Source organism: Triticum aestivum, chromosome 3A (genome assembly GCF_018294505.1).
Source record: "Triticum aestivum cultivar Chinese Spring chromosome 3A, IWGSC CS RefSeq v2.1, whole genome shotgun sequence".
Taxonomy (NCBI): domain Eukaryota; kingdom Viridiplantae; phylum Streptophyta; class Magnoliopsida; order Poales; family Poaceae; genus Triticum; species Triticum aestivum.
Genome location: NC_057800.1, coordinates 101,233,993 through 101,305,286, shown reverse-complemented (window position 1 = coordinate 101,305,286; position 71,294 = coordinate 101,233,993). Strand labels below are relative to the sequence as shown.

Below are 71,294 nucleotides of genomic sequence, written 5' to 3'. Positions count from 1 at the left end.
CTCTGCTAACCCGGTACATCATCGCCGGACCAAGCATATTGAGTTGGATATTCACTTTGTTCGGGAGCAGGTGGCTCTTGGCCATATTCGTGTTCTACACGTCCCTACTTCCCAACAATTTGCCGATATCATGACCAAAGGCTTGCCTACGACGTCTTTTGAGGAGTTCCAGTCTAGTCTTTGCGTCAGCCGCGGTGCCGCTTCGACGTGGGGGGGGGGGGGGGGGGTTGAGTATGTTATGTGTGCATGTATATTGACTAGGTCCACCTCTCTAGTTTGTTGTATAGATTGAGGTAGAGGCCCCATCTTGTACTTATATATACCGTGCACATTGCATCGAATCAATACGACGTGCAATTCATACATCTACAGAGGGTCCTCAACGTATGGGGGAGGGGAGGTGGGCAGTCGATTATAATTGTTAAAACACACCCCAGAACAAATAGGGCACCACCGGCTGAAGTGGCTACCATACACGTCGATTAGATAGAGGTTGCCTCCAAGAGTAATCATCATTTATCTCCGAGCACGCAACATATGCTCCTTAAATTCAACTTAAAAGCAAAAGTGGCATAATACTTACCCCTGCTCCGTGATCACATAGAATATTTTTTAATATCCATCTTGCCGATAGAACAAGAAATTGTTAGTATACCTCGATCTTCAAGTTTATCAAGATTTTCTCGTTCAAGGGGTAGCTACTTATTGTAGCCACTCGCTCTTTGGGAACTATACTCCTCTTTTGGTTAAGGATATCCTTTAAGAATTTAGAACAAGTGGGGATTTTTTATAATACCGGCAAAGGTTCTTGCACAAGGATATTTTATAAGTCTTCTATGTAAGACGCATAAAGCTCGTACGGGAGAGTCTTTTTTATCTTGCCATTTTCTTTACCTTTTGTTACAGCTGGAGTTTTCCCTATTCTCGATTCATTTCCTTACTATATCTCATGTATCTGTTGCTTCCGCATCAAAATCAGTTTGTAATGTCTTCAAGCCTTCAGACCACTCCTCGTTGGTTGTCCTTCAGCCCAAAAAAGCTTCCCCGGTTGTCGGCTCATACACAACAACTCCGAGAAAAAGAAGCCACTCAAGCTTGACTGGTGTTTTCTGAAATTCCTGAACCAATTTTTTTGGACGAAATGACCTATATGTTTGTTTCATATCATTTAATTGGAAGTTTCATACTATGCAGATCAACTCTCTTGTCGACGTGTAGTTTGATGACTCGTAACCGGACGATGGCGACGACATTGATATGGTGTTGGCTTTAAATGCAGACATGTTGGAAAATAAGAGGCCGAAGCATGAAGGTTCAGTGCTCGGGCATGTACTTCGTCAGGACAAGCAAGTCGGTCATGCTAAGCTTATGCTGGAATACTTTGGAGAATCAGGTGTTCAAGCATAAAAACTTTCATAGGAAGGTTCTGAATGTCGAGAGATTTGTTCTTGCACATTGCACATGTTGTGGAAGCTTGTGCCCATATTGTATAGAGAAGAAATGAAGTTGGTCAACTAGGTCAAAATGCTCTGAAGAATGTTGCGGTGGCGGTGTGCATGCTTGCATATGGTTGTCCAACTGATTCTATTGATGATTGAATTGGAATGGATGGGAGCATTTGCATAAAAAGTTTGATAATATTTGTGAACGTCGTCACTCAAATCTTGCGTGAGGAATATCTTGGAGCTCCCTATGCACAGGACACTACTAGACTAATTGAGATGGGTGCATCATAGGGTCTCCCTTTTATTCTTGGAAGCATCAATTTCATGCATTGGAATTCGAAGAATTGCCCTACAACATTGCATGGATAATTCAAAGGACGTAAAAAAGATGCAACCATAATTTTTGAAGTTGTGGCATCAAATGACCTTTGGATGTGGCATTCATTGTTTGTCAATATCTCACAACGACCTGAATGTTCTACAAAGTCTCATTTGTTCTTAAGGCTTGTTGTTGGGGAGGAATCTACGGTGAACTTCGAAATCAATGTGTGTCAATACAACATGGGATACTATCTTGCTGATGGCATATATCCTTTCTGGTCTGATTTTGTCAAGACAATACCCAACCCTACAGGTAACAAGAGAACTCACTTTGTGAGGCATCGAGAAGCATGTATAAAGGATGTTGAGCGGGCATTTGGGGTGTTGCAAGCTAGTTTTGCAATTGTTCGTTGCCTTGCAAGATTCTGGCATCAAACGGATTTGTGGCACATCATGACCACATGTGTTATCCTGCATAACGTGATCATAGAGGATGAGCGGGACAAGCCGCAAGACTTCTGCTATCAGAATGAAGGGAACAAAATTTATATACCGCCTATTCAACCACAGAGGAATGAAGAATTACTGCAGAGATTTCTTGAAGTGCATTGACAAATCGAAAATTGCATAGGGCGTGAACAACTGAACATTTGTGGACACTCCATGGGCAATAAATTGGACCATTATTTGAGATTTCAAGCATATGCTATGTTTACCTTTAATCAATTGGACCATGTACAATTTCAAATTTGAATTTGAATTTTAATTTGAATTTTGACACTAATTTCATGCATTGTGTTTTTTTTTGAAACTGTCACCGGGGGTGGGGGAGGCTCCCACTTGAATATATTTCAACTAAAAGATATCAACACATGTTTAGAGGAGACGAGAGGAGAAAAAAATCCTGCCACATTCCAGCATGGATTTTTAGATCCGCCTTTCATAGGCGGTGAGACCAAAGGGTGAGGTCAGAGATTACAACCTGAACTACATCAACTGTGATTGTACAATTCCTTTAGAAGTCCTAGAATTTCTATCATCCCAAATTTTCGATAGTACTAGCAGTAGGATAAAAGGGCCAAATAGCCTGCGGAAGGGTGGGGTGGCATGGTGTGACGACCGGATAATTAGGCTACAGTAATCCCACGTTAATGATGCCACGTCACCTCGATTATTCTTGCTAATCTCGCGTTAGTTCGAAACTAGTTCGAATTCAAATTCAAAATCAAGCAAACAATAAAATATTTTCAAATATTAAGACTAAAATGTTGGGGTGTTGCCAAATAAGGCATAGGTAATTATTTGGAGAAACCCCAATTTTATAAAAGGTTTAAGTGCACTAAAATATTTAAAATAGCAGCAAAACATTTAACTAACTACCCTTTTCAATTTGCTAAAATATTAAACTATTTGTTTTATTGCCAAAAACTTATGGGGCAGTGGCGTATTTATTAAAACTAAATTAGGAACCAGTGGTGTAGTTTATAAAACCAAATTCAAAAGGAAACTAAAATAAAACAATAAAACAAAAATATAAAATAAAACAAAAATAAAATAAAAGGAAAACAGCTTTACCCTCCCTCTGACTGGGCCTTGGCCCAGTTGGTCGTGTGGCCGAGTGGCCTGCCGGCCCACCCCCTGGCCTACTTAGGCCACCCCCCACTCCCGAAACCCTAGTCCACCCACTACCCCACTCCCCCCTCTCCCCTGTTCCCGCCTGGATCGGGATCGGGCAACCCCCGTCACCCTCCCGCCCGATCTCGCGCCGCCCTGCGCCCCCGACGATGGTGCCTCCTCCCCGGAGCCCCCGCTAGCCGACGCCTCGCTGTCCCAGCGGCGTTCGCCGCTGCTCCCCGCGGCCTCGGCGAGCACAACCGCGCGCATGACCTCGACGCCGCCACGGACCACCATCGCCACGGTTCTTTCCGTCGCCGGCGCTCCCCATCCCCGTCGCCGATGCCTCCTCACCGGACCTCGTCGACTCCTCCTCGACCCCCCACTGCCTCGTGCCCTGCAAAACCCCGTGAGCCTCGACTTCCTCCCCCACTTCTCTCTGCCGATCGCCGTGGCCGAGTGACAGAGCTCGCGCTCCGGCCATGCTCGCCGGTGCCTCACCCACGCCATCGCCGCGCGCACGCACGCCTCACGGCCACCACTCCTCGTCGTCGCCTCCGCCTCTGCGCCGCGCGCCCACCGCCATGCTCGCCACCCGCATCGCGCCCCCGCTGGCCGTCCTTACCCGCCGCTGCTATCTGCTTGCTCTGCTGCCGCTGGCTGTTGTGCTGCTGCTTGCTCTACCTGCTGCCTCCCCGCAGCTGCGCCTGCCCCGCCTCGCCGACATTGCTACGGCCACGATGGCCTGCGCACACGTAGCCCCTCCCTGCTCGCGCACCCGCAACCCTCCCTGCTCGCGCGCGACGCCGCTTGGGCGCCGGTTCTCATCCCGCGCGCGTGCTCCGATCCGCCGCGCAGCCCCGCCTAGCCCCGCCGTGCCAGCTGCGGCCTTGGACGCTCGCCGTCGCCCGATCCGGACCCCGCCTCTGCTCGCCACCGGCCGCCCGCGCCGTCCGTAGCTCGCGCGTGGCCGCCTCCTGCTTCCCCCTCGACGCGCTCGCCTCCCGCCTCACTCGTCGTCGTCCCTGGCCTCACCCCGTCCACCGCGGCTCGTCCCCCCACTGGCCGGCGTTCTGGCTGCCGGCACCTACGCCACGGGCTGCGCCCGGGGCCAGCCCCGTTCGGCCTTGGGCACGGGCACCAAGCCCGCAACCAGCGCCCGTAAACCCACTAGGCTCCCCTATGGGCCAATGACAGGAGGGGCCCGCCTCCAGAACGTTTCCAAAAAAGGATTAAAAAAATAATGATAAAAAGAATAAATAATAATTATAACAATTAATTAATTAACTAACTATAATAATTAACTTAATTAATTCTGTTTAAATTAATTAATTATGATTAATTACCCTAAAGACTAATTAACCTAATTAACTACTGTTAATTAACTAAACAGTCAATGACATGTGGGACCCACACGTCAGGTTGACCAGTCAACCTCTGTTGACTGCTGACATCATGATGACGTCAGCAAACACTATTCTGGATAATGTTGAATTAAATAAATTCTAAAAATGATTTAAATCTTTTAAAATCAGTATAAAATAAATTGTAGCTCAGATGGAAAAACTTTGTACATGAAAGTTGCTCAGAACGACGAGATGAATCCGGATACACTCTTCGTTCGTCCGCCACACATCCCTAGCATAGCAAACACACAACTTTCCTCCTCCGGTTCACCTATCCGAAAACGCGAAACACCGGGGATACTTTCCCGGATGTTTCCCCCCTTTTGCCTGTATCACTTAGTACCGTGTCAGGTCATCCCTAGCACAATGTAATGCCGCATCTTGCTTTTCGTTACATTGATTGCTCTGTTATTTATTGTGTTTCCCCTCCATTACTTCTTTCCGGTAGACCCCGAGACTGCCGGAGACCCCCAGTTCAACTACGGTGTTGACGACCCCTCTCTCTTGCCAGAGCAACCAGGCAAGCCCCCCCCCCCCTTTGATCACCAGATATCGCCTACTCTTCTCTCTACTTCTTGCATTAGAGTAGTGTAGCATGTTACTGCTTTCCGCTAAACCTATTCTGATGTATAGCCTGTCATTGTTGCTACAACTCTTGATACCTTACCTGCAATCCTAAATACTTAATATAGGATGCTAGATTATCATCAGTGGCCCTACATTCTTGTCAGTCTGCCATGCTATACTATCGGGTCGTGATCACGTCGGGTGTTGATCACGGGTAAATACATACATATATACATGCTATACAGGTGGTGACTAAAGTCGGGTCGGCTTGTTGAGTACCCGCAAGTGATTCTGATGTGGGGGCTGAAGGGGCAGGTGGCTCCATCCAGGTAGTGGTGGGCCTGAGTTCCTGACGGTCCCCGACTGTTACTTTGTGGCGGAGCGACAGGGCAGGTTGAGACCACCTAGGAGAGAGGTGGGCCTGGCCCTGGTCGGCGTTCGCGGTTACTTAAAAATAACACGCTTAACGAGATCTGGGTATTTGATCTGAGTCTGGCTACTGGCCTATACGCACTAACCAACTACGCGGGAAAAGTTATGGGCACTCGATGTCGTGGTATCAGCCGAAGCCTTCGTGATGTCAGCGACTGAGCGGCGTGCGCCAGGTTGGACTGGAACGCCTGCTCTTGTATAAGGGAGGCTAGGTCTGCTCACCGGCCGCCCTCACAACATGCAGGTGTGCAATGGGTGATGGGCCCAGACCCCTGCGCCATAGGATTTAGATCGGCATGCTGACCTCTCTGTTGTGCCTAGGTAGGGCTGCGACGTGTTGACCTTCCGAGGCCGGGCATGACCCAGGAAAGTGTGTCCGGAGAAAGGGGATCGAGCATGTTGGGAAATGTGGTGCACCCCTATAGGGAAGTTAATCTATTCGAATAGCCGTGATCTTCGGTAACAGGACGACTTGGAGTTGTACCTTGACCTTATGACAACTAGAACCGGATACTTAATAGAACACACCTTTCCAACTGCCAGATACAACCGGTGATCGCTCTCTCACAGGGCGACGAGGGGATGATCATCGGTAGGGTTATGCTGTGCGATGTTACTTGGTGAACTTACCATCTACTCTCTTCTTCTGCTGCAAGATAGAGGTTACCGGAAGCATAGACTTCGATAGGACTAGCTATCCCCCTCTTATTCCGGCATTCTGCAGTTCAGTCCACATATGATACCCTCATTCCATTTGATACCAATGCATACATATGTAGTGTAGCTCCTTGTTTGCAAGTACTTTGGATGAGTACTCACGGTTGCTTTGCTCCCTCTTTTCCCCCTTTCTATACCCGATTGCCGCGACCAGACGTTGGAGTCCAGGAGCCAGACGCCACCGTCGACGACGACTTCTACTACACTTGAGGTGCCTACTACTACGTGCAGCCCGCTGACGACGACCAGGAGTAGTTTAGGAGGATCCCAGGCAGGAGGCCTGCGCCTCTTTCGATCTGTATCCCAGTTTGTGCTAGCCTTCTTAAGGCAAAATTGTTTAACTTATGTCTGTACTCAGATATTGTTGCTTCCGCTGACTCGTCTATGATCGAGCTCTTGTATTCGAGCCTTTGAGGCCCCTGGCTTGTAATATGATGCTTGTATGGCTTATTTTATTTTTAGAGTTGTGTTGTGATATCTTCCCATGAGTCCCTGATCTTGATCGTACACGTTTGCGTGTATGATTAGTGTATGGTTGAATCGGGGGCGTCACACATGGCTTGTTCCACAGCTCAGAGAGCGGCGAGGAGCAGGGCTGAAGACCGAGCGGTACCCATATGGCAGTCGAAGCGGGGCAAGAGAAGAACAGGTGGGCGCGGTCCTCCTAAGCTGCATTGCAATGTGGGCAAGATGTAGAGTCGATAATCATCTTGCGGTGCAAGTTAGCAAGAGTGTTTAGCCTGTCCATGTATAAAGGCCATCCAAAGATTCGGTCCCTACTAGGCACATTGGAGTCCCAAATGTGAGCAAGGTTCGGATCTAAAAGATGGGAGGCAAGAGCATCATATGCACCCTTGGTGAAGAAGGGGGGCCCGTTGAGCAAAGATCGCTCATCCGGCACTTCCGAGAGGTTCACATCCTGCAACAAAAGTCTCAAGGCAGCCAATTCATTGGCGGTTAAGGTTAGACGGCTACATAGGCCCATATCAATCCCATCCATAACTAAATTTTTAACAAGAGCATTTGGCTTAGTGTGATGCGAGAACAAGGCTGGGAAAGCAGTGCAAAGGGGTTCTGGAAACAGCCAACAATCTAACCAAAAAAAGGTGGATGAGCCATTACCTATATGAACCTGTGAGATCTCTCTAAGGGTGTTAAGGTGTCTAAAAATAGCCTTGCCAAGGAATGAGGCATTTTTACCTAGACCTATATGTAGTGGAGAGTGGTTAATAATCTAGTCCTTCCAAGGAAGAAGAGGTGAGTGAAGAATTTGAAAGCAAATTTCAACACAAGGCAAAAAAATTGTGCTCATAAGTTTTTAACTCCTAGACCACTTGCCTGCTTAGGCATACATTGTTGGGGAACATAGTAATTTCAAAAAAAAATCCTATGCACACGCAAGATCTATCTAGGTGATGCATAGCAACGAGAGGGGAGAGTGTTGTCTACGTACCCTTGTAGACCGTAAGCGGAAGCGTTATGACAGCGCGGTTGATGTAGTCGTACGTCTTCACGATCCGACCAATCCTAGTACCGAAAGTACGACACCTCCGCCATATGCACACGTTCAGCTCGGTGACGTCCCACGAACTCTTGATCCAGCTGAGTGTCTAGGGAGAGCTTCGTCAGCACGACGGTGTGATGACGGTGATGATGAAGCTACCGGCGCAGGGCTTCACCTAACACTACGACAATATAACTGAGGTGGATTAAGGTGGAGGGAGGCACTGCACACGGCTAAGACAATGATCAACTTGTGTGTCTATGGGGTGCCCCCTCCCCCGTATATAAAGGAGTGGAGGAGGTGGGAGGGCCGACCCTCTATGGCGCGCCCTAGGGGAGTCCTACTCCCACCTGGAGTACTAGGATTCCCCCCTTCCAAGTAGTAGGAGTAGGAGAGATGGAAGGGGAGGAGAGAGGGAAGGAGAGGGGGCAGCCCCCACCCAATTCGGGTTGGGCTAGGGGGTGCACCTCCCACCTTTTCCCTTCCTCTCCTCTATTCCACTAAGGCCCAATAAGGCCCATATACTCCCCCGGGGGTTCCAGTAACCTCCCGGTACTCCGGAAAATGCCCGAACTCATTCGGAATCATTCCGATGTCCAAACACAGGCTTGCAATACATCGATATTTATGTCTCGACCATTTCGAGACTCCTCATCATGTCTGTGATCATATCCGGGACTCCAAACTATCTTCGGTACATCAAAACACATAAACTCATAATATGGATCGTCACCGAATGTTAAGTGTGCGGACCCTACGTGTTCGAGAACTATGTAGACATGACCGAGACTCATCTCCGGTCAATAACCAATAGCGGAACCTGAATGCTCATATTGGTTCCTACATATTCTATGAAGATCTTCATCGGTCAAACCGCACAACAACATACGTTGTTCCCTTTGTCATCGGTATGTTACTTGCCCGAGATTCGATCGTCGGTATCTCAACACCTAGTTCAATCTCGTTACTGGCAAGTCTCTTTACTCGTTCTGTAATGCATCATCCTGCAACTAACTCATTAGTCACATTGCTTGCAAGGCTTATAGTGATGTGCATTATCGAGAGGGCCCAGAGATACCTCTCCGATACTCGGAGTGACTAATCCTAATCTCGATCTATGCCAACTCAACAAACACCATCGGAGACACCTGTAGAGCATCTTTATAGTCACCCAATTACGTTGTGACGTTTTAGCACACTAAGTGTTCCTCCGATATTCATGAGTTGCAGGATCTCATAGTCACATGAACATGTATAAGTTATGGAGAAAGCAATAGCAACAAACTAAACAATCATCGTGCTAAGATAACGGATGGGTTAAGTCAATCACATCATTCTCTAATGATGTGATCCCATTAATCAAATGAAAACTCATGTGTATGGTCATAAAACATAACCATCATTGATTCAACGAGCTAGTCAAGTAGAGGCATACTAGTGAAACTCTATTTGTCTATGTATTCACACATGTACTAAGTTTGCGGTTAATACAATTCTAGCATGAATAATAAACATTTATCCTGATATAAGGAAATATAAATAACAACTTCATTATTGCCTCTAGGGCATATTTCCTTTAGTCTCCCACTTGCACTAGAGTCAATAATCTAGATTACATTGTAATGATTCTAACACCCATGGAGTCTTGGTGTTGATCATGTTTTGCTCGTGAGAGAGGCTTAGTCAATGGGTCTGCAACATTCAGATCTGTATGTATCTTGAAAATCTCTATGTCTCCCTCCTTGACTTGATCGCAGATGGAATTGAAGCATCTCTTAATGTGCTTGGTTCTCTTGTGAAATCTGGATTCCTTTGCCAAGGCAATTGCACCAGTATTGTCACAAAAGATTTTCATTGGACCCGATGCACTAGGTATTACACCTAGATCGGATATGAACTCCTTCATCCAGACTCCTTCATTTGCTGCTTCCGAAGCAGCTATGTACTCCGCTTCACATGTAGATCCCGCCACGACGCTCTGCTTGGAACTGCACCAACTGACAGCTCCACCATTTAATAAAAATACGTGTCCGGTTTGTGACTTAGAGTCATCCGGATCAGTGTCAAAGCTTTCATCAACGTAACCGTTTACGACGAGCTCTTTGTCATTTCCATAATCGAGAAACATATCCTTAGTCCTTTTCAGGTATTTCAAGATGTTCTTGACCGCTATCCAATGATCCACTCCTGGATTACGTTGGTACCTCCCTGGTAAACTAATAGCAAGGCACACATCGGGTCTGGTACACATGATAGAACCTATGGCTGAAGCATAGGGAATGACTTTCATTTTCTCTCTATCTTCTGCAGTGGTCGGGCATTGAGTCTGACTCAACTTCACACCTTGTAACACAGGCAAAGAACCCTTTCTTTGCTTGATCCATTTTGAACTTTTTCAAAACTTTATCAAGGTATGTGCTTTGTGAAAGTCCAATTAAGCGTCTTGATGTATCTCTATAGATCTTGATGCCCAATATATAAGCAGCTTCACCGAGGTCTTTCATTGAAAAATTCTTATTCAAGTATCCTTTTATGCTATTCAGAAATTCAGTGTCATTTTCGATCAACAATATGTCATCTACATATAATATCAAAAATGCTATAGAGCTCCCACTCACTTTCTTGTAAATACAGGCTTCTCCAAAAGTCTGTATAAAACCATATGCTTTGATCACACTATCAAAGCGTATATTCCAACTCCGAGAGGCTTGCACCAGTCCATAAGTGGATCGCTGGATCTTGCACACTTTGTTAGCACCTTTCGGATCGACAAAACCTTCTGTTTGCATCATATACAACTCTTCTTTAATATATCCATTAAGGAATGCAGTTTTGACATCCATTTGCCAAATTTCATAATCATACAATGCGGCAATTGCTAACATGATTCACACGGACTTAAGCTTCGCTGCGGGTGAGAAGGTCTCATCGTAGTCAACTCCTTAAACTTGTCGAAAACCTTTTGCAACAAGTCGAGCTTTGTAGACAGTAACATTACCGTCAGCGTCAGTCTTTTTCTTAAAGATCCATTTATTCTCTATGGCCTACCGATCATCGGGCAAGTCAACAAAGTCCACACTTTGTTCTCATACATGGATCCCATCTCAGATTTCATGGCCTCAAGCCATTTTGCAGAATCTGGGCTCATCATCGCTTCCTCATAGTTCGTAGGTTCGTCATGGTCAAGTAACATGACCTCCAGAACAGGATTACCGTACCACTCTAGTGCAGATCTTACTCTGGTTGACCTACGAGGTTCGATAGTAACTTGATCGGAAGCTTCATGGTCATCATCATCAGCTTTGTCTCTTCCTGGCGTAGGAATCACTGGAACTGATTTCAGTGATGAACTACATTCCAATAAGGGAGAAGGTACAATTACCTCATCAAGTTCTAGTTTCCTCCCACTCACTTCTTTCGAGAGAAACTCCTTCTCTAGAAAGGATCCATTCTTAGCAACGAATATATTTCCTTCGGATCTGTGATAGAATGTGTACCCAATAGTCTCCTTTGGGTATCCTATCAAGACACTTTTCTACGATTTGGGTTCGAGCTTATCAGGTTGAAGCTTTTTCACATAAGCATCACAGCCCCAAACTTTAAGAAACGACAACTTGGGTTTCTTGCCAAACCACAGTTCATAAGGTGTCGTCTCAACGAATTTTGATGGTGCCCTATTTAACGTGAATGCAGTCGTCTCTAAAGCATAACCCCAAAACAATAGCGATAAATCAGTGAGAGACATCATAGATCGGACCATATCTAATAAAGTGCGGTTACGACGTTCAGACAGACCATTACGTTGTGGTGTTCCAGGTGGCGTGAGTTGCGAAACTATTCCGCATTGTTTCAAATGAAGACCAAACTCATAACTCAAATATTCACCTCCACGATCAGATCGTAGAAACTTGATTTTCTTGTTACGATGATTTTCCACTTCACTCTGAAATTCTTTGAACTTCTCACACCAATATGACCCAAACGGCAGTGCCACAAATAAGTTGCACTATCATTACCAACTCTGCATCTTTTGGCTTCAATACTATGAACATGTGTATCACTACTATCAAGATTTAGTAAAAATAGACCACTCATCAAGGGTGCATGACCATAAAAGATATTATTCATATAAATAGAACAACCATTATTCTCTGATTTAAATGAATAACCGTCTCGCATCAAACAAGATCCAGATATAATGTTCATGCTCAACGCTGGCACCAAATAACAATTATTTAGGTCTAAAACTAATCCCGAAGGTAGATGTAGAGGTAGCGTGCCGACGGCGATCACATTGACTTTGGAACCATTTCCCACGCGCATCGTCACCTCGTCCTTAGCCAATCTTCGCTTAATCCGTAGCCCCTATTTCGAGTTGCAAATATTGGCAACCAAACCAATATCAAATACCCAGGCGCTACTGCGAGCATTAGTAAGGTACACATCAATAACATGTATATCAAATATACCTTTCACTTTGCCATCCTTCTTCTCCGCCAAATACTTCGGGCAATTCCGCTTCCAGTGACCAGTCCCTTTGCAGTAGAAGCACTCAGTTTTAGGCTTAGGTCTAGACTTGGGTTTCTTCACTTGAGCAGCAACTGGCTTGTTGTTCTTTTTGAAGTTCCCCTTCTTCCCTTTGCCCTTTTTCTTGAAACTAGTGGTCTTGTTGACCATCAACACTTGATGCTCCTTTTTGATTTCTACCTCCGCAGTCTTTAGCATTGCGAAGAGCTCGGGAATAGTCTTATCCATCCCTTGCATATTATAGTTCATCACGAAGCTCTTATAGCTTGGTGGCAGTGATTGAAGAACTCTGTCAATGACACTATCATCAGGAAGATTAACTCCTAGCTGAGTCAAGTGGTTGTGGTACCCAAACATTCTGAGTATATGTTTACTGACAGAACTATTCTCCTCCAATTTGCAGCTGTAGAACTTATTGGAGACTTCATATCTCTCAATCCGGGCATTTACTTGAAATATTAACTTCAACTCCTGGAACATTTCATATGCTCCATGATGTTCAAAACATCGTTGCAGTCCCGGTTCTAAGCCATAAAGCATGGCACACTAAACTATCGAGTAGTCATCAGCTTTGCTCTGCCAGGTGTTCACAACATCTGGTGTTGCTCCTGCAGCGGGTTTGTCACCTAGCGGTGCTTTTAGGACATAATTCTTCTATGCAGCAATGAGGATAATCCTCAAGTTACGGACCCAGTCCGTGTAGTTGCTACCATCATCTTTCAACTTAGCTTTCTCTAGGAATGCATTAAAATTCAACAGAACAACAACACGGGTCATCTATCTACAACAACATAGACAGGCAAAATACTATCAGGTACTAAGTTCATGATAAATTAAAGTTCAATTAATCAAATTACTTAAGAACTCCCACTTAGACAGACATCTCTCTAATCATCTAAGTGATCACGTGATCCATATCAACTAAACCATGTTCGATCATCACGTGAGATGGAGTGGTTTTCAATGGTGAACATCACTATGTTGATCATATCTACTATATGATTCACGCTCGACCTTTCAGTCTTAGTGTTCCGAGGCCATATCTGCATATGCTAGGCTCGTCAAGTTTAACCTGAGTATTCTGCGTGTGCAAAAACTGGCTTGCACCCGTTGTAGATGGACGTAGAGCTTATCACACCCGATCATCACATAGTGTCTCGGCACGCCGAACTGTAGCAACGGTGCATACTCAGGGAGAACACTTGTACCTTGAAATTTAGTGAGAGGTCATCTTATAATACTATCGCCGAACTAAGCAAAATAAGATGCATAAAGGATAAACATCACATGCAATCAATATAAGTGATATGATATGGCCATCATCATCTTGTGCCTTTGATCTCCATCTCCAAAGCACCGTCATGATCACCATCGTCACCGGCTTGACACCTTGATCTCCATTGAAGCATCATTGTCATCTCGCCAACTATTGCTTCTACGACTATCGCTACCGCTTAGTGATAAAGTAAAGCAATTACATGGCGATTGCATTTCATACAATAAAGCGACAACCATATGGCTCTTGCCAGTTGCCGATAATTCTGTTACAAAACATGATAATCTCATACGATAAAATTTAGCATCATGTCTTTACCATATCACATCACAACATGCCCTGCAAAAAACAAGTTAGACATCCTCTACCTTGTTGTTACAAGTTTTACGTGGCTGCTATGGGCTGAGCAAGAACCGTCCTTACCTACACATCAGAAATCACAATGCGGTATAGTGATTGCTTTTTGATCTTCAGAAAGAACCCTGTTCATTGAATCCGATTCAACTAAAGTTGGTGAAACTGACACCCATTAGCCACCTGTGTGCGAAGCACGTCGGTAGAACCAGTCTCGCGTAAGCGTACGCGTAATGTCGGTCTGGACCGCTTCATCCAACAATACCGCTGAATCAAGAATCAACTAGTGACGGCAAGCAATATGTATATACCCACGCCCACAACTCCTTTGTGTTCTACTCGTGCATATAACATCTACGCATAGACCTGGCTCGGATGCCACTATTTAGGAACGCAATAATTTAAAAAAAAATCTACGCACACGCAAGATCTATCTAGGTGATGCATAGCAACGAGAGGGGAGAGTGTTGTCTATGTACCCTTGTAGACTGTAAGCAGAAGCATTATGACAATGCGGTTGATGTAGTCATACGTCTTCATGATCTGATCGATCCTAGTACCGAATGTACGGCACCTCCGCGGTATGCACACGTTCAACTCGGTGACGTCCCACGAACTCTTGATCCAGCTGAGTGTCGAGGGAGAGCTTCGTCAGCACGACGGCATGATGACAGTGATCATGAAGCTACCGGCGCAGGGCTTCCCCTAAGCACTACGACAATATAATCAAGGTGGATTATGATGGAGGGGGCACCGCACACGGCTAAGACAATGATCAACTTGTGTGTCTATGGGGTGCCCCCTCCCCCGTATATAAAGGAGTGGAGGAGGGGGGAGGGCCGGCCCTCTATGCGTGCCCTAGGGGAGTCCTACTCCCACCGGGAGTAGGATTCCCCCTTCCAAGTAGTACGAGTAGGAGAGAAGGAAGGGGAGGAGAGAGGGAAGGAAAGGGGGGCGGCCCCCACCCAATTCGGATTGGCTAGGGGGGCGCCACCCACCTTTTCCCTTCCTCTCCTCTATTCCACTAAGACCCAATAAGGCCCATATACTCCCCGGGGGGCTCCGGTAACCTCCCGGTACTCCGAAAAATGCCAAAACTCATCCAGAACCATTTCGATGTCCAAAAATAGGCTTCCAATATATCGATCTTTATGTCTCGACCATTTAGAGACTCCTCGTCATGTCCGTGATCATATCCGGGACTCCGAACTACCTTCGGTACATCAAAACACATAAAATCATAATATCGATCGTCACCGAACGTTAAGCGTGCGGACCCTACGGGTTCGAGAACTATGTAGACATGACCGAGAATCATCTCCAGTCAATAACCAATAGCGGAACTTGGATGCTCATATTGGTTCCTACATATTCTACGAAGATCTTCATCGGTCAAACCGCACAACAACATACGTTGTTCCCTTTGTCATTGGTATGTTACTTGCCCGAGATCCGATCGTCGGTATCTCAATACCTAGTTCAATCTCATTACTGGCAAGTCTCTTTACTCATTTCGTAATGCATCATCCCGCAACTAACTCATTAGTCACATTGCTTGCAAGGCTTATAGTGATGTGCATTACCGAGAGGGCCCAGAGATACCTCTCCAATACTCGGAGTGACTAATCCTAATCTCGATCTATGCCAACTCAACAAACACCATCGGAGACACCTGTAGAGCATCTTTATAGTCACCCAGTTACATTGTGACGTTTGATAGCACACTAAGTGTTCCTCCGGTATTCGGGATTTGCATGATCTCATAGTCATAGGAACATGTATAAGTTATGGAGAAAGCAATAGCAACAAACTAAACGATCATCGTGCTAAGCTAACGGATGGGTCAAGTCAATCACATCATTCTCTAATGATGTGATCCCGTTAATCAAATGACAACTCATGTCTATGGTCAGGAAACATAACCATCATTGATTCAACGAGCTAGTCAAGTAGAGGCATACTAGTGACACTCTGTTTGTCTATATATTCACACATGTACTAAGTTTCCAGTTAATACAATTCTAGCATGAATAAGAAACATTTATCATGATATAAGGAAATATAAATAACAACTTTATTATTGTCTCTAGGGCATATTTCCTTCATACATGCCCTATCCCATGCAACCAGGCACTTGGCCCCATAAAAGGTATCATCGTTCGACCAGAAGAAGATTCGTCGACGCTTGTCAATTTCTTCCAGAATGCTTATTGGAAGAGAAAAACACATCAGAAAGTACGTGCGTAGGTTGTCCAGGCCGACAGATAGAAGAATGAGACGACCCCCACGAGAGAGCAGAAGAGTGTGCCATCCTACTAAGGAGATATCACATCGATCAATAACTAGTTGGAACACAGAAGGAGGGAATTTATGCGGGGACAGAGGAAGGCCGAAGTATTTTTGCGGGAAGGAGACGACTGAGGTGGCGAGTGTCGCAGCCATGGAGGCGGCGAGCATGGGCTCAATGTTTAAAGGAACGAACGTGGTTTTGAAGAAATTAATGAAGAGGCATGTGGCACTAGAAAAATCATCTAGAATGTGTTTAAGGTTGGTTGCCGCTGATTCATCTGCCTTAAGGATTGTTAGCGTATCGTCCGCATAGTGGAGAACTGGGCAAGGGAGTGTTGAGGATATGGTGTGGGCGAGAAGATTTTGATCACAAGCGTTCTTTATCATCCTTTGAAGGACATCGGCAACGATTATGAATAGAAAAGGGGAAAGGGGGTCACCCTGGCGTAAGCCGTTCTTAGATTGAATCCATGGGCGAGGAATGCCATTGAGGAGGATGGCTGTTTTAGGAAAGGGGGAAGGGGGTCACCCTGGCGTAAGCCGTTCTTACATTGTGGATTTTAAATGATGGTCAACTATTTGAATATGAAAATATAATTATTTGAATTATTATGTCAATAGAATGGCCAATGTGTATGTAGTTTACATGCAAGTTTAAAGAAAAATCAATTTGAGGGGGGGTGAGGGATTTGTTGGGGACTGTTAGAACATGCATCCCAATAACCAGAAAAGTGTTATTGGGGCCCTATAGGTGGTTACTGTCTTTTTTATAAGCTGTTGGAGATGCTCTTAGGCATTGTTTGGATAGACGATATATACAAAATCCATACTCTACAAACTAGGAAAATGGTTGAACTGAACAAAAACTCGTTTGGCTACTGTAACAAAATCCAGGTATATAGGAAACTAGGAACTGTACAACCCAGGATTTCAGGTTTATAGAAAAAACGTATCGTTTTTCCACAAACGCGATTGCCATATGCGTGATCGTAACCGTTTTTATCTGCCCGCTCGTTTCTCAACAAATCAACGAGAGAGATCCGCCCACCGAGAGAACAGGAACATGCTTATCCAAACAAGAAAAGATATATACCAGTTTTGACACTTTCCCAACTCAAACATGACTTTCTATATACTGATTAATTGGAAAAACGCAAGTAAAACCGATTCGATTAAAATCTAGCTAAAAACTTGTTTTCTATATACCCATCTCTAATCTTCCCTATCCAAACAACGCCTTAATCAATGTCCTTCTTCTTGTTTTTTTTTTTGAAAACCCCCCATACATTAATTAATTAATAATGTTATTACAATCGTTCATTACATTTGATCCTACAAGAGCCCCTACAGCCTGAAAAGTCCATTTGAACCACGGTCAATATGAGCCATTTTTTCAAGTTAAATAAAAAGAGTTTTATGACTCAAAAACTTTGGAAACTTTTTGTACATGCACATCTAGAAGTGTAGTGTAGTTGTGCAAAAATTCATCAATATACGCGCTTGTATGTGAGATATACAAAAAAAATACAAATACATGAAAAAAAAAGTGGGCTGTTGAAGAAATGGGCTTGCTTTTTTGAAACATCCTTTCTTCGTACTACATAAGAAGCCATATGTTTTGTTAGTTTTCTGGTAGATACGCAAACACAGCTGGAGTTTCAGTTTGTTTTAACAGTGTCAACAACAGCGGGTGGCGATAAAAGCAAGGGTGCATTTTTGGTTTAGGTAATGCATGATTCACCAATATATGAATTATTATTTCAAAACATTTTAGGACACTTTAGGCCAACTCCACCGCGCGACCCCAAACGGACGTCCGTTTTGTCCTGTTTTTGTCCCTTTGGGTAGGAATTTAGGGTCGTGTCCGGGCCTGTCCTGGGATGCGGTGGCCGTGCGCCCAGCGCGCTGCCGCATCCTTTTGCACCATCCTGTCCGTCAGGGCCAAGAAATGCTCAAATTTGCATTAAAACTAGTTTCGAACCCAAGCTTTTGTCTGAAAATTAAAATAGTTTTACAACTCAATTGAAATTGTCTTTAATAAAATAGTTTTACAACCAAATCGAAATTGTCTTGACTGAACATAAAATGGACAAATACATCTATTGGTTGCCAATGTGATCCCACACGTGCTCAACCAAGTCATTTAGAAGATTCACATGAGTGTGCCAATCACGCATCTCACGGTGGAATTGGGCAAACTATTCAAATGTGGCCGGGTCTTGGTGCAGGGGCTTAATATTTTCACCTTGATAATCAAATCCTTGGTTGAAGATACTCTCATCACGCTCGTCCTCGACAATCATGTTGTGCATGATCACACAAGCAGTCATCACCTCCCAAAGCTTCCCTTCATCCCATGACAGTGCAGGGTTTCGAACGATACCCCACCAGGATTGAAGCACACCAAAAGCACGTTCCACATCCTTTCTAACACTCTCTTGCATTTGGGCAAATCTCTTTCTCTTCTCACCTTGGGGTTTCGAGATTGTCTTCACAAAAGTTGACCACTGAGGATATATATCATCTGCTAGATAGTATCCCTTGTTGTAATGGTGGCCGTTGATCTCAAAGTTGACAGGTGGGGAGTGGCCTTCTGCAAGCCTCGCGAAGACTGGAGAACGCTGCAGCACGTTGATATTATTGTGAGAACCTGCCATGCCAAAGAAAGAATGCCATATCCAAAGATCTTGTGATGCCACCGCTTATAATATGACAGTGCACCCGTTAACATGCCCCTTGTACTGGGCCTGCCAAGCAAATGGACAGTTCTTCCACTCCCAGTGCATACAATCTATGCTGCCAAGCATACCTGGAAAGCCTCTAGCTGCGTTGGTTGCCAACAATCTCTCTGTATCAGCAGCAGTTGGCTGCCTCAAGTACTCTGGGCCAAAGACCTCGATCACAGCCTGGCAAAACTTGTACATTGATATCAGACATGTTGTCTCACTCATACGCACATATCATCCACCAAATCGCCTGGAATTCCATATGCAAGCATGCGGATGGCCGCGGTGCATTTCTGGTAGGAGGAGAATCCAAGCTTGCCAAGGGCATCCGTCTTGCACTCGAAGTATGGGTCATGAGCAACCACTCCCTCTCGGATACGATTGAACACATGCCTTGCCATACGAAAACGGCGACGAAATTTATCCGTCCTGAAGAGCGGGGTGTTGGCAAAGTAATCGGCATAGAGCAGGGCGTGGCCTCTCTCCCTGTTGCGGTTCAGGTTGGGAGCACGGCCAGGGACTGACCCCCTGTACCGAGAAAGCTGCCGTTGAATATGGTCGTGAACGACCAGTGTAGCCACCACATGATCGTCATCATCTGACGACGAATCGTCCAATGAACAAAGGAAGTGATGGAAGAAAAACTCGTCTCCACTGTCCATACCTTTGTTGGCAAAAGGTCGAACACCTTGCGGTCGTGGTGGCGAAGAGGCCGCGATGATCACCTCGACGCAGCAGGGTGGTTGCCGATCGGCTACAGGCCGCTCTAGAACTCTCGTCGGAATCTGCCTCGGCCGTCGTGGTACGTCGCCGGTAGTCGTGTCCCCTCTGCCACCGGCAAGGACGGCGACGGCCAAACCTCCTCCAATCGACGACCAAAACTACGGCGGAAGCGCGGGCGTGGTGGCGGCCATGTCAAGACGTGGTTTGGTATGGACGGCGGGGGGACTGCGCGGTGAGGAGGCGGCCGGAGAATAGCGGCGGCGCCGGCGGCGGGGCGGGGCAGAGAGAGAGGGTGAAGCGTTGGGAGCGGAGGGACTGCTAGTGTCCCCGACAGGCGGGCCACGGGGGGGACAAGGGCGTGCGTCGAGGCCGTCCGCGCGCGTCCGTTTCACCCCAAACCGAGCGCAAGTTTGGGCCGGGATGGGTCGAAAGCGGACGGAATCCGGACATTTGTCCGTTTGCGTCCGTGCGCTGGGCCGTCTCATTTGTTCCTTTTACCCCAAATGAATGGGGACGGATAGGATAGGGTCGCGCGATGGAGTTGGCCTTAGTGTACAGATTATTCAGCATGCACTTCACGGTCACGGTCACGGTCAGCCTCATGCGTCATTTTGTGGAAACGAGGCGTCTATCGAACAAAAAGGATAAGGATTACAAGAGGATAAATGAGATAGCAGCTGGTGCGTGCGTGTGTGAGCAGCAAAATGAATTTTCTCATCGAATCATGGCCGCGTGGCCGCGTGGGCTTGTGTGACGAGGATCACGTGCCAAGGAGGCAACAAACTCCATCGATCCGTAGGCACCCACGATTCAATGAGCGGACCGGCCGGGGAGCCCGGCCCGGCGCACGTGCCAGCGAACAAAACCTCTCCTCTCCCTTGCGCGATGCAGAACGTAGGGTAGGTGCCGTACTGAGGTGGAGAGGGACGTCCATTTGGACCGGCCAGCTCGGTCGACAGGCCATGCATGGCCATCGTGGCGTTAACGAGCTAGCCAGGGAGCATCGTAGCAGGGGACAGTGGTGGGGTGTTGAATCCTCCACGCTTCGTACCGACTCCATTAATCCAGACAGGGAGAGGTCCGCTGGACACGGACTGCAAATTAAATTTTGATGTACGACGGCCTCTGGTCTGGATCACGCGAATAGAAAAGAGCCAGGTGGCCTTTCGGGTCAATTTATTAAGCATGGAATCGCTCGCGGTGATGCACCGGGTCGCCTTCCTCCAAGAAAGCACGCAACCTACGGCTCATGAGTGTACGCCTTACACACATATTCCTATAGGAGTACATACATACATACATGGATCAGGATCAGTGTATGAACATATCCCTGCTGCTGCGGCGGCATATAGAATACTCATGGGCAATGGAGTGAAGCCACAAAACAGGAGTGGAGAAGCCACGGCTTTTCCCGCATCCGAATGGTCCCTTCCTTCCACACAACCTGTAACATCACACCCATGTTGCTCACCCGCAACTTGTGCATCACGCCCATGTCGCTCCGGCTCCGACTCCGCTCAGCTGTGTATATAAGCACAGATAGTCAGATACAGAGGGGAAGGGGGGCATTGGGTCCGGTCGGGCGATGAGCTGCTGTGCTACGTCTACGCGCTCTGGATGATCACCGCAATTGGCCGCGTCACCAGCTCAAGCTCGAGTTCTCTTCATAGCTAAGGTATGCGATCCATCCATCCGTCCATCCTTGCGGTTAAGTTCGAGTCCCGTCGGACTATGTCACTATGATTGCTTTTCTTTCTTTAGAAAATCCCCTTGTTAGGCCCTGCTGCAGATTCATAGCTGTTAGCTGAACTAGCAGTAGTATAAAGCACTAGTATTCCTCTGTTCCCTGTATATGTGGGTTTTGATTTGTGTTCCGCGAACCATATCTTTCTGTATCATTTCGCCGCTCCACCATACATCTTGATCTGAATCTCGGTAATAGCTTGGCTAGGGAGAGAGAGAGGGAGAGGGGGAGGAAGCCAAGCTCGATCTGCTGTGTCTGCACGTTATTGGGTAATGGCCATCTAGCGGTCGGCCCACCGTCTGTCTTTGACCCAGAAGAACGATAACGTGGGACAACTCTGCATTGGCTTGCTAATCACAAAGGAAAAAAAAATTGCAAGTTCAGAATAAATTTTGCTCAACGGCCCTTGCATACAATCCAGTGTAGTTATGCCCACTTCTTCTAAGTAGCAAACTTGATTTATTATTCAAAAAAGTGGAGTACGGAGCCGCCAGTAGTAAGCGTTGTGTGGCTGTAACAGGTTATCGTTATGTGTCTCTAAGGTAATATCCTCCAAGGTCTGATGAACGATGTCAATGTATGTTGGCCTCTTTTCATACAAAAGCACAGAGAAGGCTTCAAATCATCACGTGTGAAGCCTTGCAGACGTTTCTAAACATGGCTAATCTTGAATAACAAGTGTCATGTCATGCATTGCTTTCTGGTCTGCTTTCTACTCCCTTCGTGTCAAAATAAGTGTTATCGATTTAGTACAACTTTGTATGTTTATTTTGAAACTAAGGGAGTAATTTTTTTAGCAACAGCCACTCAAATTTTCAGCAAACTGCTATTGTATTTATCAAATTTTGCTGGCACGTCGGAATACGCGAGAGGAAATACGCCGGAATAGCCGGGAGGAAATATCTTGTGTACGTAGTAGTTTGGGAAGCCACTAGTTGCAAATATCCATTTGGAGTTCAGAAGCATGGTACCACATGTCCATGTGGCTGTTAAAATCCACGAGCACGGTCCTGGTGGTAGGGAAAATATTAGATGATACAAGAGCTTAGGTGCTTTCGTGATACGGGCTCTCGGGAGTTGTTGGATTTGAGATCTAAGGGTCACAGCCTAGCTACTGGAATTGTGCATAAATAGGATATTTGTGGAGGTTTTTATTGCAAATTTGCAGGATCTTTGTCCGCTGCCATTGGATCTCAGATCCAATGGCTTACGGGAGCTCATATCACGGGAGCACCAAAGCTCCCATATCACCTGATACTCTCTCTGTATGCCCATCTCCCATTCATGAGCCCTTCCTCCTAACTCCTGAGCCGCATCTTTCATTTTTTCACTTGTCCCCGGATATCTATATTTTTTTGTTGATATTGGTTTATAAGATAGCTAACTGCTCATACCGAACAGTGTTTCTGAATATCTAATAAGACTTCATCGAAGCATTTTCAACAAAACCATATACTTAGAACCAAATTATTCTCTTTCACAAAAAAGAAACAATTTTTTTCACGGGAAACAAATTATTATTGTTAAACTATTTAAATTTTCTTTTGTTAGTAAAACCCTTGACCCTCTGAAAATTTAGTTGAAAAATTCTAATGAGCGATTGTTGCAACCATAATCTTTTTTTTTTGCAAAATGAAACCATAATATCTATTGATACTTGTATGTTGCAGTTGCCAAGAGGACGACAAGAGGCGGGGGCAAATGGACGGAGGCCAATCGCCGCGGCCTCAGCAGCACCACCGCACGCCGGAGCGGGAGGGGAACAACAACCACAACATTGAGGGCATGGACGGTGCAGCAGAAGGGGATTGGTGGCAGAACAGTTCTTCTAACGCGCTGCTCCGGTATGACGACCGCGGGAGCATATGCGAGCCGCTCATGCGGAAGCGTACCATCAACACCACCTCCCAGATCGCCATTGTCGGCGCCAACATTTGCCCCATCGAGAGCCTCGACTACGAGTACGCATTATGTGCCATGCAATCCTTCTGTCTTCTTATTTGGTCCTGTTGGCATGTCAACCAGACTTATTTTTAGTTCTTAGATGGACACATCTTCATATCTTAGAATTCAAAGTGAAGTGTTCTTTTTTTCAATCTAGCAAACCTCTTTCCATTAATTGCTCCACATAATCAGCTCAGTTCACAAAGCAAATTTAGAGGGAATGGGAAAGGGCAAATGCATGCTGGCTCTGAGAGCTCGCTATCGAAAATCTTACTACAGGGCGAAAACCTGCTACCACTAAGATTAGAATTCGAAGTGAAGTGTTAATTTTGAGTATGGCTAGTTTTGCACAGAAAGCAGTCAGCCACTACTAGAGAAATGCTTATAGGTAGAACATGAGTAGTAGCGCTGGAAAATAACAAGCACCGCTGTTAATTAGCAGTAGCGCTGGTCTGGGGCAGCGCTACAAGTAATGCTTTAGCAGTAGCGCTCAAAATGGAAAAAACGCTACTACTAATTAGCAGTAGCGCTGATTTAGCAGCAGCGTTTGCTTCGGTGCAGCGCTACAGAGCGCTACTGCTACAACTTAGTTGTAGTGCGTTAGCAGTAGCGATGGCCCCAGCGCTGCTGCTATAGGTATTTCCAGCACTGCTAGTAGGCTTTCTCCTAGTAGTGAGCCTGGTCTATTTCCGAGTTCAAAATTGATTGAATATGTACATGTGAAGATTTTCGAATTTTATAAATCCACACTGGACATTACAGTCAGTTTTGTTACAATGTTGAACATTTGCTTGTACCAGAGTTGTGGAGAACAACCTTTTCAAGCAAGACTGGCGGTCAAGAAAGAAGAAGCAAATATTTCAGTATATTGTTATGAAGTGGACTTTGGTGCTTCTAATCGGCTTGTTGACTGGACTTGTTGGCTTCTTCAATAACCTTGCGGTCGAAAACATTGCTGGATTAAAATTGCTAATCACAAGTGATCTTATGCTCAAGCAAAGGTGAAGTTTTACTTTGTGCTATTTGTTAATTTTTCATCTTTTGCCTGCTAATGGCCATTGGCACATACCTTCCATCCAGCGAGATCATGTTAGCGATTAGATCTCTACACATTTTCATGTCATAATTCCTGGAATGGTGCTAAGTTCATGAAAGCGATAGTTAGGTTTCTATTTTTACAAACTTTAACAAGAGCGTTGATTCTGTATCGGCTTACACTTGCTGGATTATTTGAAATGACCAATAGTGTTGTGCTTCCAGTGCAGGTATTTCACTGCATTTTTGGCATATGGAGGTTCCAATCTAGTCTTGGCAGCAGCTGCTGCAGCAATATGTGCTTACATTGCACCTGCAGCTGCTGGATCTGGTATTCCTGAAGTTAAAGCATATCTTAATGGAGTTGATGCTTATTCTATACTGGCCCCTAGTACACTCTTTGTGAAGGTGAGTCCTAACTTACAAACGCATTCGTACACAAATATGTTCTCTCTTACTTTTTGTGCATTCTTCATATAGTATCACTAAGCTCAACTGTGCGCTATCTTCTCCATCATCATTACTGAACTACAAGCTAAAGAATCTTCCAGTAATAGTTTGGGCTTCTTTTGGAAAAAAGAAATACTCCCCCGTTCCACAATATAAAGTGCATGTTCCATCAAATTTCGTAGAAGTCAAACATATGTATGTTTGACCAACATTATAGAATAAAATATGAACATGCGAATACAAAATAAATAAATTGTGAAACTATTTTTCATAATGGATCTAATGATACAAAATTGGTATTGTATATATTCACATTTTTTTCTAAAAACTTGGTCAAACATGCACAGGTTTGACTTTTGAAAAGACTAATACACCATGTATTTTGGAACAGAGGGAGTAATAATTATGAACAAATTTAGAGCTTCATCTACAACAGGGCAATCTTATTAATTTAATTTCATTGAAAACAATAAAATACTCTACAAAGTTCGTGACTTAACAAATCCACGAGGTGTGATGCCCAAAAGACAAACAAGTGAGACATCATTTGACATTTTGTAAGTGTGCAAACTTTTACACTGGTGGTAGTACTAACTACTACTCCCTCCGTTCCAAATTACTCGTCGTGGTTTTAGTACAAATTTGAACTAAAACCACGACGAGTAATTTGGAACGGAGGGAGTACTATTAATGCCTACACTTGACTGTACCTAAGATTTCTTATGCTAGTAAATAGCAACATATTACCTCAACACCTTTTGTGAAAAAAACTGCAAAAGATTTTTTATTCAATTTTTTTTTGATAAGTTGTCTTCCTTTGGCATATCATTCTACACTGACAATTGAAAACATGTTCTACCAGTTCCACGTTGTGCATTCTACTCTTCTATGTTATCGCATAACCCTTTTCTTTGTCATGAAATCTTCTACTGATTTGTAGATATTTGGTTCAATACTTGGAGTTTCAGCTGGATTTGTACTTGGAAAGGAAGGTCCAATGGTACATACGGGGGCGTGCATTGCAAACTTACTTGGTCAGGGAGGGTCACGCAAGTACCATCTTACATGCAATTGGCTGAGGTATTTCAAGAACGACAGGGATAGGCGGGATTTGATTACGTGTGGGTGCGCAGCTGGAGTGGCCGCTGCCTTCCGCGCACCTGTTGGTGGCGTCCTGTTTGCTCTTGAGGAAGCAGCATCATGGTAATAACCTTTTCATGGCAAATTATCATCTGTTACTTTGGGGCGTTCATTGTCTTTTGTAGGTTTCTACAAATCACAACCACATTAGTCATGAGATTCTAGGATTCATATTTCCTTGTCTAATATTGACTTGAAGTGTATTTCATATATAGTGTTTGACAAGAATCATTAGTTGGATATGTAGTTACAGTGATTGGGCCAACCGATAAATATGCAGAACCAAACTAGTACCACCATAGTTATGTACTGTTAACCTACATGTTTATCTTCAAAATGTTAGTTTATTTTTGAAAAAACTTAAATTGCTAGCCACGAGAATACATTTTAATGTGTTTTATTTTTTTCAACTTCATTTTACAGGTGGCGAAGTGCTCTTTTATGGAGAGCATTCTTTACAACTGCTGTTGTGGCTGTCGTGTTGAGGACTCTGATTGAGTTCTGTCGCAGTGGAAAGTGTGGCCTCTTTGGGCAAGGTGGATTGATTATGTTTGATCTCAGTTCAACTGTTGCAACCTATAGTAGTCCGGATCTACTTGCAATAATTCTCCTTGGAATAATTGGTGGTATATTCGGAGGCCTCTTCAACTTTCTCTTGGATAAAATTCTTCGTGTTTACAGTATTATCAACGAGTAAGTGCCGAGGATGAATTGTAATAGTAAATGTGATTGCATAACTTTTCTGTTTTCTATACCTAGTTTATGATGTGATATCATCTGACGTTCTTCATCTGTCTGCAGGAGAGGTGCTCCATCCAAGATCCTTCTCACTATAATAGTATCAGTTATCACATCAATGTGTTCCTATGGCCTCCCTTGGCTTGCTTCGTGCACTCAATGCCCCGAGGATGCCGTGGAGCAATGTCCTACCGTTGGTCGCTCTGGAAACTATAAAAACTTTCAGTGCCCACCAGGGTATTACAATGGTATGGCATCACTTTTCTTCAATACAAACGATGATGCCATACGCAATCTTTTCAGCACTGGAACTGCAACTGAGTACCACATGTCTAGTCTTTTCATCTTCTTCGTCGCAATTTATTGCCTTGGACTTGTAACTTATGGAATTGCTGTCCCATCTGGTCTCTTTATCCCTGTTATCCTTGCTGGAGCCACATACGGTCGAATAGTGGGTACTCTTTTGGGATCCATATCAAATCTTGACCCTGGACTTTTTGCGCTTCTTGGTGCGGCCTCTTTTCTCGGTGGAACAATGAGAATGACCGTGTCAGTCTGCGTGATCCTTCTAGAACTCACCAACGATCTACAAATGCTCCCTTTGGTCATGCTTGTTCTTCTAATATCGAAGACCATAGCGGATAACTTTAACAAAGGAGTTTATGATCAAATAGTGGTAATGAAAGGTTTGCCGTACATGGAGGCTCATGCTGAACCGTACATGAGACATCTGGTTGCTGGTGATGTCGTGTCTGGCCCACTAATCACCTTTTCAGGTGTTGAGAAGGTAGGGGACATTGTTACTGCGTTGAGGATCACGGGCCACAATGGGTTTCCAGTGGTTGATGAGCCACCTCTAACAGAAGTGCCTGAGTTGGTTGGGCTTGTGATCAGGTCTCATCTATTGGTTTTGCTGAAAGGCAAGATGTTCATGAAGGAGCCAGTGAAAATGAGTGGTAGCTTTGTTATGGAAAGATTTGGTGCCTTTGATTTTGCTAAGGCAGGGTCAGGGAAGGGTTTGAAAATTGAGGATCTATATTTCACTGATGAGGAGATGCAAATGTATGTGGATCTCCATGCAATTGCAAACACCTCACCATATACGGTGGTTGAGACAATGTCACTAGCAAAAGCTGCACTCCTATTCCGAGAACTAGGATTGAGGCATCTCTTGGTTGTTCCAAAGACCCCATACGTAAGGGTTCTCTCTCTCTCTCTCACTATATATATATATTATGTGTGTGTGTGTGTGTGTGTTTTTCACGCGTGATGCATTTTCTCACTCATTATAATATGATTTTGTACCAACTGTTCCCACTATGGAATAGTTCCCTTTTATTTGTAAAGGTGTCCACCATTACTGACATATTTCATATGTTGAATGCAGAGGCCTCCCATTGTTGGAATTCTCACAAGGCATGATTTTGTGGCGGAACATATCCACGACCTGTTCCCAAGTCTCAATCCTCACAACTTTCATTCAGCCTCAATGGGAGGTTGATTGTGAATTTTTTTATGTTTCTTCCCATTCACAAAAATCATACGAGTCTTGTGTACATCAATCAGATTGCGCTTTTGTAATAATAATGTGGCAACATGGTTGGACGTCTGCCTAGTGCCAGAAGGTCAAGGAAGTGGGTGAACTGATGACAGGGAAGCCGGCAACCCTAGTTTTCTATTATGAGCCTATGACAGGAATCGTTGTGCCAACTGTAGACTAAACATTCAAAACCTTGGAACTCAAAAGATAAACATACATGCTAAAGTTTCTAAAAAGCATGTTTGAGTATGAGATTTTAGTTCCTCATTTGCAAGTATTTGCTTGGCCTCTTGAGTCTATTTGCCTTTCAATTGCCCTCCGACCATTCACATTTGCATCTCATTGTAGTGTATTGTGAATTTGTGATTTATTGTGAGTGCCAACTGCCTTTCATCAGATCCACGTATCAGTTGTCAAGACAGAAGATATATTAACATCCTGCTGATCCAGGTGTCATTATCAGATCCACATGATCTGTGTCTATGTGTTTAATGTTTTGCATGATGATGTGTGAGGTGTCTTGTGTATGAACAAATAATATGCTATGTTTTTCTTCGAAATGAAATCCTAGTGGAGCCGGTTCTACCGGATGAATCCACCATCCAACCACATCAGAATTCGTGCGTGCCCCTTCAGCCTTGTTGTGGCATGCGGCGACCACACCTCAGAGCACCCATATTGCCCTTCAATGTGTCAGGCAGCTGATGATAGTGATTCAGATCATCAGAAAAGTGCATATGGTCAGGCTCTAGGGGCTCTTCTTTTTTCTCAGCGAAAATACATTTTCTACATCTAAAAAAACTGAAACAAATATACACACATATATGTGTAGTATATATGTAGAGAGTGGATTTTCAGTTCCCGGGTGTCCAGGCACCCTCCTATCTGACCATTCATTCAGAATATGGTGCCTCGAGATTTGTGAGTCATACTGTAGCTAACAGATGCATTGGCAGAATCGGTACCTCATTAAGCGCATGCACCTCTATGCCTTGTCCTTTCAAGGATGGCCCGCCCGTAGTCCTGACATGCCTATCCCGGTGATATCCGTGACCTCCTGGATGCCTACAAGGCTACAATTCCCTGCTATAGCCTAGTACTTGCCTTGTTAATCTCAGTAATTTACCTCTCTTCATTAAAAAATGGATTTCGGTATCCAAAAAAATTGGTCCCTTGTTGCAGATGCTCTTAACGGTAACTTCAATAGCCCCAGTTATTGAAAACGGAAAAAAACGGTGTTTTTCAAAGGCTCTCGAAGTTTTTCGGTTACTTCTTTCAGTCCTACTAGGAACATTTGTACTACCAAAAACAGTTGCATTGACCAGGCGGAAAGGAGAGACCAAAATGAGAATGGAGTAAGCAGGCTGAACAACACGTGGCGAACGAGAATCTCTTCTGAAACGAACGGGTGCATGCAGCGGCTGTATGTTGTCATTTCATCCGTCTCGTGGACCGACAAAGGATTCTTGACATGCTAGCCCTGCAACGCCTTTCTCTGGATGACTGCCAGCTCCCGTCGCTCTTTGTCCCCTTGAAACATCTGTCCTAATTACTCTACTGTTGAAACACGTCTGCACATGTACATTTACCAGCACGAATCCTCATACATAGTGGATGGACGCGATTACAGGGTGCCGAGACACCCGGGTGCCGTCGCACCTTTCCGATATATGTATGAAATTTATGTACATATATGTGATGTACAACAAAAGACATACATGGATTAAATGTGCTTTTTCTTTGATGTATTTCGGCCAGTTTTTTGTCTTTTTTCAGTAGCCTGCAAATAATTGTACTCCCTCCGTTCCTAAATATTTGTCTTTCTAGAGATTTCAACAAATGACTACATACGGAGCAAAATGAGTGAATCTACACCTCTAAAATATGTCTATATACATCCGTATGTGGTAGTCCATTTGAATCTCTAAAAAGACAAATATTTAGGAACTGAGGGAGTATTATTTAATGAAACCTCGCAGATACTCCCTCTGTAAAGAAATATAAGAGCGTTTACATCACTACTTTAGTAATCTAAATGCTTTTATATTTCTTTACGGAAGCAGTACTTACAGAATCTGTATATGTAGTTGTAGAATTTTTTTCTTTTAAATATATTTTGATTTTTCTTCTTCAAAAATGGGCTCCCTGGAGCCCGTCATATAAAACGACACACTCTCCGGGTCGTGCTCCACCAGAGTTTAGAGTATCATCCAATAAAATCAGATAATAACAAACCTTGTTTCATTGCTAATCGCCACAGGTTATTTGTTAGGAGTACTAAACTAGGAGCATTTTTTAGATAAGAGTGTGTTTATTTGGTTTTGTGTGCATGATGATGCGCTGAGGAGCGAGGACAGACAGCGAAACAAAACGGAAAAGGAATACCTCTTTGCGACAGCAAGTCTATACCAGTGTTGAATACGATGCATTGCCTCCATTGGCGTCACTCAAAAAATGGACTCGTATTTTCCAAATCGATGGGGGTTCTTTTCTCTGCAGAAGCTTCTCACTTACAAAGGCCTGAAAGGATACCAGACATTAATCATACGCTGTAAATCTTTGACTAGGTAATATGATCAAGAAGCGGACAAAAAAATATCCCGCCCACTGTCACAGTACACAAAGAAAATAATTTTGACGGTGACACAAAGAAAATAATGCAGTGTGATATCATTGGCAGAATCGGCTGGCTCTACCTTCCACAGCTTTGAGAGTTGAGCAGCACCATGCATATACGGCAAGTCAGCATCAGACCTGAAGACCATCCGGGCAGCAAAGTCAGTGCATTGAATGGCGTCCAAATCATATAAAAATGACTCCTCTTTCGGCAGTAGCGGGGGCTAATCTGCGCCATCCGATATCTGATCGAACCGCCTGGATGCCCCCTTTCTGATGGTTCAGAAGTGAAGAAGATTCATCCACATGGCTGACTAGGAGTCCATGACTGACGTGAGAGCATGCATCACTAGTAAGAGGTGACCAAGTTGAAACGCTGCTGCTGCGCTGCACCCATTCGATTGTCAGCTCGTCAGCTCAACTTAGGAAGATATAGCACCAGGTGCTGCTGTATATACATTACGGTTGCCATTGCACGGCTTCCAAGTCCTCCCAACTTGACAGACTCCGCTCGCACTTTTGCTGCCACGGCCGATCAGCCATGACCTTCGCCGGCAGCGGCGATGGCCAGAGTGGCTCCGCGAGGGCGCACTTCGTGCTGGTACCGATGATGGCTCAGGGCCATACCATCCCCATGACCGACATGGCACGCCTGCTGGCAGAGCATGGCATGCAGGTCAGCTTCATCACCACGCCCGTCAACGCCGCTAGGTTGGAGGGCTTCACCGCTGACGTGAAGGCGGCGGGCCTGGCGGTTCAGCTCGTGGAGCTCCACTTCCCGACAGCGGAGTTCGGCCTACCAGACGGGTGCGAGAACCTCGACATGATCCAATCAAAGAATTTGTTCCTGAACTTCATGGAGACCTGTGCCGCGCTTCAGGAGCCGCTCATGGCATACCTCCGTGAGCAGCAGCGCTCGCCTCCTAGCTGCATCATATCTGACATGATGCACTGGTGGACCGGCGACATTGCAAGGGAGCTTGGCATCCCGAGGCTCACCTTTAGTGGCTTTTGTGGCTTCTCGTCCCTTGTCAGGTACAAACATAAAGAGGCAAACCTTGTGAGTACTGGACATATTTTTGCTGCTATGATTAAGTATTTTACTTACAGGACAGATTACTGTAAATTCCTTCCAGAAAAGAAGAAAGCATACATATATAGTAGACTACACAAGATAATAAAATCGACGTGTGTACTACCTTACGTGATGAAACATGTAATTCAAACTGCATAAGTATAGAGAATAAGCATTTTCATCAGATGTTTGTTACGCCAGTCACAGCTGCTTGATGTGTCAAAGATGTCTGCACTTCAACGTATTTTAAACAACTAAGACCATCTTGCAGGTACATCATTATTCACAAGAATGTACTGGAGCATGTCACAGATGATAATGAGCTCATCACGATCCCGGGGTTTCCTACACCGCTAGAGTTGATGAAGGCTAAGTTGCCAGGAACCCTTTCTGTTCCGGGTATGGAGCAAATCCATGAGAAGATGTTTGAGGAGGAGCTGAGATGCGATGGTGAGATCACTAATAGCTTCAAAGAGCTCGAGGCATTGTACATTGAATCCTTTGAGCAGATAACAAGGAAGAAGGTCTGGACAGTCGGGCCAATGTGCCTCTGCCACCGAAGCAGCAACACAATGGCCGCTAGGGGTAACAAGGCGTCAATGGACGAGGCACAGTGCTTGCAATGGCTTGATTCAAGGAAGCCAGGCTCAGTGATCTTTGTAAGCTTTGGCAGCCTCGCTTGCACCACGCCTCAACAACTTGTTGAGCTGGGAATGGGACTCGAAGCCTCTAAGAAACCGTTTATTTGGGTGATCAAAGCAGGACCTAAGTTTCCAGAAGTCGAGGAATGGCTCGCAGATGGGTTCGAGGAGCGCGTCAAAGACAGAGGCATGATCATAAGAGGCTGGGCGCCACAGGTGATGATCCTGTGGCACCAAGCCATTGGAGGATTTGTTACGCACTGTGGGTGGAACTCAACAATAGAGGGCATCTGTGCAGGTGTGCCCATGATCACATGGCCACACTTTGCAGAGCAGTTTTTGAATGAGAAGCTGGTGGTGGATGTGCTGAAACTTGGGGTAGAGGTTGGAGTGCAAGGAGTTCCACAGTGGGGAAGTGAACAACAAGAGGTTATGGTTACCAGAGATGCTGTGGAGACAGCAGTGAACACCCTGATGGGTGAAGGGGAGGCTACAGAGGAGTTGAGAATGAGAGCAGAAGAGTGCGCCATTATGGCAAGGAGGGCTTTCGACGAGGAAGGTTCTTCTTACAACAACGTAAGGCTGTTAATTCAAGAAATGAGAAACAAGACAAATGCATGTCGTTGATAGAGATTACCTAAGCTCACTTTTTCGGTGTAAACATGAAGTTAAAGATCCTAGAATACATATATCATCATATAGAATTTTGTACCAGGCCCACAGGTGATTATTTAGAGATTAGAGATGATCCAAATGAATGCAACATTGGTCTGTTATGTACGCTCTTTCATGGCAGTCCACATAACAACTACACAGTCTGCTCTTCTAGATGGTTACGCTCTCCCTTGCATTTTGCTACCGCTGCACGACTAGCCACAGTTGGTGGAGGTGTAGGACAATGACTCCCATGATGGTGCCGCCGGCGCCAAGCACCGTTCCGTGGGAGCAACTAGGGAGGGGCGCCGCCGTGCACCGGACACTGCGCTGTTGCATTGCGCCAGGCATTGTACATGGCTTAATAAAAGACCTTGTTTCATGCTAATCGCTGCGGTCTTGTATTAAATTCTCTTTTTAGGTGGTATTAAATTCTTTCTAGATATAGAGTTCATTTGGTCTGTGTGCATGAAGCAAAATGAAAACAAGGAGCCTCGGTCGTACCTCTTTGCGTCAGGAAGCCACTGTGTTGATTAGGATGCATTGCGTCGCTCCAGAAATGGACTCATATTTTCCATGTCACTGGGAGTTCCTTTTAGCTTCTCACTAACAAAACTCTGAAAGGATACAAACAAGAAAATTCCACCCACTATCACAGTACACTGAATGACTGAATCTCCACACAGAAAATAATGCACTATCATATTATATCGGCTGGCTCGGCCTTCCACAGCCTTGAGAGTTAAGTAAGTGTGCATATACGACAAGTCAGCATCAGACATGGGGATCATCCAAATCCTGTAAAAATGACTCCTCTTTGAGCGTGACAGGCGGTAGCGGTGGTTAATCTGAGCCCTCAATGTCTGATCAGATGGCCTGGATTCTGACGATTCAGAACCTGAAGATTCATCCACATGGCTGACTCCACGAGTCCATGATTGATGTGAGAGCATGCGTCACTGGCAAGAGGTGGCCAATTTGATACGCTGTTGCATCGTCAGCTCGTCAACTTTCCTTGGGAAGGTATAGCACCAGGTGTTATATACACACACTATAGTTGCCATTGTGACCATCATCTGATTGTGTCCAGCAGATCATGCTATCTTGCCAGTGTCACTGTTCTCCCAGTTTGACTGACTCCATCACCAGTACTTTTGCTACAACAGCCGATTAGCCATGACCTTCACGGGCAGTGGCGATGGCCAGAGCGGCTCCATGAGGGCGCACTTTGTGCTGGTACCGATGTTGGCTCAGGGGCACACCATCCCCATCACCGACATGGCGCGCCTGCTGGCAGAGCACGGAGCGCATGTCAGCTTCATCACCACGCCAGTGAACGCCTCCAGGTTGGCAGGCTTTGCAGCCGATGTGGAGGCGTCGGGCCTGGAAGTTCGGCTCATGGAGCTCCATTTCCCGAGCGCCGAGTTCGGCCTACCGGACGGGTGCGAGAACCTAGACATGATCCAATCCACGGATCTTCTCCCCAACTTCATGTATGCCATCGCTATGCTTCAGGAGCCGCTCAAGGCATACCTCCATGAGCAGCAGTGCTCGCCTCCGAGCTGCATCATATCTGACCTGATTCACTGGTGGACTGGTGACATCGCGAGGGAGCTTGGTATCCCGAGGCTGACCTTTAGTGGCTTCTGTGGCTTCTCGTCCCTCATCAGGTACAACCAAAAGAGGCAAACCTTGTGAGTAATTAATTTTGTACTAGACATATTACAATTAAGTGCTTTACTTCAACAGTGGATGGGAAACTAGTGTAAATTGCTTCCATAGAGAAGAAAGCAATGAACATACAAAATGCTACACCTGAAATGAAAAAAAATGATCTGAGTACTACTTTATGTAACAAAACATGTAATTTACACTGCATCACAGACACCAAAGGTTTTCATGAGCAAGTTTTTAGGCCAGCTATATCATCATATCTGGTTGACGTTTGTCGAAGAAGTCTGCACTCATATGTATTTGAAACAACTACGACCATCTTGCAGGTACATCACTTTTCACAATAATGTATTTGAAAATGTCAAAGACGAAAATGAGCTCATCACGATCAGGCGTTTCCCTACACCACTAGAGCTGACGAAGGCTAAATGCCCGGGAAATCTTTCCATTCCTGGTATGGAGCAAATCCGTAAGAAGTTCCTTGAAGAGGAGCTGAGAAGTGATGGTCAGGTCATTAACAGCTTCCAAGAACTGGAGACATTGTACATTGAATCCTTTGAGCAGACCACAAAGAAGAAGGTCTGGGCAATTGGACCAATGTGCCTCTGCCACCAAGACAACAACACTATGGCCGCAAGAGGAAACAAGACGTCAATGGGTGAGGCCCAGTACTTGCAATGGCTTGATTCAATGAAGCCAGGCTCAGTGGTCTTTGTGAGCTTTGGCAGCCTCGCTTGCACTACACCTCAACAGCTTGTTGAGCTGAGACTGGGACTTGAAGCCTCCAGGAAACCATTTATTTGGGTGATCGAAGCAGGAGCTAAGCTTCCAGAAGTTAAGGAATGGCTCGCAGACGAGTTCGAGGAGCGTGTCAAAAATAGAGGCATGGTCATAAGGGGTTGGGCACCACAGCTCATGATCCTGCGGCACCAAGCCGTTGGGGGATTCGTGACGCACTGCGGGAGGAACTCAACAATAGAGGGCATCTGTGCAGGTGTTCCCATGATCACATGGCCACACTTTGGGGAGCAGTTTTGGAATCAGAAGCTAGTGGTGGATGTGCTGAAAATCAGGGTGGAGGTTGGAGTGAAAGGAGTTACACAGTGGGGAAGTGAAAAACAGGAGGTTATGGTTACAATTACAAGAGATGAGGTGGAGAAAGCTGTGAACACCCTGATGGATGAGGGGGGCGGCTGCAGAAGAGACGAGGTGAGAGCAAAAGACTGCGCCATTAAGGCAAGGAAGGCTTTTGATGAGGGAGGTCCTTCACATGACAACATAAGGCTATTAATTCAAGAAACGGGAAACAAGACAAATGCATGTGGTTGATACAGTGGTAGTAAGCTCTCTTTTTTGGTGTGAACATAAAATAAAAGAGCATATAGTACAAATAACCTGTTGTCATTAGAAAGAGCCTTTATGTCATTGGAAATAATTTTATTTTACAAATAACCCGTTCCTTGTATTAGGCTCACTGGCGGGGGCGCGATTGTTTTGAGATTAAACGAGGGTCCAAATGACAGCAATATCAATTGTCTACGCTGCTGTGCGGTTTCATTGCTGTCAACATAATGATCACACAGTCTTCTTCTCCAGATGTTATGCTCTCCTTTTTATTTTGCTACCACGTGCTCATCAGAGTTAAATAAGGGTTCGGAATGAGAAAAAAATGAAATAAACTGTATGCACATTATCAAACTGAAACTAAGAGTAAGAGATGCTTCGAGGTGAATAATCAACGGAAGAGAAGGAAATGGAACTCACATAACGCACATATGACATTAGAATCTTATATGTTTGACTTAGTAGTGTGGCAAACATGAAATTTCAAGGATCTCCCTAATATTCATACTAAAAGAGGTTAGGATCACCTAAAACAAGGTTTTCTTGTACTGTTTATATGACAAGTAGCTAAAGGGTCAAGCTCAAGACCAGTGAGCAAACCTATTGTTTTGAACGTGCTGGTTGATACTCCTAGTTGCCAAAATCAATCTAAACCTGAACTTGTTAAGTCTTCTAAACGGATAAAATCATGTATTTATCTGGCAACTGGGGGCACAAAGAGGCCTGGATAAGTTCAAAGAAACCATTATGTAATAAAAGCATATAAACAGATGACTTTCATAGGAAGTGCCAAGATTTACTGAGCAATTATGAACAGGCATGGTAACATATTCTATATTCAAATGGAGTACGAACTAGGCAAAGGGAAAGCTGTAGACTGGAGGAAACAGAACAAACCTGGTTTCGCTATGCACTGATGACTGCCCCTTCATCTGGAGCATTCTGTAAATCATATGGATAGCCTCCTCACCTTGAGGACCAGAGAGCTTTGGCAAGCGGGCGTTGAGCTCTAGCCCAAACTTAGCCACGACTTGCGCGTGAACGGAGTCCGACAGCCGGCTCCACACCGCGCATTGAGCAATGGCATTATGGCAGGAGCGTGTACGCGTCGGGCCTGGCTCCGCGTGCCAGGATGCCCACGTACGCCCGCAAGAGCATCCTCAGCGCCGGAAGCCGAACCAGGCGCCCCGGCGGGGAATTCCGTCGAACAGGCCACGGGCGCACGAGGCTACGAGGGTCGAGGCGGCGGCTCGCGTCTGGTTCACGGCTGCAGCGGCAGCAGCCACCGGAGATTGGCCAAGGAAGGAGAGAGGGGAGATCTGTCGCGGAGTGCGGACGATGCCGGCGCGGTGGAGCGAGGGTGAAATCGGTCGCTGGAGGTGGACTCGTCGCAGGCTGCGCTGCGCCAGGTCGGCCGGCAACCGGCAGGCAGGGAGGCTTCGCTCGCATTCGTCCCGTGTTTTTCGTTTGGAAGGATCTCCCCTGTTTAGCTCGCCATATATTGAGCACGCCAATCCCATATCTATTGGACTTTTTCTTTCTTCTATACTACTTATAAAAGAGCAAACATAATTTTCTTTTAAGTGCACCCCACAAAACGTACATGGATACATTACCACCGCATGATTATCCCACTAAACTCAATCTAACGGCTAGCCTTAACCTAATCTGTTCTCTGTGTGCACTTAGCAATTTACATTGACTGACCGTACTCCACCGTGGAGGAAAATATGAAGTCCACGCCTGGTCAATTAGGAAACTATAATCACGGACACATCCTATTAAGAAACTAATCACGGACGCATCTAATTATTAGGAAACTAATCACAAACGCATCCTATTATTAGGAAACTAATCACGGGTGCATTCTATTATTAGGAAAATAATCACGAGCGCATCCTATTAGGAAGTTAATCATGAACACATCTAATTATTAGGAAACTAATCACGGACGCATCCTATTAGATAACTAATCACGAACGCATCTAATTATTAGGAAACTAATCGCGAGTGCATCATATCGTCTCCTATGAGGGAATCGCGATCGCGAGTCGCCTGTCGTCACCAGCCCACCACCCACGCGAGCCATGCGAAGAGGAGCTGCGACTTCCTCCGAACACGCACACATGCCGTCGCCGCCTTCGTCTTCTGTCTGGAGGGCAGGTCACTCTTCTACTGACTGCAACGACTTCGCATCATACAGAGAGACCAACCATGTTTCTCCGAATATCTTGAACCATGATCCTTATGACTTCATCTCTACTACTTATAAGAAGTACATTTTTTCATTTGACTGTTTTCCCGACTTGGGAGGTAAGGTATGCTTTATCCACTAGAGTTGCTAAAATTGGAAGCATATCTGCAGTTTTTTCTTTCTAAACCGGCATTTGTTGGCCCTTTTTTGCCACTGTTATTCTTACAAGTGGTAGCCTACATATCATTATTACTACAAACTGAGAGGATATTTGTTATATTGTCAAAAATTTAGAATGTTGAGCCCTTAAAGAAATATGTAGTACTCAAGTAATTGTTCCAAGTTGTCATATTAATGCTTTTGTCCCGTGATTAACAAGTATAATTACGCAATTTATCAATGTAATTTTTATTTGGTTTACATGTTCTATTTTCATAATAAAGTAAGCCACTTTTCTTGCTTCCAGACATTACAACACTTGTGGTGTAATAGTAGAATCGGATGGTCCAACTAGCATTTTTTTGTCTTGTTTCACAGCTGATTCTATGCAGTCAATACATCTCTACACTTCTCTATGTGACAATGGCTTCCTCTTTTCAACAAATCATAGAGGTCTCTTCCCGCTATTGTGTGGTTGACACTCAATTGTAATAATAATTCTTAACTGGAGTTTGTTAGCACTGAAACGGTTCCTTAGCTTGTCCTAAGTGACTTTTTCATGTGTGATTATACTTGCATAAATGTGTGCATATGAAGAATCATGATGAATCTTCTAAATAATTTTGAGTTTTAGACATTGGGAAAAGTGGGAGGTTTTTTAATACAGGAGACATGTTGATTAAGGAGAAACGAAATTTCAAATTATGTGTGAGTTGGGAATAAGAGATTGTGTACTTTATAGGGAAATTTCAAATTTATGAATAAATTGTCTTGTATTAAGTATAGTATAATGTGTTAATCCAAATAGACGCGTGTTGCACGTGCACACTTATTAGTCCAAATAGACGTGCGTTGCACGTGCATATTTACTAGTTAACAAACAATGTCCGTGCATTGCAACGGGATATAAATGTCCTAAAGGAAACGTTTGAGACCGAGGCAGCATGAGATATAAATATCTATTGGACATATTTCCCTTAAAAAAATCTATTGGACATATTTTTTTCTTTAATACTGGTACAGACGGAGCCGCTTTATCGATCATAGTTCCTGTAAGAGCATCTCCTCCACACCCCCCGCCCAAGAGCACCCCGGCACCTTTTTTAGCTCGGCTTCATGAGCATAAAATTCATCGGTTTGGGTCGAAATTTGCGCCAAGACCCACACCGAAACCAGCGTGCTGGGGCCGGCCGGGGGCGCCAGCCGAAAGAAAAATGACGCCAAAACTGCTTGCCGGAGTTAGCGACTAGGCATCTCGTCCTCATCACCTCGCCTCGGCTCCCGCGTGAATCAATTCTAAGGCTGCCACCGCTTAGCCTTCCATTGATCACGAGCGGCGTAGTGATGCCCAGCCGCCGCACGTCCCGCCCTTTTCCGCCACACGTCTACACTGTTGACGCCCCCTCGCCGCTATAAAAGTCGGCATTTGTCGCCGCTCGCCGCATACTCGTCACAGCCATCTCTCTCTCTCTCTCTCTCTCTCTCTCTCTCTCTCTCTCTCTCTCTCTCTCTCTCTCTCTCTCTCTCCTGCCTCCAGCGCCTACCACCTTCTCTCCTTCGCTGCCTTTTTTTCTCGAATACGCACGAGTGTGTGTATCATATATTAAAGAGGGAAGGGGAAAGATTCCCTCCACATTCAGAGAGTTACATGAGTATTTACAAGTGGATTTCATCCACTCCACTACATATTACACCTACTACTCGGTCCTAACCCACGCTTCGAGGCCGTCCAAAAACGCCTCGATTCCTCTCTTCAGTAGACCTGCTTGCTTCCATGCTCGGGCTTCTCTCTGTATGCTTCGCAGTACCTGGCTTGTAGCTGGCGCCGCTCCATCAAAAACTACGGCGTTGCGGTGCGTCCACAGCTCCCATAGGACTAGAATGCAAATTGGTCTTGCGAGTTTCTTGTGCTGCCCACATTCCTCTTGTCGAAGGCACCATTCAGGCAGTGTCTCGGTCGTCGTTGGTGTCCTGCCTGGCTGGCCCAAGGCAAGGCATACCTTTGCCCAAACCTCCCGAGCAAAAACACATCCGATCATGATGTGAGTCACTGTTTCATCGTGCTGGGTGCAGAGAGGGCATGAGGTTTGGTGTGGGAGGCCTCGCCGTGCTAATCTGTCTGAGGTCCAGCACATGTCCTTGATGGCCAACCAAACGAAGAAGAGTTTACGCAGCGGCGCCTTGGACTTCCAGGTGAATTCAGCCGTAGGAGTAACTTGGAGGCCGGCGAACTTGGCCGCATACACCGATCGCGCCGAAAACTTGTCGTCTTTCTCCCATACCTAGTAGACGTTGTCACCTGTTGTCGGTTGGATGTTAAGCCTTTCCACTCGCTGCCATAGGTCGAGGAATTGTCGAAGCATGGTTGTAGATAGATTCGCCCCCACTTCCACTGCCCAAGTGTGATCCGCCAGAGCATCAGCCACCGTGCGAGTCGCCCTAGTTTGGCGTGGTACTTCTTTGTAAAGGAGTGGTGCCAGCTCCTCAACCCGATAGCCCTCAAGCCATCTATCTTCCCAGAAGAGCGTTGTCTCGCCATTGCCCACAGTTGTTGTAGTTGCCATGTGAAAGAGCGCCATAGATTCGGCCGGGACTGCAATCTTGAACTGAGCCCAAGGCCGGGACTGGTCAGTGTGTTGCAACCACGGCCATCTCGCCAATAGTGGAGTGTTCAACCATCTCAGGTTCGGTATGCCAAGCCCACCCACCCATCTGGGGCGGCAAACTGAGTCCCATGCCACTGCACAGTTCCCTCCCCGAGCCTCCACCTTGCCACACCACAGGAAACCGCGACATATCTTCATCAAAGCCGTGAGAGTTTTGGGAGGTATCTGAAGTGCCATCATCGCATGTATTGGAATTGCGCACAACACTAAGAGTATGAGAATGAGCCGGCCACTTTTGGGTAGGGCAGCCGCTTTCCAGTTGGGTAGACGACCAGCAAATTGCTCCACCAAGTACTGAAATTGTGCAGCAGTGGCCTTCCTGATTGTAAGTGGTAGGCCGAGGTATTTGCATGGAAAGGCCACACTTGTGCATTCTAGTGCTTGGCAAACCAAATCCAACTCCATGGGAGAGCACCGAATGGGAAGTGTCGCGCTCTTGGCAAGGTTGATTCTGAGGCCCAAGGCTGCTCCGAATAGTGCAAGGATCTCCTTCGCCGCCCTTGCTCTCGCCCTCTATCCTTCACTCATTCACCCATGACGGAGAGGTTCACCAACGGCGGAGCGGCGGCCAACAGCTTCGGCCGCCGCTGGCTACACGTCTGGGAGGCGCGCCTTCTGCAGCAGGTCAACTACCCAACGCTGCCTGACATGCGCATGGTCGGCGCATGGCAGCTGAGCACGGGCGATGTCCCGTGCCTCCACTGCCCTCCGGCGCAGAGCGCGCCGCCGAGATCGCGGTGATCCGGGCGGACATGCCGGAGCAGGCGCGCCAGCAGCCGCGGTACACGGCGGACAACCAGCCGCTCTGGACCGCGTACTTCGAGTGGCGCTGCGTCGAGCAGCTGGCGTCCACCAACGGTGCCCCAGCGCCGGGGGGGCGCCACAACGCGGAGGGCCGCCATCTATGGCGGGGCGCACTGGGAAGGGCCCTCTCCGCCGTGCTCGCGCACATCGAGAGTGGCAATGAGTCGTCGCTCGAGTACCCGGCGCCCTCCTTCTCTCGCCGCCGGGGAAGCTCCTGGACGCCGAGGCGCATAGACATGACATCCTTGTCGCCCTCGGGCTACCGCTCCTCCGGGTAGACGGCACTCCTCCCCGTCAAGCCCGAGCCGCAGGAGACGCCGCTCCGTCGGCGCACCCGCGGCGGCGCCCTCGTCATCAACAATGGCAGCCGCGCCCCTTCCCCTCCCTCCTCCCACCTGGTCAAGCCGAAGAAGGAGCTGGCGAAGCTCCTCCCCGTGAAGAAGGAGCACGAGGCCATGGTCCCAGACCTGGAGAGCGGCCTCCTATGGTCGCGTCAGGACTACGTGTAGGATGAGATGGAGCGCCAGCGCTGCGCTTTGAAGGAGATCGCCGCGCAGCGCCGCGGCCGCGACAAGGCCGGCGTCGACGTGCTCTCTGACAACGATGACGAGGTTGTTGCGCCGAGCCAGCCGGTCCGCTGCGGCGACCCAGGGCAGGGCTGCAGCAAGGACGGCGCCCCGAAGGACGAGCCGCCAAGCGACCGTGACGACGACAACAGCGACGACTACACCGCCTTCTACAAACTCCTCGTCGTGAACTTGGAGTAGTTTTTTATGTTTATTATCTATGTAAAAATTTGCCAAATATTAATGAAATCGCCTATATTTTGTCCAAATGTTACTGAACTTCGTTGAATTTGTGGTTTTAGAAAAAGATTTCGTCCATGCTGGTGCGGTCTCGGCTGGGAATCGGTTCGCCCCCACACCCAAATTATCATCGGCAGGCCCTAAAGAGGCGCTATTTTTCGCCTAAAAGCATCCTTTGGGGGCCGAATGGCTGGAGATGCTCTAATCGAGTGTTTCTCAAACTTTGCTTGGTGTACGGTGGTGTCAGACAAGGGTCCTTCGTTTTCCTTGTGTTAGGGTTGCCCTCGACTTACGCTCTTGTAAGTCGAATGGCCAATAAATTACACTCAGATTACGACGAAACACAAGTCAATATTTTCTTTTTCTGAAATGCTTTGTGCCGAGCGCCCTAGGAAATACTAGTACACTCCTCGGCATACAAATTTTTTCATGTAGTGTTTCTTTTACAATCCTATTAATTCCAGAGCCACCCCTTTATTCATGGAAGTGTTTTGATTGGATATCATTTGATCTCATGCTGCCATGCATGAAAAAATAGTGCATCGTTTAATAAAGTATAGGTAGACCTCAGAGCTTACTACAATCGGTGGGGACAAATGACAATTGCCCTACGATGATGTCAAACAACATCTGTATGTTGTGTTGCTGGAAATTGCCCAGCACCAAACTCGAAGCCGACGTGGCCCCAACAATGTTTAAGCAGAATGAGGAGTCCTCTTCGTTAAAGGACATGTAGGGCCTCTTTTGGTTTGTAGCCTAAGCTTGCCATGCCTAATCTTAGTCGTGCCATAATAGTTTAGGCATGTATTTGGTTTATTGCCACACTTGTGGTTTGCCATACTTTTCTAGTCACTTGGTCTACATGTCATAGGCTCAACTTTTTTTCAAATCTTACCATACTTGTGGTGGCCATTTTGTGAGACACACTTTTTGTGACAGCCACACTTTGCCTAAACTTAGTTGTGGCAAAGTTAGCCATGAATCAAACAGGCCCGTAGTTGCCCCCATGCAGCCTCATATCCGCACCGCCGGCGAAGTGTAGCACCATGTCCGGCATGGCCGGGAGCTGCCGCTCATCGGCAGGAGCCGGGAAGCAAGGTCTCTCCAGGCTCGTTGTGTTGAGCGGCGGCTGGTCGAGCACCTGGGCCACGTGGTTGGCGACCACCCTGAAAGCACTCTCCACGAGGACCGTGAAGATGGCGCTGGAGTCCACAATCATCCCACCCATGTCGTCGGTGTGCAGCTCGAAGGTTTGGTTCGGGATCACTTGGTAGATTGGGACAATTAGCAGCACCTTATTCGCTTGCATCTTCACCATTGTGTTGTGTGGTTTTCTCGTCAATGACACGAAGAATATGTCAACTTATCTTTACAATTATAATTCTTATTTGGACATTAGGCAAAGTAGAGTTGAGAGGGGCCAAAAGGGACAGTCCTTAAAATGTTAGCTTAACAACTAATGATATTTCACATAATTTCTCTACGGTAGGGGGGGCACGACCCCCCTTGGCCCTAGTGAATTAATTCTAACTAGGGATGAACATCACTTGATAGACTGGGAAAATCAGCACCTTATTCGCTTGCATCTCCACTGTCATGTTGTGCGGTTTTTTGGTGGATGAGATAAAGAAGATGATGAAGAAGTATAGCCGCGACGAGTATGTTTGTGTTGCGATACCAATGTACATGGATAGCTTCAACGTTATCGGCGTCTTGGTGAGGGTCTTCTAAAATAAGGCGATACGCGAGCCGACTGTGGAAAACTACCTCGTGGATGTTCATCTCCGAGGTTGACATGAACTACCTCGTGGATGTTCATCTCCAACTATGGAGAACTACCTCCGAGAAACATTGCCGCGAATGCTAGTATTGCTGAAAAAAGACCTAGAGATAAGGCAAATGGAGATGATGCTGGATGCAGTAAATCCCCGAGGAATCAACTACATGTAGATACAAGTGCAACTTATGATGAAGATACACACAGGGAAGAAGTTATTTCTAGCCAGTATGAAGTTGACATGAACTTGATTGCTGAGAGAGAGACTAGGAAAAAACTACTTGAGAAAAAAATGTCAAATGAGAAACTACTCTCCGGAGTGGAACAAGTTAATGCTGAATTCGCCAAAGACTCAGCTGTGCTGGAGGACTTTACTGATGATGTAGATTATCAGAAAGAAGATGAATTTGATTGTACACAGGACCCTGATGACTTTGCGAGGCGATTTGGCATTGGTACACAAAAAAATGGTGAGATCAATGAGGCAGTTGACAGAGAGATGCTTGGTGATGATCCTGATGAAGTACAAAATGACGTTGATAAAGAGAATGAAAAGCTTGTGTGTCTGAATTTGACTCAAACTGCTGCACCTACAGGGAAAGATGGTGGTCTGAGGAAAAACCCTTGTGTGGTTATGTGTGAAAGTGTGTTACAAAACCCGTTACCTGATATTGGGGGGGGGGGGAGTTGATGCTACCAAAATGAAACTCGTCGAGGCTACTGCTAGAGTTCAAAAGGCCAAGGACAAAGCTGCTTCTGACGAGGCAGCAAGAAGAAGGAGCGACAGGAACAAGAAAAAAGATGAAGGACAAACTATGGATAAAGCTACGGAGATGGCTAGAAAGAAAAACCTCGAGATAACCCCAGGTGATACCACGGTACCTACTGTTTTAAATAATGTACCTAGCTTTATTTCCCATATTACTAGTTCTATTGGTGTTAGCTTAGGTACGAGTCCTGAGGAAATAGAGCGATCTATTTCTATGATTAAGGAATTAGAAAAGTCTAGAAGTGATCTATATACTGCCAAATTAAGGAAAGAGGATAGAAAAGATAATGATACTGAGTCAAAACTGGATAGTTTTGACCCTGATGCTATTAAGAATTTAGCTTCTGATTCTGATTCTGGTTCTGATTCCGAAGAGGATGAGGATCTAAGAGAGGAAATATTGATGTTATCTTCTCTGTTTAAACCTAAAAGAAAGGTTTGCACTGGTGCGTTCAGTGTTAAACCAAAGGTTCGCTGTAGTGTTGGTAATGATACCTGATTATATATAAAGTTTTTTTATGGCTGGTATTTTTTGGAATGCTAGAGGATCAGGGGAACCTGAAAAGAGAAGATTTCTTGCAGAAACTATCTTGGAGCATAAGCTAGAATTTGTTTGTATTCAAGAAACAAAAAAGCGCGCGTTCGCTGACCCGTGGCTGGCTGGGGTTAGCGGCCGTTTCACCTTTATTGGGCTTTGGCAGCCATCTGTTGGTGCTTCGGGTGGCTTGCTTATGGGGGTTAGAGAAGATTTATTTGAAGTAGATACTTGTGTAGCTAGTAAATACTTGACTAGGATGACTCTTATGGATAAGCGGACGGGTTTCAAATGGAATCTGGTCAATGTCTATGGAGCTGCTCACTCCAGAGACAAAGAAGTTTTCTTGATTGATTTTGTGCATATGCTTGGGTGTAATGATCATCCTTTTGTTGTTGGCGGTGATTTTAATATCATTAGGAGGAGCAAGGATAGGAACAAGGCCAAGAAGCTTCCTAAATGGTCTTTTTTTCAATTCTATTATTGAGCATTGGGGCCTGAAGAAGCTTGAGCTTTTTGGGCGAAATTTTACTTGGTCGAATAACCAGATTGATCCCCTTTTTGTTAAGTTGGATAGGATCTTAGTTAGCCCTGCTTGGGAGTTAAAATTTCCACTAGTTACTGTCAGGACACTGGTTAGAGGTGTCTCTGACCATGCAGCCTTGCTTATGCATAACGGGGTTAAAACCCTTACAGCTAATAAACCTTTTCATTTTGAATATTGTTGGTTTACCAGAGATGATCTTGCTGCTGTAGTTAATAAATTTTGGCATTCTAATGTGAATGGCAAGGATAATTTGGCCATTTGGATGCAGAAAATGAGGAATTTGAGAAGATGCCTGAAAGGTTGGAATCTCAATGTGGAGGGGGCTTATAGGAAAAAGAGGAACACTCTAAGTTCTCAACTAGATGATCTTGATAGGAGATGTGAGCTAACTGGGTTATCAGTAGCTGACTATGAACTTAGAAAAGACCTTCAGTGTAGTCTGAATAAGATTTTGAAAGAGGAGGAAATCAAATGGTATCAACGCTCTAAAGAGAGAGATCTCAGGGAAGGGAATAACATCACTAGATATTTTATGATTAAGGCGAGTGGTAGGAAAAGAAAGAACAAGATCTTTCGTTTTGTGCAAGATGGGGTTATTATCCAGGGCGATAAGGAGCTATTGGACTATGCTACCAAGTTCTATAAAGAGCTTTTTGGTCATGTAGACCTTTTACCTATCTCTCTAAATATTCCCGTTCCTGCTTGTTTAGATATTAAAGATAAGAAAATGTTGACTACTAGATTCTCCTTGGAAGAGATCAAGCTTGCTGCCTTCTCTATGAAACGTAATCGAGCAGCTGGCCCTGATGGAATGCCCGTTGAATTTTACCAAGTATTTTGGGATTTAATTGTTTCGATCTACTTTAGCTGTTTAATGATTTTTTGATGGCAAATTGGACCTCTCTAGGCTAAATTATGGTGTTGTTACATTGATTGCCAAAGGCCAGGGGGCTGATAAGATTCAAATGTATAGACCTATCTGTATGCTTAATGTTCCTTTTAAGATATTTACCAAGGTTTTGAACACTAGAGCTATGTTAGTTGATGACAAGATAGTGTCTAAGATCCAAACAGCGTTTATTAAAGGGCGTTATTTGTTGGATAATGTAGTAATGTTGCATGAGACCATGCACTATCTTCATAGAAACAAGCTCTCTGGTGTGCTTTTTAAAGTCGATTTTGAGAAAGCTTACGATAAAATTAACTGGGACTTTATGCTTTCTGTGTTAGAAATGAAAGGGTTCCCTAAAAAGTTTATTCAGTGGACCAAGTCAGACATTGTTGATGGGAAAGTCGCTATTACTTTAAATGAGATGTTGGGTAATTATTTTACTACTAGAAAAGGTCTAAGGCAGGGGGATCCCTTCTCCTCCTTGCTGTTTAATATAGCTGCTGATGTCCTGGTGACCCTGGTTGGAAGGGCTCAGGAGCAAGGGTTTATAAAAGGTCTAGCCCCTCAGATTTATGAAGGTGGCCTTTCTGTTTTACAATATGCTGACGACACGATTTTTTGTTTTGAGGACAACTTGGAAGGAGCTAGGAATCTTAAAATCATTCTTTGTGTCTTTGAGCAATTGACTGGTCTAAAAATTATTATTTTTTAAAGAGGTTTACTGCTTCGGTGAGGCGGAAGTAAGACAGAAGAAATATGCTCAGATCTTTACTTGCACAATTGGAACCTTTCCTTTTCGCTACCTGGGTATGCCTCTACACTATAAGAAACTTAGTAATAGCGATTGGAAACCTGCTGAGGAGAAATGTGAGAAGAAAGCAGCTACCTGGCAAGGGAGCTTGCTTCCTATGGGAGAGAGACTCATTCTTACTGAGACTTCCTTGAGTAGTGTTCCTAGTCACATGCTTTCCTTCTTTAGATTGCCTAAAGGTGTGCGTAAACGCTTTGATTTTTTCCGAGCTCGTTTGATTTGGCAAGAAAGGGAGGGAGTGCGGAAGTACCACCTGGTCAACTGGAATGATGTGTGCCAACCTAGGGACTAGGGAGGACTGGGGGTTACTAATCTAGATGTTAAAAATGTTAGTCTTCTTTGTAAGTGGCTCTGGAGACTAGAAAATGAGGAGGGGGACTGGCACGAGTTGATTAGAGCAAAGTATCTGAAGAAGAAAACTTTGACTCAATGTGAATCATCTCCTAACAACTCCCACTTCTGGAATGGCTTAATAGAAGTTAAGAATATTTTCTATAGTTGTTGTCAGAGAATTGTGGGGGATGGACGTAAAACTAGATTTTGGGAAGATGCGTGGATAAAGGATACTCCTCTTTGTTTGATTTTTCCTCATCTTTATAATCTAACCTTTTGCAAACATGTTACTGTTGCAAAAGTATTTACCTTGGAGTTTAATTGTATTAGGTTCAGAAGATGTTTACATGGGGAGACTCTTGATATGTGGAATAAGTTACTTGATATGTGTGGTCAGGTGATTTTGTCGGATAAGCCTGACAAAGTTAAATGGTTACTTACAAATTCCGATAGCTTTTCCATTAAATCTCTGTATCACTATCTTATAGCTAGACAAGTTGTTTTCCCTTTTAAAAAACTATGGAGGATGAAGATGCCTCTTAAAGTTAAGGCATTCTCTTGGTTAGTAATCAAAAATAGGATTCTGACCAAGGACAATCTGAGTAAAAAAGGCTGGAAAGGTGCTAAGTTTTGTGAATTTTGTGACTGTGAAGAGAGTGTGAACCATTTATTTTTCACTTGTTCCTTAGCTAAGTTCCTGTGAAATATTGTGGGATGTTCTCTAGGGAGCCAGAGAGCTCCAATGTGTTTTTTCGACCTATGCCAGAACTGGTTGTCTAGCTATACTGGCAAAGATAGAGTAGTTGTTTTATTGGGTACTGCTGCTCTCTTGTGGTCTATATGGAAAACAAGGAACAAATCCTGTTTTCAAAGTGTTATGCCTAGAGATCCTACTGACATTATCTTTCTTGTTTGTTCCCTAATTGACTCATGGAAAAATTTGCAGAAAAGAGGGATGCAAAGCATGCTTCATCAGGTGTCTAGGCGTATCGTGAGGGTGACTCGTGATATCTTCAGAGGAGGGCATGGTTTGGCGCCTCATGTGAGAAGGATTTTGTGAAGCTAGCCGCTGGAAATGATTGCTGGCTTCAAAGCATTTATGTTAATTTGGTTATCGTCCTTTAGTCTGTTGATACCTTTATAGCTAGCGTAGCACTAGGCCCTTCCATGGTTAGTTTTGGGCAGATTGAAGCATCCTGATGTGGTGATATATATCAATGGTGTGATGATTAGGCTGGATAGGCTGGAGCATCCTAGTGTGGCTTCTAGATCAATGATGTAATGTTGGTTTGATGCCTTGTAAACAACTCCATTTTCATAATGAAAATGGGGGCCGTGTGGCCCCTTCGATCGAAAAAAACTACCTCGTGGATCTTCCGACATTCAACTTATCTTTACCATTATAATTCTTGTTTTGATATTAGACCATTCAATGTATATAGTAGTAGTTAATATAATTTCTCATACAACCAACCACTTCTTGTTTGGTCTGTTTCATTACATATTCTTGTTTGGATATAGACAATTAATATAGTTTTTCATACATTAGGCAACCTTTATGCTCAAATCATGGCTCTGCATCCTACATGTTCTAGCAATGACTATGAGCTTCTGGTCAGAATCAATGTTACTGAAAGGCTTTCCTCAATGAAACTTACTGCAAAGCCAGTGAGTGAATCATGTATGCCATGTTAGTGGAAACTATATAAGAAGACCAGGCAATTCCTCTCGACTTAAAAATATAAGAATCGAGTCATACCTTTTTTTAGAACATAGATGTCAGGGACGTCCGGCTTTAAATTAATAAAGCCCTCCACATAGGCAGCGTGCACAAACAGAACAGACCAAACAGACGGAACCGAAGCTAGTCACCCAAGTTCTAAGGCATGCCACAAAAGGCAACGACGGCGAAATAAAGTGCATTACATGGCATAGCCAGCCAAACTAACGAGTGCGCAGGCTCGGGGGAACCCAAGACCAAAAGGACTGCCCATCCCTATGAGGCAGCAAACGGAGGTAACGGGGCTCGAGACGCCGAGTAGACGGAGTGAAGACGTGCGATAGCTTGGCGATGAAGATCAGATTCCTGTTGCCTTCCCAGCGGTGCCCACTGCTGCAAGAATAAGATGCATTTGAAGATTACATCAGCGGGGTGAGAGGGAAACACTGCCTCAATAGTAAACTTGTTACGAATATGCCATAAGGCCCATAACATGGCCGAAGCACACGTCCACATGATCCGGCGCAGAGGGCCCTGGATCGACGATAGGTATGACACAAGCTCAGAGCGTGAGCGTGGATCCCAATCCACCCCAGCGGCCTCACGGACCGCGCTCCAAGCAAAGCGCGACAAAGGACACCGGAAGAACACGTGGTCAGCATCTTCCGCGTCATCACACAAAGCGCAAGGACCAGAAGCAGGGCCATTGCGCTTGGCTATATTGATAGAGGTAGGAAGGCGATCTTGGCATAGTTGCCATAGGAAGACCTTAATCTTAAGCAGGATTCGCGCCTTCCAAAGCCCCGTGGCTGCCATAGGGGCATGGCCGCGGCACAACTCTCTATATAGGGACTTGACAGTGAACTTGCCAGAGCCCGAAAGTCTCCAAGAGACCATGTCTGCGGAGCCCGACAGCCGCACATTCCCAATCTTCTAGCTCCGGCCCCAAAAGCTCCCTTCTGAAGTAGATAGGGGGCGGAATGGCACTAAGAGCCGAAGCAACCAGTTGGTTGGGCTCAACCGCGATGGAATAGAGATGGGTAAACTCCGACCAAAGAGGATGCTGGCCTATCCAAATGTCGTGCCAAAAACACGTGGAGCGGCCGTTATTGACAGTGAACCTCGCACCCCTGGCGAAGTATGGTTTGAGGGATTGGATAGAGGTCCAGAAAGGGGACCCATGAGGTGTTGCCTCAAAGAAATTCCCATGCGGGAAATACTTGGCACGAAGGAGGTCAACCCAGAGGTCGGTCCCTTCCTGGGACAGCTTCCAGATCCACTTGCACATAAGCGCAATGTTCATCAGCTTAGAGTTGATGATCCCAAGGCCCCCCTGGGCTTTAGGTCTACAAACGGCTTGCCACTTAACCATGTGGTATTTCCGTTTAGGGCCCGCTCCTTCCCAAAAGAAATGTGCCCGCGGGGTGTCCATTTTTGTGTGGACCACATCAGCCATCAAGAACATACCCATGGCAAACATGGGTAGGGACGAGAGGCTGGAGTTAGTAAGGATTAGTCTTGCCCCTGAAGACATAAATCGACCTCTCCACGGACAAACCCGGTCCGCCACCTTAGTGTTGAGAGGTTCCCAATCAGCAATCAAGCATTTCTTCTCTGCGATCGGGAGGCCGAGATAGGTAAACGGAAACTTCCCAAGTTTGCAATTAAGCAAGTTGGCCACCCGCTCACTTTCAGCCGCGTCCATCCCTATGGACACCACTTCACATTTGTGGAAGTTAATTTTTAGTCCGGACATGAGTTCAAAACACAGTAGGATGGCCTTAACCGTTGCAATACTGTGTTCGTCCGGCTCAAAAGGGAGAAGAGTGTCATCCGCATACTGCAGGTGTGACACACCTCCTGGGATCAGATTACCGACCACTCCCCTGATGTGGCCAGCAGGTTGAGCTTTGTCTAGCATGGCACCCAAGGCATCCGCCACAAAGTTGAAGAGCAACGGTGAGGCTGGGTCCCCTTGACGTAGCCCACGCTTGTTGCGGAAGAAGTTCCCTACTTCTCCATTTACCGCAATCGCCGTTTGGCCTCCCGAGACCAATTGCATCATACGGTGAACCCAAACCGACGAAAATCCTCGATCCAGAAGGATTTGTCGGAGAAACTCCCAGTTCACTCGATCGTACGCCTTCTCAAAATCTAATTTCAAAAGAATTGCCGGTTGGCCCTTGTCGAGGTCGAGGCTGAGGGACATGTTGGAGCCATATTGATTGAAGTCCGTCTCGTTGCTGCCCACGACCACTTGGCGCTCCTCCAGATCCTTCGCGGCCCCCGCAGCCGGGGCCACGGCCTCGGAAGGCTTGTCCTTGAGGCCTAGCTTGTCCCAAGTCGCGGTGTCGACGGAGTCGTCACCCATGCTCACGTCCTTGTCCTTGTCCTTGTCCATGTCATCCGGCCCCTTGTCCGTGCTTGCAGGGGGAGGGGAAGGGGGGCACCACCCTGCATGCCACCCGCCTCGGCCTCCAGCCGAAAGGTGAAACCCTCGATGTTGAACCACACTTGGACGTACCCTTTGAGCTTGGCCGGGGAGCGACACGCAAAGCGCATCCGCACAGGTCCCGGCCCCGCCAACGACGCCTTGTCCACCTCCATCGGGCATCCAATCATCACGGTCCCTGCCATGAGACGATCCACGCGGCGGTGCTTGGGCGGCACACCCCAGAGCTTGACCCACACATCCGGCATGATTTCGGCCTTGGGCTCCTCCTGCAGCGCTTCCTTGATCTCCGCCATGATGTCGTTGAGGGAAAGGTAGAGTTTTCCGCTTCGCGTCGCCATTCGCAGCATGGCCTTGTTGGGGAAGACGACGGAGAACATGTCGTCCCCGACGGCCGTCACCTGCCAATCCCATTCCCCCTAGAAGAGGTGAGGGAGCTCCGCCTCCAAGATGGGAATGGACAGCTTGCCGGGCGCCACTGAGATGAACGCCGCGTCCGCCACCACCGGGGCACGGACCTCCTCGCCCTCCGTCTCCACGTAGGGAAGGCAGAAGAAGCCCTCGCCGGGGATGGCATTGCCCATGATCTGCAGCAACAAAGGCCGCCCGCGCATGGGGTAGTGCGCCGACGCGTGCCCCTCCTCGTGGCAGACGACGCATAGGGGCTTGAAGTGGCACATGTTGTGGGAGTGGCCCACTCGACCACATTTGAAGCACTCCAGTCCATCGGACTCCTCCACTGGGATCGGGGCATCGACCGAACCCTTCGATGCCGACGGCCCAACCACCAGCGGCGACAGCGCCGAGCTGACCCCCTTCTGCTTCTGTTTCTTGGCGAGTGGATCCCCAGCCCTCTCGCCGCTCGGAGGAAGGAGGCATTCCTTCCTCTTGAGCTCTTTCTTTTGCTCTAGGCCACGGCGCCGGTATTCCTCCTTCTTCTTCCTTTTGCGCTCGCGCTCCTCCATCTTTTTCCTCTCTTGCTCCGTGAGCCACCAGGGAGGCGGCGGCCCCCAGCCCGCCTCCTCCACCGGAGGCGCCGGCATCTTGGAGAGCGCCTTTGCCCTCAGATCTTGCTCACGCTGGCGCTCGGCCGCTGGGATCGGAGGCGACATGGGTGGCTTCTCCATGCGGCGGGATCCCATCCTCACCGCGGTTGCGAACGAGCAGGTGAGTGGGGGGGAGGGACGGAGCGGAGCAGACGACGAGCGAGATGCCCGAATCACCGCACCTGCGAGTGGGATGCGGGAAACCCTAGCGACAGATCTAGGGCACCCTTTGGCAGCCACAGCCACCTATTAATAGGCGGAAGCGGCCGCGCAGCCACCGTCGCGTTGGGCCCGGGCCTCAACTCTTGCGGGCGTAAGGCCACCGGGCCAGGCTGTCTAGGCCCAAGCGCTGAGGAGCGCCCCTGCGCCCCCACTGGCGAAGACGCGAACGGGTCGGCCAATGTGCCCCCCAGCTCACGCGCTCGCAGACTGGGCCAGTCCAATAGGCCCAGCAAGGGAACCGGCCCGGGCGACAACGACACCGAAACCCTAGCCAGGGTCCGCTCCTCCCTGGCAGGAGCAGCCCCGCCACCGACGTCGACCCCTGTCGACGCCGGCGAGCTCACTGAGCCTGAAGGCGGCGCAGCCAACACCAGATCAAGGCGCCCCTCCTCCGGCAGGACACGCGAACGGCCCTCTGGACCCGCATCCATGCCCCTCGGCGGTCGCCAGATCCGCGGCGCTAGGCGGCGCCCGCCATGACCACCAGGGGCGAACGCGCGCCGGCGACCAGCCATGAGAGAGCTGAAGGAAATATGCCCTAGAGGCAATAATAAAGTTATTATTTATTTCCTTATATCATGATAAATGTTTATTATTCATGCTAGAATTGTATTAACCGGAAACATAATACATGTGTGAATACATAGACAAACAGAGTGTCGCTAGTATGCCTCTACTTGACTAGCTCATTGATCAAAGATGGTTGTGTTTCCTAACAATGGACAAAGAGTTGTTATTTGATTAACAGAATCACATCATTAGGTGAATGATCTTATTGACATGACCCATTCTATTAGCTTAGCACCCGATCGTTTAGTATGTTGCTATTGCTTTCTTCATGACTTATACATGTTCCTATGACTATGAGATTATGCAACTCCCGTTTGCCGGAGGAACACTTTGTGTGCTACCAAACGTCACAACGTAACTGGGTGATTATAAAGGTGCTCTACAGGTGTCTCCAAAGGTACATGTTGGGTTGGCGTATTTCGAGATTAGGATTTGTCACTCCAATTGTCGGAGAGGTATCTCTGGGCCCTCTCGGTAATGCACATCACATAAGCCTTGCGAGCATTGCAACTAATGAGTTAGTTGCGAGATGATGTATTACGGAACGAGTAAAGAGACTTGCCGGTAACGAGATTGAACTAGGTATTGAGATACCGACGATCGAATCTCGGGCAAGTAACATACCGATGACAAAGGGAACAACGTATGTTGTTATGCGGTCTGACCGATAAAAGATCTTTGTAGAATATGTAGGAGCCAATATGAGCATCCAGGTTCCGCTATTGGTTATTGACCGGAGACGTGTCTCGGTCATGTCTACATTGTTCTCGAACCCATAGGGTCCGCACGCTTAAGGTTTCGATGACAGTTATATTATGAGTTTATGCATTTTGATGTACCGAAGTTTGTTCGGAGTCCTGGATGTGATCACAGACATGACGAGGAGTCTCGAAATGGTCGAGACATAAATATTGATATATTGGAAGCCTATACTTGGATATCGGAAGTGTTCCGGGTGAAATCGGGATTTTACTGGAGTACCGGGAGGTTACCGGAACCCCCCGGGAGGTATATGGACCTTAGTGGGCTTTAGTGGAAGAGAGGAGAGGTGGCCAGGGCTGGGCCGCGCGCCCCTCCCCCCTAGTCCGAATAGAACAAGGAGAGGGGGCCGGCGCCCCCCTTCCTTCTCTCTCTCCTCTTTCCCCCTCCCGAATCCTATTCCAACTAGGAAAGGGGGGGGGAATCCTACTCCCGGAGGGAGTAGGACTCCTCCTGGCGTGCCCTCTCCTGGCTGGCTGCACCCCCCTTTGATCCTTTATATACGGAGGCAGGGGGCACCCCTAGACACACAAGTTGATCCAGGTGATCATATTCTTAGCCGTGTGTGGTGCCCCCTTCCACCATAGTCCTCGATAATATTGTAGCGGTGCTTAGGCGAAGCCCTGCGGCGGTAGTACATCAAGATCGTCACCACGCCGTCGTGCTGACGGAACTCTTCCCCGACACTTTGCTGGATCGGAGTCCGGGGATCGTCATCGAGCTGAACGTGTGCTAGAACTCGGAAGTGCCGTAGTTTCGGTGCTTGATCGGTTGGGCCGTGAAGACGTACGACTACATCAACCACGTTGTGCTAACGCTTCCGTTGTCGATCTACAAGGGTACGTAGATCACACTCTCCCCTCTCATTGCTATGCATCACCATGATCTTGCGTGTGTGTAGGAATTTTTTTGAAATTACTACGTTACCCAACAGTGGCATCCGAGCCTAGGTTTTATATGTTGATGTTATATGCACGAGTAGAACACAAGTGAGTTGTGAGCGATATAAGTCATACTGCTTACCAGCATGTCATACTTTGGTTCGGCGGTATTGTTGGACGAAGCGGCCCGGACCGACATTACGCGTACGCTTACGCGAGACCGGTTCTCCCGACGTGCTTTGCACAAAGGTGGCTAGCGGGTGACAGTTTCTCCAACTTTAGTTGAACCGAGTGTGGCTACGCCCGGTCCTTGCGAAGGTTAAAACAGCACCAACTTGACAAACTATCGTTGTGGTTTTGATGTGTAGGTAAGATTGGTTCTTGCTTAAGCCCGTAGCAGCCACGTAAAACATGCAACAACAAAGTAGAGGACGCCTAATTTGTTTTTGCAGGGCATGTTGTGATGTGATATGGTCAAGACATGATGCTAAATTTTATTGTATGAGATGATCATGTTTTGTAACCGAGTTATCGGCAACTGGCAGGAGCCATATGGTTGTCGCTTTATTGTATGAAATGCAGTCGCGCTGTAATGCTTTACTTTATCACTAAGCGGTAGCGATAGTCGTGGAAGCATAAGATTGGCGAGACGACAACGATGCTACGATGGAGATCAAGGTGTCACGCCGGTGACGATGGTGATCACGACGGTGCTTCGAAGATGGAGATCACAAGCACAAGATGATGATGGCCATATCATATCACTTACATTGATTGCATGTGATGTTTATCTTTTATGCATCTTATCTTGCTTTGATTGACGGTAGCATTATAAGATGATCTCTCACTAATTATCAAGAAGTGTTCTCCCTGAGTATGCACCGTTGCGAAAGTTCTTCGTGCTGAGACACCACATGATGATCGGGTGTGATAGGCTCTACGTTCAAATACAACGGGTGCAAAACAGTTGCACACGCGGAATACTCAGGTTATACTTGACGAGCCAAGCATATACAGATATGACCTCGGAACACGGAGACCGAAAGGTCGAACGTGAATCATATAGTAGATATGATCAACATAGTGATGTTCACCAATGAAACTACTCCATCTCACGTGATGATCGGACATGGTTTAGTTGATTTGGATCACGTAATCACTTAGAGGATTAGAGGGATGTCTATCTAAGTGGGAGTTCTTTAAGTAATATGATTAATTGAACCTAAATTTATCATGAACTTAGTACCTGATAGTATCTTGCTTATTCATGTTTGATTGTAGATAGATGGCCCGTGCTGTTGTTCCGTTGAATTTTAATGTGTTCCTTGAGAAAGCAAAGTTGAAAGATGATGGTAGCAATTACACGGACTGGGTCCGTAACTTGAGGATTATCCTCATTGCTGCACAGAAAAATTACGTCCTGGAAGCACCGCTGGGTGCCAGGCTGCTGCTGGAGCAACACTAGATGTTATGAACGTCTGGTAGAGCAAAGCTGATGACTACTCGATAGTTCAGTGTGCCATGCTTTACGACTTAGAATCGGGACTTCAACGACGTTTTGAACGTCATGGAGTATATGATATATTCCAGGAGTTGAAGTTAATATTTCAAGCAAATGCCCGGATTGAGAGATATGAAGTCTCCAATAAGTTCTATAGCTGCAAGATGGAGGAGAACAGTTCTGTCAGTGAGCATATACTCAAAATGTCTGGGTATAATAATCACTTGATTCAATTGGGATTTAATCTTCCAGATGATTGCGTCATTGACAGAATTCTCCAATCACTGCCACCAAGCTACAAGAGCTTCATGATGAACTATAATATGCAAGGGATGAATAAGACTATTCCCGAGCTCTTCGCAATGCTGAAAGTTGCGGAGGTAGAAATCAAGAAAGAGCATCAAGCGTTGATGGTCAACAAGACCACTAGTTTCAAGAAAAAGGGCAAAGGGAAGAAGAAGGGGAACTTCAAAAAGAACAACAAGCAAGTTGCTACTCAAGAGAAGAAACCCAAACCTGGACCTAAGACTGAAACTGAGTGCTTCTACTGCAAGCAGACTGGTCACTGGAAGCGGAACTGCCCCAAGTATTTGGCGGATAAGAAGGATGGCAAGGTGAACAAAGGTATATGTGATATACATGTTATTGATGTGTACCTTACTAATGCTTGCAGTAGCACCTGGGTATTTGATACTGGTTCTGTTGCTAATATTTGCAACTCGAAACAGGGACTACGGATTAAGCGAAGATTTGCTAAGGACGAGGTGACGATGCGCGTGGGAAATGGTTCCAAAGTCGATGTGATCGCAGTCGGCACGCTACCTCTACATCTACCTTCGGGATTAGTATTAGACCTAAATAATTATTATTTGGTGCCAGCGTTAAGCATGAACATTATATCTGGATCTTGTTTGATGCGAGACGGTTATTCATTTAAATCAGAGAATAATGGTTGTTCTATTTACATGAGTAATATCTTTTATGGTCATGCACCCTTAAGGAGTGGTCTATTCTTATTAAATCTCGATAGTAGTGACACACATATTCATAGTGTTAAAGCCAAAAGATGCAGAGTTGATAATGATAGTGCAACTTATTTGTGGCACTGCCGTTTGGGTCATATCGGTATAAAGCGCATGAAGAAACTCCATACTGATGGGCTTTTGGAACCACTTGATTATGAATCACTTGGTACTTGCGAACCGTGCCTTATGGGTAAGATGACAAAGACACTGTTCTCCGGTACTATGGTGAGAGCAACAGATTTGTTGGAAATCATACATACAGATGTATGTGGTCCGATGAATGTTGAGGCTCGTGGCGGATATCGTTATTTTCTCACCTTCGCAGATGACTTAAGCAGATATAGGTATATCTACTTAATGAAACACAAGTCTGAAACGTTTGAAAAGTTCAAAGAATTTCAGAGTGAAGTTGAAAATCATCGTAACAAGAAAATAAAATTCCTACGATCTGATCGTGGAGGAGAATATTTGAGTTACGAGTTTGGTGTACATTTGAAACAATGTGGAATAGTTTCGCAACTCACGCCACCCGAAACACCACAGCGTAATGGTGTGTCCGAACATCGTAATCGTACCTTACTAGATATGGTACGATCTATGATGTCTCTTACTGATTTACCGCTATCGTTTTGGGGATACGCTCTAGAGACGGCCGCATTCACGTTAAATAGGGCACCATCAAAATCCGTTGAGACGACGCCTTATGAACTATGGTTTGGCAAGAAACCAAAGTTGTCGTTTCTGAAAGTTTGGGGCTGCGATGCTTATGTGAAAAAGCTTCAACCTGATAAGCTCGAACCCAAATGGGAGAAATGTGTCTTCATAGGATATCCAAAGGAAACTATTGGATACACCTTCTATCACAGATCCGAAGGCAAGACTTTTGTTGCTAAATTCGGAAACTTTCTGGAGAAGGAGTTTCTCTCGAAAGAAGTGAGTGGGAGGAAAGTAGAACTTGACGAGGTAACTGTACCTGCTCCCTTATTGGAAAGTAGTACATCACAGAAACCTGTTTCTGTGACACCTACACCAATTAGTGAGGAAGCTAATGATGATGATCATGAAACTTCAGAACAAGATACTACTGAACCTCGTAGATCAACCAGAGTGAGATCCACACCAGAGTGGTACGGTAACCCTATTCTGGAAGTCATGCTACTAGATCATGATGAACCTACGAACTATGAAGAAGCGATGGTGAGCCCAGATTCCGCAAAATGGCTTGAAGCCATGAAATCTGAGATGGGATCCATGTATGAGAACAAAGTATGGACTTTGGTTGACTTGCTCAATGATCGGCAAGCAATTGAGAATAAATGGATCTTTAAGAAGAAGACTGACGCTGACGGTAATATTACTGTCTACAAAGCTCGACTTGTCGCAAAAGGTTTTCGGCAAGTTCAAGGGATTGACTACGATGAGACCTTCTCACCCGTAGCGATGCTTAAGTCTGTCCGAATCATATTAGCAATTGCCGCATTTTATGATTATGAAATTTGGCAGATGGATGTCAAAACTGCATTCCTGAATGGATTTCTGGAAGAAGAGTTGTATATGATGCAACCAGAAGGTTTTGTCGATCCAAAGGGAGCTAACAAAGTGTGCAAGCTCCAGCGATCCATTTATGGACTGGTGCAAGCCTCTCGGAGTTGGAATAAACGCTTTGATAGTGTGATCAAATCATTTGGTTTTATACAGACTTTTGGAGAAGCCTGTATTTACAAGAAAGTGAGTGGGAGCTCTGTAGCATTTGTGATATTATATGTGGATGACATATTACTAATTGGAAATGATATAGAATTTCTGGATAGCATAAAGGGATACTTGAATAAGAGTTTTTCAATGAAAGACCTCGGTGAAGCTGCTTACATATTAGGCATTAAGATCTATAGAGATAGATCAAGACGCTTAATTGGACTTTCACAAAGCACATACCTTGACAAAGTTTTGAAAAAGTTCAAAATGGATCAAGCAAAGAAAGGGTTCTTGCCTGTGTTATAAGGTGTGAAGTTGAGTCAGACTCAATGCCCGACCACTGCAGAAGATAGAGAGAAAATGAAAGATGTTCCCTATGCTTCAGCCATAGGCTCTATCATGTATGCAATGCTGTGTACCAGACTTGATGTGTGCCTTGCTATAAGTCTAGCAGGGAGGTACCAAAGTAATCCAGGAGTGGATCACTGGACAGCGGTCAAGAACATCCTGAAATACCTGAAAAGGACTAAGGATATGTTTCTCGTTTATGGAGGTGACAAAGAGCTAATCGTAAATGGTTACATCGATGCGAGCTTTGACACTGATCCGGACGATTCTAAATCGCAAACCAGATACGTGTTTACATTAAACGGTGGAGCTGTCAGTTGGTGCAGTTCTAAACAAAGCGTCGTGGCGGGATCTACGTGTGAAGCGGAATACATAGCTGCTTCGGAAGCAGCAAATGAAGGAGTTCATATCCGATCTAGGTGTCATACCTAGTGCATCGGGTCCAATGAAAATCTTTTGTGACAATACTGGTGCAATTGCCTTGGCGAAGGAATCCAGATTTCACAAGAGAACCAAGCACATCAAGAGATGCTTCAATTCCATCTGGGATCTAGTCCAGGTGGGAGACATAGAGATTTGCAAGATACATACGGATCTGAATGTAGTAGACCCATTGACTAAGCCTCTTCCACGAGCAAAACATGATCAGCACCAAGGCTCCATGGGTGTTAGAATCATTACTGTGTAATCTAGATTATTGACTCTAGTGCAAGTGGGAGACTGAAGGAAATATGCCCTAGAGGCAATAATAAAGTTATTATTTATTTCCTTATATCATGATAAATGTTTATTATTCATGCTAGAATTGTATTAACCGGAAACATAATACATGTGTGAATACATAGACAAACAGAGTGTCACTAGTATGCCTCTACTTGACTAGCTCGTTAATCAAAGATGATTATGTTTCCTAACCATGGACAAAGAGTTGTTATTTGATTAACGGGATCACATCATTAGGTGAATGATCTTATTGACATGACCCATTCCATTAGCTTAGCACCCGGTCGTTTAGTATGTTGCTATTGCTTTCTTCATGACTTATACATGTTCATATGACTATGAGATTATGCAACTCCCGTTTGCCGGAGGAACACTTTGTGTGCTACCAGACGTCACAACGTAACTGAGTGATTATAAAGGTGCTCTACAGGTGTCTCCAAAGGTACATGTTGGGTTGGCGTATTTCGAGATTAGGATTTGTCACTCCGATTGTCGGAGAGGTATCTCTGGGCCCTCTCGGTAATGCACATCACATAAGCCTTGCGAGCATTGCAACTAATGAGTTAGTTGCGAGATGATGTATTACGGAACGAGTAAAGAGACTTGCCGGTAACGAGATTGAACTAGGTATTGAGATACCGACGATCGAATCTCGGGCAAGTAACATACCGATGACAAAGGGAACAACGTATGTTGTTATGCGGTCTGACCGATAAAAGATCTTTGTAGAATATGTAGGAGCCAATATGAGCATCCAGGTTCCGCTATTGGTTATTGACCGGAGACGTGTCTCGGTCATGTCTACATTGTTCTCGAACCCGTAGGGTCCGCACGCTTAAGGTTTCGATGACAGTTATATTATGAGTTTATGCATTTTGATGTACCGAAGTTTGTTCGGAGTCCCGGATGTGATCACGGACATGAAGAGGAGTCTCGAAATGGTCGAGACATAAAGATTGATATATTGGAAGCCTATATTTGGATATCGGAAGTGTTCCGGGTGAAATCAGGATTTTACTGGAGTACCGGGAGGTTACCGGAACCCCCCGGGAGGTATATGGGCCTTAGTGGGCTTTAGTGGAAGAGAGGAGAGGTGGCCAGGGCTGGGCCGCGCGCCCCTCCCCCCTAGTCCGAATAGGACAAGGAGAGGGGGCCGGCGCCCCCTTCCTTCTCTCTCTCCTCTTTCCCCCTCCCGAATCCTATTCCAACTAGGAAAGGGGGGGGATCCTACTCCCGGAGGGAGTAGGACTCCTCCTGGCGCGCCCTCTCCTGACCGGCCGCACCCCCCCCCCTTGATCCTTTATATACGGAGGCAGGGGGCACCCCTAGACACACAAGTTGATCCACGCGATCATATTCTTAGCCGTGTGTGGTGCCCCCTTCCACCATAGTCCTCGATAATATTGTAGCGGTGCTTAGGCGAAGCCCTGCGACGGTAGTACATCAAGATCGTCACCACGCCGTCGTGCTGACGAAACTCTTCCCCGACACTTTGCTGGATCGGAGTCCGGGGATCGTCATCGAGCTGAACGTGTGCTAGAACTCGGAGGTGCCGTAGTTTCGGTGCTTGATTGGTCGGGCCGTGAAGACGTACGACTACATCAACCACGTTGTGCTAACGCTTCCGTTGTCGATCTACAAGGGTACGTAGATCACACTCTCCCTTCTCGTTGTTATGCATCACCATGATCTTGCGTGTGCGTAGGAAATTTTTTGAAATTACTACGTTACCCAACAAGAGCCCCCCAGCTCCTCCGCACGGGCGACAAAGTCACCCATCGAGCACGCCGTCGGCGGCCTCGGCGCAACACCATCACTCACCTGACTACTTACCTGAACGGACTCCTCCTCTTCGTCGCCACCCCCCAGCGCCCAGAACCTGCTTCCAGAGGGGAACGGGCCAGGGGGCCGCCCGCCGAGCGAGACGCACCACCGAGCGCGCCCCACCGCAGGACGCACCGCCGTCCATCTCTCCGCCGCCGCCACGGGGTTCCCCCCGCCGTCGCCCGCGGAATCGCCCCCCTGGTCGCCAGGTCACACGGGAGCCGTTGGGTCATCCATACGCGTTCCGCTATCTTGAGCCAATCGAGTCGTACCTCTCTCAAAATAATATTCTGGCTAAGAACACTCAGATGAGCAGAGAAAAACTTACTACTACCATGAACCATACAGGATGCCTGCTAGCAGGGATCCCCCAAATTGCAGAGCTGGGTCTCATCTCATGTGCATTTCAGATATTTTCTCCAATGCTTCTATTAGCTTCCCAGCTCCACCAAGGAGGTGGATTATGCATTTATGCATCCATGGTGGAAATTCTGCAGACGTTGAGAAAGTAACCCTTTGTTAATCAAGCCAGCAGTGAAAACACGAGTGAATGACACTGGAGCATTCTGGAAAACATATGGATGGTCTCCTCACCGTGAGGACCAGAGAGCTTGCAACGTGGGCCGGTGGGCGTTGAGCTCCAGCCTGAACTTTGCACCTGCACAGCGTCCCTGACAGCCCGCTCCACGGCGCCGCTTTGAGCAAGGGCAGGAACGTGTACATTGTTATAAGTCGTGTGGCCAACAAATTACACTCCGTTTACGACAAAACATAAGATGATGTATTTTTTTTCTGTAGTGATTTATGCGGAGTGCCCGTGGAAATACACTCCTTGGCGTACAAAAAATTTCATGTAGTGTTTCTTTCATGAGCAATGCTATACGCACGGAATATTTTTACAGGGTATTATAGAGTGGCTTACCTGGCTGATTTTGATTAGGTAGAAATGAACTGACGGGCCCATCCCCGCTGAAAATTAAGAGAGGAGAAGATTAGTTTGGAAACAACCCGTTATGCTCAGTAAACTGTCCGTGTGTCTAGGATTTTTGTTCTTTCACAATCCTATTAATTCTCGAGCCACCCCTTTATTCATGGAAATGGTTTGAATGTCATTTGATCCCAGATGCTGCCATGCATGAAAAAATAGTGCATCATTTAAAGTATCCAGGTAGACCTCATAGCTTACTACAGTCGGTGGGGACAAATGACAATTGCCCTACGGTGATGTCAAACAACAACTGTATGTTCTGTTGCTGGAAATTGCCCAGCACCGAACTCGAAGCCGACGTCGTCCCAACAATGCTTAAGCAGAATGAGGAGTCCTCCTCGTTAAAGGACATGTAGTTGCCCCATGCAGCCTCATATCCGCACCGCCGGCGAAGTGCAGCACCATGTCCGGCATGGCTGGGAGCTGCCGCACACCGGCAGGAGCCGGGAAGCAAGGGCTCTCCAGGCTCGTCGTGTTGAGCGCCGGCTGGCCCAACACCTCGGCCACGTGGTCGGCGACCACCCTGAAAGCACTTTCCACGAGGACGGTGAAGATGGTGCCGGAGTCCACAATCATCCCACCCGTGCCGTCGGCGTGCAGCTCGAAGGATTGGTTCGGGATCGGCAGGCGAGCGTCGCCGAGCGATATGCCCTCGAGAGAGACATATTACCGTGATGGACTCTGCGGGCTCTGCACAAGCGGCGTCGACTGCACGGCGGCGGGGCCAGCTCGGCGAGGGAGCCGAACAAGACATGGCTACCCAGGCTGGTATTGTAGAAGTCGGTGAGGCAGTAGGAAAACTTCTCGAACCCTAGCTGCGCCACGAGAGACAGGCTCCCGCGACCGAGGCCGACCAGCCCGGTGGAGTTGTACCAGTCGCCCCCGTTGTCTCTCCCGCAGCCGAACGCGACAGCTCCGGCAAAGGGGGCCGGTACTTGGCCGGGGCCAGAGCCGAACGTGAGCGTCTCCGTGCCCAGGACGCCGGCCGAGTGGGAGTCGTCGCCATAGGCGTAGCGGTAGCCGCAGAGGGAGCTAGGGGCGCATCCACGGCTCCACACGGGCAGGCACGCGTCGCTGGAGCAGGTCAGAGGGGAGAAGCTGGACGAGGCGGTGGGGACGGGCGTGTCCTGCGGGAAGCAGAGCTTGCAAGGCTGACACTGCGTCCAGGTGAGGTCGCTGCCGGTGTCGAAGAGGGTGACGAACGGCACCGGCGGCGTCCCGATGGCGAGCTCCATGAGGTACTCGGCTTGGCCCGAGCGGAGCCTTGGCCCGGCCTCCGAGCTGGAAAACCCCGTGGCCGCTTGGAGGCGGCTTCTGTGTGCGGCCCGGCGCATCAGCTCTGCCTTGGTGAAGCCGCCTTTGGAGTCAATGTGGGTGAGCGTGAAGCGGTGGCCGGAGCCGGACGGTGGCGGCGCCGCTGAGCTGACCAGTGAGGCAAGCACAAGCAAGCTCAGAGCTTGTAAGTGATCCATGAAACTGAGCATGTGGATGATCAGTGCAAAGCTGGCTAGTGTAAACTTGAAAGAGCTCTGCGGTCCGGGTTTGAAACTTCCATGTCATTATCTAGGAGAGTTTTTGAGCAACTAAATTTTTGCCATCTTCCTCTTCCAAGATTCTGCACCTTAATTATGACAATGTCAAGATCCACAAGGTAAATGACAACACTAAGTTATGTAGTAGTGGAACGTTAACAATGTTTGGAACGGAATGGGCATACATTATTTAGCATCCATACGTATAGGGCGGAAGAACTGATAATAGGGCGTTAGAGCATAGTTGGACAGCCGGTTTTACCAAATTATAGAGCGTTAGAACTGATAGAACTCCTCCGGCCTCTAAACCTGGTGCCGCCATTTGCAGCCACTGCCGTCGCTCCCACTACCAAAAAAAAAACAAAAAAAAAACATTCGTAGCCAAGTGTTTATACTTACGCGGAGTGTTATTTATCGGGTACTCTCTTATAAACACCTAAGGCTGCGTTTGGACTTTGGAATCGATGTAATTGAATACAAGTGTAATTAATTTACAGGAACTTACTGGCCAAGAGCTATTTTCGGCTGGATACAAAAACAACGGGGGAGGTCTGTAAGTTTTATACGGGGTATTTAAAATGAAAATGCCAATCCAAGCAGGGCCTAAGCCGAGTACCTTCAAAAAAGGACACAGTATAAAGCGGACTCTCAGCATATCACACGCTAAGCCGAATACCGCTAAAAATGTGTTCATCTTACGACAAACACTTACACGTACCTATGGAAAACTACTCGGCTTACAGACAAGCCTCGGCATTATATGGCTGCCATTTGTCCATCCTCAACGCACTTAACGTCTGTGTGATGGCGGGCTATATAAGCCAAGTTCCCACTAATGTTGTGCTCGGCTTACAATTTCCTTTTAAAGAAAACTCCAGCCCCTTCGCCTTCATGTAAGCCGGGTGTAGGAACATAAACACTCAGCTTAATTTTGGGTCCGCTTGGCCCTCCGTCTTCCTACACTTGAACATGGTTACATGGATCCCGCCGTGGCTTAGACCTATTCTGCCTTCCGGCCGGCAAGGCCCTCCCCCCGAACTGCACCGCCAGCAGCCACCGCGCTCGGTGCACTGCAGCCGCCATCGCTGGGGGGTTGCACCGTGAACCACCACCTCGACGCCGTCGCCGGTCTCCACTCGGGGGGAAATACGGATGTCTCCTACATTACCCATAATAGAGTTTTGCTACACTTACGTCAGTTAGTATTGGATGACATGGTCTTTATTTGATTGGATAATATTGGGAGGACGGCCCCACCCCGTGAAATTCAGGGGGGTGTTTAATTAGTTTAGGAAGGTTACGTTGGAATTTTCGTAGAGTTTTCATGGGTGTAGCGTTCGATTTGAATGCTACATGAACTAACCCCCTAACAGTGTGGTTATTATTTCGCATAGTTTCTTCTTTTGTGATAGAATCTTTTTCGTGTCTTTTGTGTCTATTATATTGTGCGTGTGATCATCGTCGTTGACAGAACTCCCGTCGATCTGCTAAACAATTTGTCGTTCCCGCGGCCCTAATTTTTGAACAGAGTCGTTGCATCAGACATGTGTCCACTGAATCTTTTTCTTTTTCTTTTTGAACAGGAGGCATTGCCATTGTACCTCTTTGCGACATGAAGTCTATACGCTCTGTTGGTTAGCTTTGCAGGAGCGCAAGCTGCTCACCTCGGTTTGAGGCTTGGCTCTACCGCGGGTCATTAGAGATTTTCTTCTATAAACATATGCCGCCAAGGGCTAGTTTTGACTGGTCTCGTTTTTTGTATATCAGTGTTGAATATGATGCATTGCCTCCACTGGCGTCGCTCCAAAAATGGACTCATATTTTCCAAATCGATCAAGTTCTTTTTTCTGCAGAAGCTTCTGACTGGCAAACAGCCAAATTCAATGCATCGAATGGCGTCCTCTTAAAAAAAATGCATGTCTTGGGCTATTTTTCTTTCGTCCACGGTTTCACGTTTTTCCTTGTGTGACGTAAAAAAAGCCGGTGAGGTCATCAACCAAATCACAGGAGTTCTAGAATCAAAACAAAACCTGGCAATATGGATGCGCCACGCTTCACTTCAGTCACCAGAGAGTTTGAGTGGACCTGCACTGTATTGTTGCCATCCAATAAAATCAGACAATAACAAACCTTGGTTCATTGCTAATCGCCGCAGGTTATCTGTTACAGTACTAAAACTAGGGAGTCTCTTTCAGACAGTGTTTCTTTGGTTTTGTGTGCGCTGAGTAGCGAGGACAGACAGTGAAACAAAACGGAAAAGGAGGAGGCGTTGCCGTCGTACCTCTTTGCGGAAGTTAAGTTTATATCAATGTTGAATAGGATGCACTGCCTCCAGTCCACCGGCGTCGCTCCAAAAATGGACTCGTATTTTCCAAATCGATGGAGTACTTTTCTCTGCAGAAGCTTCTCACTTCCAAAGGCCTGAGGGGATACAGACCATACAGAGTAATCTTTGACTAGACTAATATGGTCGACAAGAAAATTCCACCCGCTGTCGCAGTACACTGAATCTCCACATGGAAAATAATGCACTCCTGTCATATTATTGGCATTTACCAGCTGGCTCTGCCTTCCACAGGCCACAGGCTTCAGAGTTGCGTAGCACCATGCATATACGGCAAGTCGGCATCAGAGTTGAACATCATCCTGGCAGCCAAATTCAGTGCATCGAATGGCGTCCTCTTCTTTGACCATAAGCCGCGCCGGGGGTTAACCTGCGCCATCCGATGCCCCATCGGACCGCCTGGACGCCGCCTTTCTGGAGGTTCAGAACTTGAGAAGATTCATTCATCCACATGGCCGACTCCATGAGTCCATGGCTGACGTTAGAGCATGCGTCACTAGCAAGAGGTGACCAAGTTGATACGCTGCACCCGTTCCAACGTCAGCTCGTCAACTCAACTTCACCTCGTGATATATTACTCACCACGGTTGCCATTGCACCGCTTCCAAGTCCTCCCAGCTTGACAAACTCCACTAGCACTTTTGCTGCCACAGCCGATTAGCCATGACCCTCTCCGGCAGCGGCGATGGCCAGAGCGGCTCCGTGAGGGCGCACTTCGTGCTGGTGCCGATGATGGCTCAGGGCCATACCATCCCCATGACCGATATGGCACGCCTGCTGGCAGAGCATGGCGCGCAGGTCAGCTTCATCACCACGCCGGTCAACGCCGCTAGGTTGGAGGGCTTCGCCGCTGACGTGAAGGCGGCGGGCCTGGCGGTTCAGCTCGTGGAGCTCCACTTCCCGGCAGCGGAGTTCGGCCTACCGGACGGGTGTGAGAACCTCGACATGATCCAATCAAAGAATTTGTTCTTGAACTTCATGAAGGCCTGTGCCGCGCTGCAGGAGCCGCTCATGGCGTACCTCCTTGAGCAGCAGCGCTTGCCTCCTAGCTGCATCATATCTGACATGGTACACTGGTGGACCGGTGACATCGCAAGGGAGCTCGGCATCCCGAGGCTCACCTTTAGTGGCTTTTGTGGCTTCTCGTCCCTTGTCAGGTACAAACATAAAGAGGCAAACCTTGTGAGTACTGGACATATTTTTGCTGCTATGATTAATTAAGTATTTTACTTCAGTAGTAGAGGACAGATTACTGTAAATTCCTTCCAGAAAAGAAAAAAACATACATATATAATAGAGTGCACAAGATAATAAAATCAACGTGTGTACTACCTTACGTAATGAAACATGTAATTCAAACTGCATAAGGAAGTACAGAAAATAAGCATTTTTCATCAGATATTTGCTAAGCCAGTTACAGCTGGTTGATGCGTCAACGATGTCTGCACTTCAACGTATTTTAAACAACTAATATCATCTTGCAGGCACATTATTAGGGGGTATTAAGTTCTTTCTAGATATAAAGTTTATTTGGTCTGTGTGCATGAAGCAAAATGAAAACAAGGAGCCTCGGTCGTACCTCTTTGCGTCAGGAAGCCACTGGGTTGATTAGGATGCATTGCGTCGCTCCAGAAATGGACTCATATTTTCCATATCACTGGGAGATCCTTTTAGCTTCTCACTAACAAAACCCTGAAAGGATACAGACAAGAAAATTCCACCCACTGTCACAGTACACTGAATGACTGAATCTCCACACAGAAAATAATGCACTATCATATTATATCGGCTGGCTCGGCCTTCCACAGCCTTGAGAGTAAAGTAGTGTGCATATACGACAAGTCAGCATCAGACATGAGGATCATCCAAATCCTGTAAAAATAACTCCTCTTTGAGCGTGACAGGCGGTAGCGGTGGTTAATCTAAGCCCTTGATGTCTGATCGGACGGCCTGGACTCCGATGATTCAGAACTTAAGAAGATTCATCCACGTGGCTGACTCCACGAGTCCATGACTGATGTGAGAGCATGCGTCACTAGCAAGAGGTGACCGATTTGATATGCTGTTGCATCGTCAGCTCATCATCTTTCCTTAGGAAGACATAGCACCAGGAGCTATATGTATACACTATAGTTGCCACTGCGACCATCATCAGATTGTGCCCAACACATCGTGCTATCTTGCCGGTGTCACTGTCTTCCCAGTTTGACTGACTCCACCACCAGTCCTTCTGCTACAATAGCAGATCAGCCATGACCTTCACCGGCAGCGGCGATGGCCAGAGCGGCTCCGCGAGGGCGCACTTTGTGCCGGTACCGATGTTGGCGCAGGGGCACACAATCCCCATGACCGACATGGCGCGCCTGCTGGCAGAGCACGGCGCGCAGGTTAGCTTCATCACCACACCAGTGAATGCATCCAGGTTGGCAGGCTTTGCAGCCGATGTGGAGACGGCGGGCCTGGCAGTACGGCTCGTGGAGCTCCATTTCCCGAGCGCCGAGTTCGGCCTACCGGACGGGTGTGAGAACCTGGACATGATCCAATCCACGGGTCTGCTCTCCAACTTCATGGATGCCATCACTGCGCTTCAGGAGCCGCTCAAGGCATACCTCCGTGAGCAGCAGCGCTCGCCTCCGAGCTGCATCATATCCGACCTGATTCACTGGTGGACTGGGGACATTGCAAGGGAGCTTGGTATCCCGAGGCTGACCTTTAGTGGCTTTTGTGGCTTCTCGTCCCTCATCAGGTACAATCATAATAAGAGGCAAATCTTATGAGTAATTAATTTTGTACTATGCATATTATTGCTGCTACAATTAAGTGCTTTACTTCATCAGTGGACGAAAAACTAGTGTAAATTACCTCCAGAGAGAAG

At 46.5% G+C, this 71,294-nt stretch overlaps 4 protein-coding genes, 1 long non-coding RNA gene and 1 pseudogene across 9 annotated transcripts in view; 4 read left to right on the top strand and 2 right to left on the bottom strand.

Moving 5' to 3' along the window:
* Positions 1 to 21,045: 21,045 nt before the first annotated feature.
* On the bottom strand, positions 21,046 to 37,993 carry LOC123060509 (uncharacterized). 3 transcript variants are annotated; one of them, XR_006427995.1, is made up of 5 exons: positions 37,394 to 37,993; positions 33,983 to 35,130; positions 31,189 to 32,135; positions 30,878 to 31,012; positions 21,046 to 21,422 (listed from the first exon to the last, which is right to left on the bottom strand). It is a non-coding gene; the product is annotated as an uncharacterized lncRNA (long non-coding RNA). The 3 variants fall into 3 exon arrangements; XR_006427996.1 differs by lacking the exon at positions 21,046 to 21,422 and adding an exon at positions 23,436 to 23,651; XR_006427994.1 differs by lacking the exon at positions 21,046 to 21,422 and having other exon boundaries at positions 29,001 to 31,012; positions 37,394 to 37,992.
* On the top strand, positions 21,290 to 28,759 carry LOC123060504 (chloride channel protein CLC-c). 2 transcript variants are annotated; one of them, XM_044483253.1, is made up of 9 exons: positions 22,450 to 22,661; positions 22,814 to 22,910; positions 23,316 to 23,606; positions 24,390 to 24,590; positions 24,855 to 25,032; positions 26,015 to 26,277; positions 26,638 to 26,907; positions 27,016 to 28,147; positions 28,340 to 28,759. In XM_044483253.1, exons 1-9 carry the CDS (start codon positions 22,610 to 22,612, stop codon positions 28,451 to 28,453), a joined length of 2,598 nt encoding a protein of 865 aa, XP_044339188.1. In that variant the 5' UTR covers positions 22,450 to 22,609; the 3' UTR covers positions 28,454 to 28,759. The 2 variants fall into 2 exon arrangements, with proteins under 2 accessions (XP_044339187.1, XP_044339188.1); XM_044483252.1 differs by lacking the exons at positions 22,450 to 22,661; positions 22,814 to 22,910 and adding an exon at positions 21,290 to 21,576.
* On the top strand, positions 31,650 to 33,965 carry LOC123060507 (UDP-glycosyltransferase 73C1). The gene is made up of 2 exons (XM_044483258.1): positions 31,650 to 32,143; positions 32,455 to 33,965. Exons 1-2 carry the CDS (start codon positions 31,650 to 31,652, stop codon positions 33,449 to 33,451), a joined length of 1,491 nt encoding a protein of 496 aa, XP_044339193.1. The 3' UTR covers positions 33,452 to 33,965.
* Positions 34,655 to 36,554, top strand: LOC123060506 (UDP-glycosyltransferase 1-like). Its single transcript, XM_044483257.1, has 2 exons — positions 34,655 to 35,148; positions 35,479 to 36,554. The coding sequence occupies exons 1-2, from the start codon at positions 34,655 to 34,657 to the stop codon at positions 36,479 to 36,481; spliced, it is 1,497 nt and encodes a 498-aa protein (XP_044339192.1). The 3' UTR covers positions 36,482 to 36,554.
* A 26,737-nt stretch (positions 37,994 to 64,730) lies between the features above and the next one.
* Positions 64,731 to 66,027, bottom strand: LOC123060508 (aspartic proteinase nepenthesin-1-like; annotated as a pseudogene).
* A 2,990-nt stretch (positions 66,028 to 69,017) lies between these two features.
* The window catches only part of LOC123060505 (UDP-glycosyltransferase 1), a 3,733-nt gene continuing 1,456 nt past the window's right edge, over positions 69,018 to 71,294 (top strand). Inside the window, exon 1 of one of the 2 annotated variants that reach the window (XM_044483255.1) lies at positions 69,018 to 69,576. In XM_044483255.1, coding sequence (XP_044339190.1) covers positions 69,083 to 69,576 — 494 coding nt within the window. In that variant the 5' untranslated portion in view covers positions 69,018 to 69,082. The other variant, XM_044483256.1, reaches the window with a different exon arrangement.

Coding starts and splice junctions, on each gene's coding strand:
- LOC123060507 (XM_044483258.1), top strand. CDS start 31,650: ATGACCTTCGCCGGCAGCGGCGATGGCCAGAGTGGCTCCGCGAGGGCG. Junction 32,144..32,454: donor GGCTTCTCGTCCCTTGTCAG/GTACAAACATAA, acceptor ACCATCTTGCAG/GTACATCATTATTCACAAGA.
- LOC123060506 (XM_044483257.1), top strand. CDS start 34,655: ATGACCTTCACGGGCAGTGGCGATGGCCAGAGCGGCTCCATGAGGGCG. Junction 35,149..35,478: donor GGCTTCTCGTCCCTCATCAG/GTACAACCAAAA, acceptor ACCATCTTGCAG/GTACATCACTTTTCACAATA.
- LOC123060504 (XM_044483253.1), top strand. CDS start 22,610: ATGGTACCACATGTCCATGTGGCTGTTAAAATCCACGAGCACGGTCCT. Junction 22,662..22,813: donor CCACGAGCACGGTCCTGGTG/GTAGGGAAAATA, acceptor GCAAATTTGCAG/GATCTTTGTCCGCTGCCATT. Junction 26,908..27,015: donor GTTTACAGTATTATCAACGA/GTAAGTGCCGAG, acceptor ATCTGTCTGCAG/GAGAGGTGCTCCATCCAAGA.